Source organism: Antechinus flavipes, chromosome 4 (genome assembly GCF_016432865.1).
Source record: "Antechinus flavipes isolate AdamAnt ecotype Samford, QLD, Australia chromosome 4, AdamAnt_v2, whole genome shotgun sequence".
NCBI lineage: Eukaryota > Metazoa > Chordata > Mammalia > Dasyuromorphia > Dasyuridae > Antechinus > Antechinus flavipes.
This window is the reverse complement of record NC_067401.1, coordinates 375,590,938-375,651,885: the sequence shown is the minus strand read 5'-3', so window position 1 is coordinate 375,651,885 and position 60,948 is coordinate 375,590,938. Positions and strand designations below refer to the sequence as shown.

At 35.9% G+C, this 60,948-nt stretch overlaps 1 protein-coding gene across 1 annotated transcript; it reads left to right on the top strand.

Moving 5' to 3' along the window:
* The first annotated feature begins 249 nt into the window (after nt 1–249).
* Nucleotides 250–52,613, top strand: TRAF5 (TNF receptor associated factor 5). Its single transcript, XM_051998441.1, has 11 exons — nt 250–357; nt 33,570–33,794; nt 34,340–34,397; nt 37,208–37,309; nt 40,275–40,439; nt 41,269–41,346; nt 42,722–42,796; nt 45,190–45,282; nt 46,829–46,969; nt 48,385–48,553; nt 49,466–52,613. Exons 2-11 carry the CDS (start codon nt 33,571–33,573, stop codon nt 50,041–50,043), a joined length of 1,683 nt encoding a protein of 560 aa, XP_051854401.1. The 5' UTR covers nt 250–357; nt 33,570; the 3' UTR covers nt 50,044–52,613.
* Nucleotides 52,614–60,948: the final 8,335 nt, after the last annotated feature.

Genomic DNA, 60,948 nt, shown 5'->3' with positions numbered 1-60,948 from the left:
AGGCCAGTATTTTCTCGGGCTTCTGCCATTACCCACGCACCCGGAGGAGGAGGTGAGAGAGGAGGAGGTGAGAGAGGAGGAGGTGAGAGTGTTTCCTCCTTAACTTCAGCTGCCCGCTGCTCCACCCAGTCTAGTCCCTCCGCCTCCTCCTCCTCATCCGCCCCCCACTCTCCCTCCCCATCCCCCCCAGCGTGCGTCCTGGGTCTGAGTCGCCTCCCACTGACTGACTCTGCTCACTAGTCTCCTCAGAACAGCCGAAGCTGCATCCCAGCAGTGACCGTATGCCCGGGCTGTAACGTACGGGACGCCAACAGGGCAGAAGTTAATCTAAGTCCCGGAGGCAGTTCCCGGACCGAGGTAGGGCGCACCTCGGGAGCTGTCCCGGGAGGCTGGCGGGGAGTTGGGGGAGGGGATGAAAGGAGACGGAGGTCTCTGCAGCTCCATCCCTTCCACTCTGAAACCGAAAGCACTGTGGGTAGAGGACCACTTCCTCTCGCTTGCCAAGCCCAGACGGGGTTGTAAGGGCGCCCCAGGGCGACCTCTCTTGGCCAAAGACAGGCCTGGGCTGGGGACCACCGCTGCTGAGTTTCCTTCCGTGCTTCCTCTCCATTATCTGGGCCGGGGCCCGGCAGAGCCTGCCCCGGACCGGGACTAGCAGCTGCCCTCCCGGGAGGCAGAACAGGAAGTTTTATACATTCCCTCCACTTCGCGCAGGGGAGCTGGGAAGGGAGTCTCTTCCCAGGCAGGCGAGAGGAACGAGGAGTTCTCCCAGGCGAAGGCAAGAATGATGGGAAAGGGGGACTGAGGGAGAGCCCCAGGGTAACACCTCGTGGCCTGGGCTCGGGGAGGGAAGGGCGGTGCGAATATGTAAGGTCTCTCAGAGTTTGGACCTCTGGGGGCCACGGGCCGCTATCTGGGGCAGACTACGGGAGTAGCGGGAGGGCGCGGGGGCGGCGGCGGCGGCAGAGAGGTGTTGGGGTAATGGTTCATAGGAATGCGTTCCGAGGGGCTTAGCCGGGGTCCATCTCTGGGGTGGGTGACGGGACAGATTCCCGGGCGAGTTCCGAAGTTTTGCTCCACAGAGGTGTGGAACAAAGTGGAAAAAGCAGAGGCTAACTGACGTTCGCTCTGGTGCGTCGGGGGATCCGGAGACGTGGGCACCCTGCAGCTAGAATCTAGCCTGGCTTCTGCCCGCTTTACTTTATTTAATCTTTGCTGCAGCCCCGTAAGGCAAGAGGAACTACTTTTATCTTCACTCTACAAATGAAGGAACTGAGACTCGGAATGAATTTTTCAAGATTACAGAACTAAGATCACCAGATCTTTTGACTCCGAGATCCGTGTGGAGAACCATTGATCAAGGCTTCTCAATTCAATTCAATTCAGCAAAAATTTGTTAAACACATACCCTACGTAGGACCTGTGACACAAACAAAAAGGAAAATCTCTAAGCACTTTGTATTCTATTGGGGGATAGAATTTGTATAGCCGTAAGTAAATACAAAGTAATTTAAGAAGAGATAATTAATACCTGGGCGATGGGGCAGGAACCAAGAAAAAGCACTCTGAAAGGGGAGGGGACTCCTGAACTGTGATTTAAAAGAAGCGAGGAATTCTAAGTCATAGAAATTAGGAAGGGAGTACCAGATGTAGGGGACAAAAGTGTGGAGGCTAGAGATGCAATGTCCTGGCATTGTCCCTTTTGCTAGAATGAAGGGTGTGAAGGAGAGGCATTTGAATTAAGATTTCAAAGGTAGCGCTGGAAGAGGTTGTGGAAGGTTTTGACTGAAGCAAGTTAGAACATCTGGGGTGTAACTAAACCCTGTGATGACTGATATCTCCACTTTGGGTCAAGTCCTCATGAACAAAATGAAGTGTGTGAAGCCATTTACTTGGATGTAATTATTGGCCTTTATCCTCCTTTGGGTGTTTTCTTACAGAGAAGTTTGAGGAGACAATACAGAAAGGAAGGAAAAGAAAATAAGTAATTTTATAGTACCGACTGTGTGCCAGCTATTTTACAAATAGGATCTCAGTTGTTCCTTAGTCTTAGTAGTAGGTGTTGAGGTCAAGTGACTTGCCCAGGTTCATGCAGCTAGTTAAGTGTCTGAGAGTGGATTTGAACTCGGCTCTTCCTGACTCCAGACCCAACATTTTATTTACCTATTTTCAAAACTATAATGTTTGATAGATCCTTGAAGATAAAATGTTTGACTACATACTTTTATCCTGTGTGCATGTGATTTAATTAAGATCAACACTATTATGTTAATTTTGTACAGTTTGCAAAATTTCATCATTTTCTCAAGCCACAATGTTTACTGGAACGAAGTTTTACCTCTATATCCATAAAGTCTTTTACAGACTTCTTTTCCTTCTGAAAGATTTAGTTTTTTATGCTTTTGCTCCCTTTTTTACTTATTTTTGAAGTTCTGGATGTTAAAACTGACAAAATTTTTTCTCCAGGTGAAATCAGTCCCATTCTTTTCTCCCATTTTCTTGCACACAAGTCTATTACCTCCATATTTTACTTCATACCTCTCCTGACATTTTTCATCCCACCATATTCTACCAAGTTTTCCAGCTTTCCATTACACAGGCAACATTATCAGTTTTGGTTCTGGGGGAATAAAGATATCCATAAATCCAAAAGTCTCCTCATTGATGGTTGTTTCCCCCTTCAGAGAACCAGAGAGAGAAGAATTTATATTTGTTATTCAGATAATCACTATTGAAAATTCTCAGTCACTATGATATTTATTGAAAGTGTGAGCCTAACAATATGAAGAAATTCAAGATGCCAGTTTTCTTAGCACTACTGAAAAAAAAGAAACTGATTCTGATACAAACAACTAGACAAGATCAAGTCCCCCAAATTGGGTCAGAATAAAAAAGAGAAGCTGAGTAAGATGAATGGAAAAAAATTAATATCTTGAATACTAGAAAATATGAAACTTCAAAAAATTTTAGTTTGGAAAATTTCTCAGAGCCACACATAATAATAGTAATAATATTAGCATCCCCCATTTGAGAAAGATGTGATAATAAAAAGGTAGTTACTACAAATTCAGTAAATGAGTATATATTTACTAATCACAAGAAAGCCTACATATATTAGGAAAATGTTAATATTTCTCTGCAAGCTGCATATTTTTCTAGAGCTATATAAAAGTCAAAATTCTAATGCTGGATATACTTTCTGAATTTATGAACACCTCAAAATAACTTGTGTCCCTCTCTCCCCCTTTCCCACCTCCTCAGGGATTTATAAACCACCGAAGATGGAAGCCACTTCAGACACCATGACTTCTTACAGTTCTTTCAAGTCTAAAAACTGGCTAGAATAGGAAGAATGGATAGCAGCAGTCACTAGCCATCTCTGAACAGATCTTGGTTGAATGCCCAGTGTGTTCTGACACATGTGCTGCATGGTAGGGATTTAAAGGAGGAGATTTGGTTCCTGCCTCTCTTTTACTTCATGATATTGAGAGTAAAGGACTCCAGGATATTGCAAGGCAAATAATTCATTGAATATTAGTGAACTCTTTTAGTTCTTGTAGCTTGTAGTGAGTTCTTTGTTTGAGGTAGGGGATTGGTGGAAAGCCAGTTTGACCAGACAGCCCCTTGGGGACCAGTTATTACCTCAAATATCCTTGAAGTTATTAGAAATATTCTTTGCTTTAGATAAATAATATTTCCCTCTCATATCTCACCCCTTTTCAATATATTTTCTCATATTAAATCTAGTCCTAGGTGTGGTCTTCCTTGTGAATTAGGACACATAGGGATTACTTGTACTCAGTCCACATCCCTGAAGCAGGAGAGCAAAGGGATCAAGGTGAACTAAAAGAAGTGAAATCTATCTAGAAAGGAAAGAGAATGGTTTAAGTGGAAGATCCATGAGAGAAAATGCTTGCCAAAGTCAAAGCAAACAGAGGCAACCCATCCAGAAGGCTAAGAAGAGAAAGAATTGAATCTGATGTAAATTAAACAGTTCTGAAGCCAGTAGTAGATCCTCATGGAGAAAGCCCAGGGAAATAGCCCTGACAGAGAAGTGCAAAGCCTCAGTGACTGACAGATTGCCTCATGTAAATTGCTAGCTAGAGAGAGTATCTTTTTAAGGCCCTAATGTGTTGACTATATCCAGCCCTCCATCAGGTTTATCTGCCTCTCTTTCCACACAGATTTTACAGATGGAAAAAGCTAAAGCACTTTGAGAGTAATCATCGGGGTTATTTAATTACAGAACCCATGTAAGACTAATGCCCAGCCTCAATTCCCAGACATTCTACATTACTGTTTCCTAATCATGAATCCACCAACTAGAATCAGCAAATTTTTACTGATCAGAAAAATCTGTGCTAGCAAAGGCAGTTACTTAAAATGTACAAACTTAAAAAATTAAATTAAAAAACACTGGATAGAATCTTGGGCATGAAATCAGAAAGGTTTGAGTTCAAATCCAACCTCAGATACTTCCTGTATCTCTGAGCAAGACATTTCCCCATTGTTTGCTTCAATTTCCTCATCAAAAGATCAAAAAATAAAATAAAATAATAGTACCTACCTCCAAGAGTTATGAAAATTAAATGAAATAGGGGCAGCTAGGTGGCGCAGTGGATAGAGCACCAGCCCTGAAGTCAGGAGGACCTGAGTTCAAATGTGGTCTCAGACACTGTCTAGCTGTGTGACCCTGGGCAAGTCACTTAACCCCAATTGCCTCAGCAAAAGAAAAAAAAAGAAAATTAAATGAAATAATGCACAGTGCCTGGCATATAGTCAACACTATATTTTGTTGTTGTTCAGTCATTTCGGTCATGTCTGACTCTCTGTGACCCCATTTGGAATTTTCTTGGCAAAGATACTGGACTGATTTGCCATTTTCTACTTTAGCTCTTTTTCAGTTGAGGGAACTGAGGCAAACAGGGTGAAGTGACTGAGGTCACATAGCTAGTAGCTGAGGCCAGATTATAAATGTTAGCTATTATTCATATGGTGCAAAGTATGTTGGAACTGGACCCCAGTTTAAACCATACCTTTATCACCTACTACATTTGTGACCTTGAGTAAAGTCAGTGGATAGAGTCCTGGACTTGGAGTCAGGGATCCCTGAGTTCAGATGTTTAAAAGGGATAGTAATCTTTTTAATTCCCCCTTTAGGGGAGGGACTTGAGGGAAGGAGATAGTATATATAAATCTTTGGGTTATGGTACATAAGAGGCCTAGGGCCAGCAACACTCTCAATGTGACCAGACCCAGATGAAAATGTAATTGGAGAACATTTAACAAAATACAATAGTATATAGATGAAGTTTAGATGTGATTTTCGCAGTCAGTGTGCATCAGCTGAGAATCATGGGTATAGTTTGCTGGGCTGGATTTGTAATTGAGTTTAAAGGGAGTGGATAAGAGAGCTATTCTATTTCAGGAAATCCTGAGTTCCTACAGGCTGTAAGATTTAAGGGGTCAGTGCCCCCAGGTCAAGGTTGTCTGTTGTGGAAGAGGCGTGGACAGAAGGAGTTTTCTTATCATATTTTCTATATCAAAGAAATTCTAGGTTTGGTCCAAAATGTAAATTCTTTTTAACTGTTGGAGTACCCTGTAAATGTCAGCTGTTAAACCATTTAATCTTTCTGGGCCTCATTGATTGTTGTAATTAAGAGATTTCACATAACGACCTCTGAGGTCTCTTCTAGGGGGATCTATCTCCCGCTTCTTTCTCCCCATGATTCCTCTGTCATCTTTTTTTTGTCTCCATGATCTCCCTTTCTTGGATCCTTGTCCCTAATCTATGGATCCCAAACAATACCTGTGTTGAAGCTGAAGAGGGCGGGGTTACCCAGGGTATTGAACTGAGATATTTTACTGGTTTAAAATGTAATTTTAGTTGAAAAACAGCTTTGGATTATAATTTTACTTTCCAGAGGAGTTGGATTCTACTTTGTTAATAGCTTGGTAGAATGGGAAAAGTGCCTCTGGCTTTGGGAATCAAAAGGTTCAAATCCTATCTTTGATGCTGCCTTGTGACTATTGGGCAAAGCATTTAATCTCTGTGGGTGCTGGTTTCAACTGTAAAATTCATGGGTCAGACTAGATTGCCTCTGAGATGCTTTCCAGTTCTGAGTCTCTGATGTCATCTTTTCTTGTCTGGCAAGGAACTCATCTTAGGAATTATGGCTTCATTTTGTACAACTGCCAAGAACCTGAAACATATTTCAGTAGAAACATCTGTAATTTCAGAGTCATATGTTAGTTCCTTTTGGAATAACATTTACTCAATATCACCAATAAGCTTTGAAATCTCCTAGGGCTTATAGTTGGGGCAACAGGTGCCCTCCCATAACAAGAGGCCAATTTGTCAATCAACAAATATTTATTAAGTCCATATTATGTATCAGGCACTGTGCCAAGTACTGGGGATACCAAAAAAAAAATTCAACCTTGTCCTCAAGGAATATAGATTTTAATGGGGGAAAGAGAAGAATAGTGAATAGGACAAACATTTAATAGTAGTCAAATTAATTTTCATCTGAAAAAAAAAAGATTCCAACAAGTAAAAGTCAGATGAAAATAGTCCTAAAAACTAAGATATCACTAGCTATAGTAATAAGACAGAAAAAATTGAAGAATTAGAATAGGCAGTGAGGAAACAAAACTATCACTTTTTTCAGACACTGAGTTGCCATACTTAGAAAATTCTAAAGAATCAACTAAAAACCAAATTGAAACAATTAACAACTTTAGCAAAATTGCAGGATATAAAATAAACACAAATCATAAGCATGTCTATATATTATCAACGAAGTTTAGGAGGAAAAGATAGAGAAATTCTGGAAAGAAAAAACTGGAGACAATACTTGGTATTCTCCTTGCCAAGACAAACCCAGGAACACAAAGTCAAATCTAAAAACTGGAAAAATATTAATTATTTGTGGGGAGGCTGAGCCAATATAAAAAAATGACAATTCTACCTAAATTAATTTATTCAATATCATATCAAACTATCAAAAATTATTTTAGAAAATTCATCTGAAAAAACAAATAGTCAAGAATATCAAGGGAACCCATGGAGGGGAAAATGTGAAGGAAAACAATATAATTGCACCAGATTTCAATTGTATAGAAACTGATAATCATAAAAACAATCTGGCGTGACTAATGGAATAGTGGATCAGCGGATTAGCTTAGATAAGTGATCATTGTACGCTAGCATTTGATAAACCCAAAGATACATTTGGTACAAGAATTCACTATTTGACAAAAACTGCTGAGAAAACAGGAAAGTGATTTGGCAGGAACTAGGTATACAAGCCAACATCTCACATCAAATACCAAGATAAGGTCAAAATGGATTTATGATTTAGACATAAAGGATGATAGAAAATTAAGGGAACATGGAAAAAATTACCTGTTAGATCTAGTTAAGATTATGAGTACATTTCTCAATTAATAATCAAAGGATATGAATGAGCAGTTTTCAGAAGAAGAAATCAAAGCTATCTATAGTCATATAAAATATTTTCTAAATCACTGTTGATTTGAGAAATGTAAATTAAAATAACTGGATACCACTTCACCTCTATTAGATAAAAGATAAAAGAAGAAAATGAAAAATGATGGAAGGGATATGGGGGAAAAAAGAGATATTAAAGCACTATTGATGGAGTTGTAAACGCATCTAATCATTCTGGAGAACATTTTGGAACTATGCCTAAAGGGCTATAAAACTGTCTCATCAATCTGGCAATGGCTAAACAAACAGTAGCATAAAATTATGATGGAATACTATTGTGCTACAAGAAATGACAAGAAGGATTGTTTCAGAAAAATCTGGGAAGACACATATGAACTAATACAAAGTGAAGTGAGCAGAACCAGGAGTACGTTGTGTGCAATAACAGCAATATTGTACGATGATAAATTGTGAATGACTTAGCCATTCTGATCAATACAGTGATCTAAGACAGTTTTGAAGGACATATGAAAAATGCTGTCCATCTCCAGAGAGAAAACTGATGGAGTTTGAGTGCAAATTTAAGCATAATTTTCGCTTTCTTTATTTTTTTTCAATATGACTAATAATGAGAATATGTTTTGCCTGATTTCATATGTACAATTGATTATCACATTTCTTATTTTCTCAATGGGTAAGGGAAGGAGGAGGGAGGAAGAGAGGTATTTGGAACTCAAAAAAAAATTTTAAGTGAGTGTTACAAATAGGTTAAATAAGTTTATTTAGAACAAATAAAAAAAAAAATACAACTCCAAACTGTCAGAGAATCTGCAGAAGTTGAAGAAAAGGATAATAAGTTAGGAAGTAATTCCACAAACCTCCTTCTGAAAGAATTGACCTACACTTTGTAAGTGGAGCAATTGATTGATGGCACCTGACTTAGGGGAGAAATCCCCAGAGAGGATCAGCAATGGACTCTGTTGAGTAAATAATTGATCTATTGAATTATTTCTTTAAAGAAAAATTATGTCTTATGAGTTAGGGAGGTGGCTTGAATTCTAATTTTTTGTTTTGTTTTGTTTTAGATGATGGAAGTTATTTTCTATTTCATTACTTAGATTTCCTTATATGTATCTTGGTCAAGCAGGATGGTAAGGGTGGGTAAGTAAGGGAAATTATTTTTCTAGGTTGAGGAAAGGAGAAGGAAGGCATTCAGAAAACTCACCAATTCACTTCAAGGTTTCCTGCTTGGCCAAAAGTAATTCAAGAATAGGAAAAATGGATAAATGAGATCAATCCAGGGAAATTGGATTGGCCATAAAACTGACTGAGATATTCACAGAGAAAAGTTGCTTTTCACTTGGGGCTGTAAAGGATCCAGATGCTGATTTGGGCTTTATATTTTAGAGAAGAGTATGAATCTTGTTAGTTCCAGGCAACTTTAGTTGAGGACTAAATTAAAAGTTCAAGTACTACTCAGTCTGGTATTAGGTAGATTTATTTTTTGTGTTCCCATCCAGCTACTTTCTTCTTCAATATCATTCTGAATTCTTATAGTCTAGAGAATGGAAAAATGAAGTAGAAGAAGAAAAAGGGAGTGGTTCTTGGAAATGAGTTCCCAAACAAAGTGGTTGTGGTTTTGGCAAGAGCCACTAATGAATGATTAAGGAAACTGATGGGGAAAGAAAGGGTTTTGATGATTAAAGGTTGATTAATTCAATCAGGCTGGGGGAGAGACTAAAGAGGTCAAGAAGTACATTGCCATAAGTCAGGGTGCAGGAGAAAGTTTGCAAATCATTGAAATGCAAAAGAGTGGTTGGCACATAGTAAATGTTTAATAATTTTTTTCATTAGTTTCATTTCTTCATTCATGAAGGTAAAAGCTCTTAGAAGGGTTCTAAGCAGAGGAACTGGTTTCCTAGAATGCTGCTTAATAAGGTCCAAGGTCAGATATTTTACCAAATATCTGGGCCTATTAACTTTGTACATAGAAATTTTTATTCCCTTACTGCATATTATCCATTTTGCAAACATTCTCACTTGGTCACAAGAATTTTAGTGATTAGCAAAATTCATCATATATACAAAAATATATAGTCTAAGCAAAGTAATTGGAAGAGCAGAGGCAGTAGGAACTAGAAGGATCAGAATGGGAAAGATCTCATGTAGGAAATACTATTTGAGTTTTGAAGAAAGCTAGAGATTCTAAGAAGTTGAGGTGAAGTGGGAAAGTATATTTCGGGTAACAAAGATAACCTATGTAGAGGATATAAAAGATAGGATGTGAAGTACGGGGAAAAATTAGTAGGTCAGTAATGTGTGATCAGCTTGAAAATGTGGGCTAGATAGTTATGAAGATCTCATGATGATGAGCCATCTATACCCAGAGAAAGGATTGTGGGAACTGAGTGTGGATCACAACATGGTATCTTTTTTTTTGTTGTTGTTTTTTGCTTGAATTTTATTTTCTTTATCATTTTTCTTTCTTTTTGATTAAATTTTTCTTGTGCAGCAAGATAATTGTATAAATATGTATGCCTATATTTGATTTACATATATTTTTTACCATGTTTAACATATATTGGATTATTTACCATCTGGGGGGAAAAGGAGGTAGGTGGAAGAGGTGGAAAATTTGGAACACAAAAGTTTTACAAGGGTCAATGTTGAAAAAGTATCCTTGCATATGTTTTGAAAAATAAAAAGCTTCAATAAAAAAATAAAGCTTATGAAACACAATCCTCTAAAAGAAAAAAATGATGGGTTAGAGCCTTTTGATGCTAGAGTCAGTGGGGAGGCAATTGGAGCTTTTTGAGCAAGGAATAACATGGTACTTTGGTAACTGAGTGAAAAAGTGGGAAGAGGCTTGAGGCAGGGAGAACAATTTGGAGGCTATTTCACTGGTCCCTGTAAAGTGTGATGGATGGGGGTCTTAATGAGGTTAATGGCCATGTGATTGAAGAGAAAGGAAAGAGAGATTGTAAAGAGAGACTCAACATGACCTGGCAATTCATTTGTTTATATGGGGTGAATAAAGGTAAAAAATCAAGAATGACTCTGAGATAAGGAACATAAATGTCTGGAAAGATAGTTGTATCCTTGACAAAAATTAGGAAAATTAGGAAGAAGGGGTAGGTTTTGGGAGAAAGATTGTGAGTTCTGTTTTGGTTATGTTGAATTTGAGATATCTTTGAGATGTCTAGTGGGAAGGCAGTAATGAATGACTTGAGCTATGTGGCAAGGGGAGAAAGAGGATAGGAAAGAGAGAGGAAATTAGAGAGAGAAGTATTAAGGGAAAGAGAAGAAGGAATGAAGAAAAAGAAGGAAGAGGAACAAAAAGGAAGTAGGAAAGAGAGGAAAAGGGAAGAGAAGAAGAGAAACATTTAATAAATGTTTCATAGGTACAAAGCATCATGCTAAATGCTGGGAACATAAACAGAAAAGCAAGACAGTACCTTCTTTTCAAGAGCTCATATTCTAATGAAAGATAATACAAATATAAAAGCTGTTGTTTACACGTCAGATGGAAAAGTCCTATAGTCTTTAGGGTACAGTGGCAAAGCATATCTTACGGCTTTTTCTTTACTGTCACTTCCACTGATAAAATCATATCATTTCCTGATGTTAAGTTCTTTGAGATTTTGGTGACAAGAGGTTTCATTTCTGGATCTTTTCTAGCTGCAGCTGTAGCTCCTATAAGAGCAGTTGCCAATTGCTTCATAGGATGATGACTAAGGACTCTGGGCTGAAAGCATCGCTATTCAAAGGGCTCTCCCGTTCAATTTAACCTTCAAAAAAAATCTTTCAATTAAAGAATTAGTTCAGTGAGCTTTGATCAATTTGTCAAAAATTTAAAAAAATACTTTCTGATATTAGAGAAAAGAAGAACCTACTAGCTGAATTTCAACAAGTCTGTCTCCATTAGGGATTGAGAGAAGGTGTTGGTCAAAATGGGAGGGATGGCTTGACTTGTCTGGCAGATGGTGTCTCGTCTCACCCTCAGGATGCCTTGCCGCCCTGTGTGTGACAGGTGATGTAGAAAATGGTCTCTTTCTCCAGAGTAGTTGCTTTCCTGGATGATGGGTATGAAGGCTGGTTTGGAAATAGGACTGGTGCTCTGGGGATGCAGCCATTCCCAAGATTCTTGTTATCTCCCTATTGGTGGCAATTGCTTAGCGGTTGCTGTTGATGATGATGATGAGAATGAGAAAAGTGGATCCCATCACCATAATAATTTCTCCTCCCATTATGTCTGTGGAAGCTAAGATAGAAAAAGGTCTGATGGCTTAAGGGACATTACTGGATCTTAGGCTGTCTCCCTTAGGTCTGAGGGGAAATGGTAGTCAAGATGGTAATGATGGTTTGATTTGCCTGGTACATAGTGTCTCTTTTCTCTCTTTCCTGGTGACTTGCTGTTTTAGCTAAAGAAATTAGATTTATATATTTAATATATGAATTGATGCTGGCTCCTACAATTAATTTGAGCTTTTCCTAAGGAAGAGTAAGAATTCCACATGGCTCAGGGTTTGACAGGCATGCACTTATTTATCTGTTTGCTTTGAGCGTATTGAGAAATATTACAATTTATATATGGCAAGGGAGGAGGTTTAAAGATTATTTTACCTAATTTTAATAAGTTAATTTTCACAAAAGTAACTAATAGCTTAAAAATAATTTTACAAAGAAAAAGTACATTGAAAATAGTATTCATAATGTAAGCACAAGGGAATTGCAAGAAAATGGTAGAGGTGAAAGTTCTCTGATTGTTAGTTGGAGATCTGTCAGCCATGTTGCATGTTAAAGACAATAACAATATAAACAAATCTGACAAATTGTCAGTCAAAAAAATAATATAAATTATCTAGAAAGTTATTTGAAATATGGAATTACATCCTCCAGGACTGTAAAATCTTATCTTAAATCTATATGACATGCCTTGAGCAATATTAATTAATAAGATGAAACCACTGTTATTAATAATACATCTAAAAACTAAGTTTTTGTTTCTAAAAGATACACCTGATATCTGCACAGAAACAGAATTTTAACTTTCAAAAAAGTCTCTCAGTTAAAGAATTTCAGTGAGCTTTGATCCAATTTGTTAAAAAAAAATTTTTTTTAAATACTTTCTGATTGAAATTAGAGAGAAGGAGAACCTTCTAGCTGAATTTCAACAAAACCATTATCTTTCTCTTAAGCATTACTGGTAGATGAAATTGAAAAATGTGCACCATGATTTATTGTTTTCTTCCACATGGATCTATGTATCTGTGTGAAATATTTTTTTCAGGCATTGATAGGAACCAGACCTGTGATTTCATTGAGACAGGGAACTTCCACCTACATATTACATCTACCAATGCAGGTGGGCTGGACAGATTATAATCTCAGAGAGTTGCTTAGAGCACTGAAAATTTAAATGTCTTATCCACTCACGTAGCCACTGTGCATCAGGTCTTCCTGGCTAGAAACCAGTTTTTATTCACTACAGTAGCTGGAACAGTCATTAAAACCAAACACCAAATTAGAATCACACCTTTGCAAGATTTTCTAAAATAATGAATTTTATTCAGTCATTACTGAATTACAATAATGTCATTTTAGCAATAGCCAAAAGGTATTTATACCATTTAATTTATTTTGGAAATTTCTTCATTTTCATCTTTATCATTCTTTTAAAATTCTGTTTTTATATATGTTTAAGAATCATATATCTTACAGAATATATACAATGAAATGCAGCAGATGAACTTCAAATATATATATGATATACAGTAATGCAGTACATATACGTAATAAATATACATATATTGAGGATGTGTTTTTTTGTTTTTTGTTTTTTTTTTTTTTTACTAATGTAGATGCACAGTCAAAAAAGTTTGGAGATGAATGGTCTGAGGTTTCTTCTTGCTCTAAGTCTATGATTCTATCTTTCTAAGTGCTAAGGAGAATTAAAGGAGGGGTCAAAATTTAGTGCGGGGATATTTAAATTATTTCTGAAGGAATAAAGTTAAAACTTTTGCACTACTGGTAGATAGGATTGAGTGTAGTTTTGAAAGAGGTGTCTGTCATTATTTCCACAGTTCCTTCTATTTAGAAGAATCTTAATAAATATGTATTGAACTGCAAAAGAGAAACTATGTTAGTCATGCAAAAGAGTTTGACATTCCAAGTTAATGGTAAAAGCATGTCTAAAAATCTAAATAAAAAAATGAAAAGGTCATGTTTGGGGGAAAGGGAGTGGATTGCTGAGGTTAGGACAGGTTTGGACTGAGGCTGGGGTAATAAAGAAGGGGAGTAACAGGAGATGAGTGCTTGATCTTCTTGGCCACATTTCGTGAAGATACCATGGCATTGGGACCTTTCCCAGGTATGTATGTGGGTAGGTGGATTCTGAGAGTATAGTGGTTCCTGTTTCTTGGCTAGACAGACTGTCTTGGTTCTAGGAATTCCTTTTCTGTAACTTAATACTTCATTTGGATTAAACTGACTTGCAGACAGACAAAATGATTTCAAAAAGAAAGAAAGAAAGAAAAGAAAAGAAAATCAGTAGAGATAAGATAAAGGAAAGATATTTGGGAATTAAAGACAAAGTCCTAATTCAGTCTAGAATTCAAAATAATTTTCAGGTCATTTTCCCCCCATTGCCTACTTTTCTTATAAACTAAACTCTTGTTACTCCTCAAAATAGATGCCCCTACTTCAGCCAAGCTTTTCCATTTTCTCTCTTTTATAAATGTCATGCTCATTCCTGTCTTTCATTTCTATATCTGTGGTAACCTTACTGTAAGCCAGCAGTACATACCTTTCCCTTCCTTCAGAACGTGTTCAAACATCACCTCTTGTGGGAGGCCTTCAATGACTAATCTTATTCCAATTAATCCATCACTTATTACGTATTCTCCCAGGATTGACATATAGTTTATATTCTGTCATCTGGTACTTAATCATATGGCCCTTATAAAATTATGAGTTTAGTCGTTTCTTTGGTGCCTTCCCATGTTCCTTTCTCTACCCTTCAACTGCTACTAAGTTATTGACTGTTTGTTAATAATTCTTTGAGTTTACTATCTGGTAAAAGACTCCTAGATCTTTTTTTTTTTTAATGTGAACTATTATCTGGTTGTTTGCTTTGTATAACAGTATGAGCAGGAGCCATTCAGTAGAGTAGCTTGGAAAGCTTTGTTTGATAAGAAGTCACTCCATGATCTTCCCAGCGAAAATAATATTCATACAGGGTATAGAATCAAAGCATTCCCTTGACCCCCAAGGCAACAATTACAACAGGGACTAATACTTGGCCAAAGTTGCTCAATATACCTGGAATTTAGGAGTCAGGGAGGTCTTTTTTCTATGAAATTCTAACCCTTGCTCAGTTATGTACTTGGTGGGCTCTGGACAGCTTTTCTTTCCTAGAGGTACCTGTGGGCTGTGGTCTGTAGAGTTGTAAGGATGTTAAAAGATGTAAATCACAGAGCATTTGGTAAGTATTGATGCTCTCAATTTCTAGAGCTATAACTATTCCTTTAAAAATTGAAATATATAGTCCAAGATTTTTCTTATCATTAGTTTTCAGGGAATTCAATGATTTTTAAATTATCTCTTGATCTGTTTCCAGTCAATTTTTAATGTCAGATAGCTTACATTTTCTTCTATTTTTCAATCTATCCCTTTTAATAGTTTATTATATTAATGTTTCATATATAATTACATATAGTAATTAATATAATTATGTTTTGAAATTTCTTGCAATCTTATTTATTTCTGTTTCATATATTCTAGTTTTCAGGAAGTTGATTTTTAGACAAGGTTTACCACTATCTCTTCTAAACCATTCTTCTGATTCTTTCCTCAAGAGCTTTTATCCTAAATCTCTTGCTTTCTTTCTTCCAAGTAGTCATTATAGCCTTTGTGGGAAAATGCTGTTTTTTTTTTAGATCATGGCTTGCAGTTATTTCAGAGTTACTTTTTGCTTTTTTAGGAGGGAATTTCTAAGTTTGTAACAATTTTTGGTACTAGTCGGTGTTTTCTTTGACTTGTTCAGCTTTGTTTCCTGAATTGGGGCTTCATTCTAATGCCAGGCCCTGCTACAATTTTGGGTAGAATGGTTGATCCTGTTTAGTTCTTTACCATCTTGGCCTTGACCCAGTTTAGTCTTGCCCTAAGTCTCTTGGGAACCTGCATTAACCTCCATCTCCCAGGGTTAGTCCCTTCTGGATCTTTGAGATTCAGGTTCCTGTGTAGCATCCCAGGATAGATGGGATGCTGAGTCCTGAATTCCTGGGCTATAAGAATCTCTACCTTAATACACCCATACAGATTGTTATAATTCTCAAAAGCCTCATTGGGGGTTTCAAAATGTCCTGGGACTTTATAGGGTTGAAGAGTTTCTGCTCTTGCTTCCTCTGGACAAAGAATCCTGAAGACTACATGTGTCTCTGATCCTTCTCCTGTCCTGCTGTGAGGTGATGGGTTTATTTGCCTGCATTGATGCTTCCTTTGGGGACATCGCTCTTCCATATTGCTTGTGGGCTGCTGGCTGACTTTTTGTTTTGTTCTGGGATGGAAGAGATTATTATAGTTTTGCATTGTATGTCTTTACCATTATTCTGTCTAGTGTGAATTTCAGGCTTCTCTCGAGTAGATGTTGGGGATCTGGGCAGACTGATTCAATTTAGGCAACCATCTTGGTGGGCAATTGCTTAATAATCCTTTCTAATCTATGACATACTGGTTACTTTAGCTGCTTTTAAAAGTTTCCTTCACCACAAAATTCTGTTAATATTTATAATTGCTCACACTTATATACTTACTGCCTTATAGTTTATAAAACATATTACTTACATAAGCTCATTTGATAATGGCAATCAATGGACAGAATATGGGAAGAGGGAATGAATATATGTATTCCTTTTGGGCCTTCTGGAACAGTGACCAAAAAATATAGTGTCTGATACCTAATAGATACTTAATAAATACTTGCTGATTGAGTACTTAAAAGGCTGGTAGAAGGCTATTAAACTTGATACTTGTGCCATTGGAAAGGACCTATTCCGGTCTACTGGCCTGAGTTTTTATACAGAGAACTAATTTTAGTTACCAACTTAAAGGGGTTTTCTGAAGGGTCTGTTAACAGTCTGTATTTGTATATGGCCATGACTGACTCTAGGGTAGTTTGTAAATCCCTAGTTGGGGAAAATTGGGAGCTTTCAACTTTCCAGTAGTTGACTTTCTGAATGTTGTATCAGTTGTGATGAAGGGAAATCTGAAAGTGTGTGAAATCTGAAGACCCTAGTTCATTTTGGTTTAGGTGTAAATGGAATAACCAAATCAAAATCAGAAGTAACAAATGAAAGCCTATTTTTTTTATCATGATTAATATACCCATTGTCTAATTTTGTGACTGTATTTAGGGTTTTCTTGGCAAAGATTCTGTAGTAGTTTCCCATTTCCTTCCCCAAGTCATTTTCCAGATAAGAAAATTGAAGCAATTGAAGGGTTAAGGAACTTATCCAGGATCACATGGCTAGTAAATGTCTGAGATTGTACTGAACTCTGGTTTTCTCAACTCTAGGTTTGATGCTTCATCTACTGTGCTACCTAGCTACCCCAAATACACTAGTGGGGGTACTAAATTCCATAGTTGATCATTTCCACGTAGCTGTTGCTTTAAAGGCAAATGTAATTTTAGACGAATCTTGATTTGTAATGCAGAAGAAAAAATGGACCATACCTATGAGATGAACTGCTGTCTGTGTGTAGAGATTAAATGGTTAAGTAGACAATGATGTTGGAACATTTCCCAGAAGGGAAAAAAAAAAAAAATATATATATATATATATATATGCCATTCCTCTAAGACATCATGGAAAAGAAAATGGGACACCTTAATCAAAACATTCAGTCACCAACACAGTCATAATGTCTTTTCTATTAGAAAGTGATGAGTCAGTAATAAATTATGAGACTTAATAGGAAGAGAAATTCTTGCATAGTTTTGTTGAATTGGTGTCCTTATTCTAGATATAGGCTATATGTGATTGAACAAAATAAGGTATGCTTTGCCATACACCAGGATACTGAAAAATCTTTGGTGATCATATGAAAGAGATCTGGGGGTGGGGTGGGGGGGAGAGTGTTCTTTTTTTAATTTAATAAATTAATTTCATTTATTTTAAAATTTAAATATTAATTTAATTTATTTGATAAATTACCATGAAAGGTTTGTTATAGTCCTGTTGTCACCTCATGTAAAGCTGATGTACTTCTACTCATTCCTTCTGGTCAACAGGGTAATTTATGTGTAGAAGTTCAATGGTGGGGTTTTCTTTCAATGGGAGAATTTGGCACAAAAAAAGTAAGTCTGGATGGTGATATCCTGCTGCAAGAATCACTGGATAAATACTTTCATTTGGAGCTGTCAGAGTAGCTGCAAATGTCTTGAATCTTAAGATTGCTCTAATGAAGAATTGGCTCTCCCTTCATCCCACATATAGGAGCCTAATAAAGCATCAGTCCAAGAATTCTATTGCCTTAAAACAGTGGAACCAGAAATCAAATATGGTTTAAACTTAAAGGGATAGAGATGTCTTTGAGTTTTTGGACTGATTCAGGTTTTTGAGATTGCACAAGTCATCCTGGACTACTCTTGGATGTTGCACTTTTTTTGAGATGTTTCCATATCTCATGGCAGCCTTGATGAGTCCCCAGGACATATAATTTTATTTCATTATGGACAGTTTCTGGGAGAAGAATACAAAGGGATTAAAATGTGACAGATCATGAAGTATAGTCAATTTCTGTAGCATTGTTGAAGGTAACAATTTTTACTGTGTTTTGAGGGTGGTAAGGAACAGAGTAGACCAGAAAGGTAGCTGGGTTGAAGTTCTTTAAAATCCTGGAACCTAGGAATTGTAAATTCTCAGGACACTATAGAAAATGGTAGGAGGAAGGATGATAATGCTAAGTCTCAATATGTCTTATGATGTAGCAATAGCATAATCCCATTAATTGGTGCGGGTTTATGACAATCAAAGATGTTTTTGTCAGGACATCCTACCTTTAAAGACTCCATCCTCTGCGCTAATATTTTCAATTCTTCTGTATTTTTGCCTTTCTTTGCATCCCTGGTACTTAATACAGTGTCTAACATATAAGAAATGTTTGTAGATTGATTTTTATTGACTGAACTGGCCTTGTTAAAACTTGGCATGCAAATGATGTTTATGGAATTATGCCAATAGCTCTATCAACTATATATATATATATATATATATATGTATATATGTGGTCCATGCAAGAATTGTGTATTTTGTAAAGGTGTATATTATTTCTCTTTACTCTAGAACTGGGGATAAGGAATCTTTTTTTTTCCACGTCATTTGTGAGCCATACAAAATTATCAATTTGTAGAACTCAAGCAATGGAAGGTTATCATATCTGGTTTTCAGGTCATTAGTGCCTGAGGTTGCCTTAGCAAATGATTTTGTGAGCCTTATATTGCCCATGGCCAGTCATTTCCCCCATCCCTGCTCTAAAAAGTGAAAGTAAAGCATGTGTGGAAATATGAGAAGTATCTTATATGGTTCAAATTATAGCACATGGCATTTATACTATTTAACCTGTGTCTGAATTATCTTCCATTTGTCCCCAGGCCAGATGTTGTAGGCCCTTTAAATTTACCTTCATAAAAATCAAGACATGACTTTTCCACCATGCCAGAGCAGAAAGGTTTCAATCAGTAGGAGAGGGTCTTTATCTCAGGTGCTGTCATGTGGAGGGTTCAGTAATTATAAGTCTAAGTTTGCCATTTTTTTAAATTCACAGAGTGAACTGATACACCTTGTACACTCTGGCTAATACATATGCTTTTTGGATTCATCTCTATCCCAGCTCTCTATATATGAAAGCTTCTGAATTCATTGCCAAAAGTCCAGCATTTTCTGAACCATGGGATCTTCCATAAGGATATTCTGGAGCATTGAATCACGGTGGGGAGCTTTATTTAGGAATCCACAGGGTCGACCAGTTAGACATGTGGGAGAGGTCCTGCTGCCCTATCTTTATCATAAATTCAATAGCTGAATCAGAGAGCATCCACTCATTCTGACTTGGAGCAATTAGTTATCAGTTGCTAAGTTGTCAGGTTCCCTGGCCATAGGATCATTTTCCTTCCCCCTACTTGAAATGACCAAATGCTGGCTTTCACAACAGAACAACAGACTACATGTGGTTTTTTGCCCTTAGACATAGAGTATTAGAAATCAAGACAAATGAAAAGAAAAGGGACCTTGACTTGGGTTTCAGGACTACTTGAGGTATTTTAGAATTTAGTGGTCTGGTTGTTCAGTGAGTGATAGGTGTTAATCTGGCTTTCTTTATCTTGAGTAGTTCCTTTTTCGGTCCATGAGATTGTGCTCAAATGAAGAGAATTTTCTGGGAGAAAATGTGGTAGAGCAGAAAGTGCTTTGGATTTTAGAGTTGTCAGATCCTAGCTCTACCTTGCTACCTGTTTAAACTTGGACAAACACTTAACCTCTCTGGTTCTCAACCCCCTTTTTTATAGATAAGGAAAACTCAGGCCCAGAGATGTTGTCTAAGATTGTACTGATTGTAATGGTTGTGATTTGAATCCAGGGTAGGGAGAAACTGTATTTTTTTAAATAACTTTTTATTGATAGAACCCATGCCAGGATAATTTTTTACAACATTATCCCTTGCACTCACTTCTGTTCCAATTTTTCCCCTCCCTCCCTCCACCCCCTCCCCCAGATGGCAAGCAGTTCTTTACATGTTAAATAGGTTACAGTATATCCTAGATACAATGTATGTGTGCAGAACCGAACAGTTGAGAAACTGTATTTTCTCCCATTATTACATTTGCATGAGTGGATACCCTTTTGGTTTAGAGTGCAGTAGTAGAAAAAAGTTGAAGATAATTTATTAATTTGTGTCCTATTCTGGTTAAAGATGAAACTGAATTGTGCTTTCTTTATCCTTATATCGTCTGCATCACCTAGCACATTTCATTGCACAAGAATAAGGATTTATTAAGGGTGTGTTAAAGGAGTGAAATAATGATTACTGCCTTATATTTTTACCTGCACTAAGAAAAGGCAGACAGTGTTCTGGTCTAGAGTCAGTGTTACCAACCTGGAACACTGAACAAGCCAGTATCAAAGATCATTAACTTGATAGATGTGGACAGACTGATAATTTTGGCTTTTAGGAATGTCATTGAGGGGTGACACAAAACCCATAGAAATATCCAATAAGATGCTGGATGAGCTGGAGTCCCCCAGAGGCTATTCTGTCAAGGGAGTTCTAATTTAATGGATTGCAACAGATGACCAGTTGGATTTTGTTTGAAGAGAGAAAAAAGAGAGATTGGAGCTCTTATTGCTTTCCCATTCCTTCTAAGGACCCCAGCCAGATTGCCCAAAGTAAAGATGTTGCCCTTCTCTTTTAGAATCAGAAGGAATCTAGGTGGTTCAGTGGATAGAGCACCAGCCCTAATGTCAGGAAAACCTGAGTTCAAATTTGACCTCAGACACTTAACATTTCTTAGCTGTGTGACCCTGAGCAAGTCACTTAACCCCAATTCCATCAGCCAAAAAAAAAAAAGGAACTAAGGATATTTAGCCAAGATAAAAAATCTAAGGAGACCTGCTATTTGTATTTAGGTATCAGAGAAATTTTCATATGATAATTGTTAATAATAGTAACAGCTAACATTATGTAATAGTTTAAGGTTTGCAAATCTCTTTCCATGTTTACATTTGATCCTCACAACCCTGAGAGGTAGGTGTTCTTATTATCCCCATTTTACAGAAAAGAAATTGAGGCAGGTAGAATTTAAATGACTTAATCCAGGATCACATAGTGAGTAAAGCAGGATCTGAATTTAGGTCTTCTCAGTCCAAAGACAGCACTTCCAACACCTGTTTTATATCCCATCTCAGACAGTAGTCATGTCACCTAGCTGCCCCAAGAAAAGGGAATAAATGAACCTATTTTGCTTGGCCCAAACAGGAAGAATTGGAAGCATTAGGAAGAAGTAATGAATTCCTCTTCACCAGAGGGCTTGGAGCAGATGCTTAAAGACCATTGTTGATGGGGGAGGGGAGGATTGTAGAAGCGATTTTAGATGTGCAGTTATGTGTCAGATTAAATGACCTCCATGATAGTTTCTGGCTTGTGGTCAAATTCACACTTAGCATGTATTTGCATTTTAAAAGCAATCTCTGATTAGTTCAATTTTAAGTAACTAGACAAAGGGAAACGAAAATTTTCAGACAGTGTAGGAATGAGGAATTCAGTGTCCTCTTTTAATTATAGTACACGAGTAGGAACCAACTGTGTCATCCCTTGTAGCTGGTAAGGTTAGGGCCCAGTTGTAATTTTACTCTATTTCTTTGATGAACATACTCCACCACTTGATTGTAATGTGTCCTTTCTTCAGTCTTTCTTTATAGCATCTAGTGCTGGCATCTGCACACAATAAATGCTCTCCATATGATGGATGGAGAGATGGATAAATGGGGATAGATGTCAGTTGGGACTAACTAAGCATGTTTGACAAGGGAAGAAAAATTAAAGATCCAAATAACTTTGAACATGAGTGGGCATGGTAGGTTATATAATTAAAAACTAATAATAACATTAACATTTAGAAATAGAATATATTTTTTAATTTATTTAAAACTTAACTACAAAAGAAAAAAAAGCAGAAAAATGAAAAATTTTCCATGTGCAAAGTAAACCATAAGAGAGGTTTCAAAATATGAAACAGTTTCCATTTCAAGAAAGTCTATATAATAAATACTACACATTATATTCAGAATTGTTCTTTTTTTTTTTTTTTGCTTTCTTGTGTGTTTTCTTTTGTTCTCTGCTTTATATTTTCTACTTTATTCTTTTTTCCCTTTTCTCTCCTTATCCTCAAGATAGGTTACATACATACATATATACATATACACATATGTGTGTATACATACACACACAATTCACACATATATATCTAAATAGATATCTATAATCATATACATTCATATGCAACTATGTAAGGTTAAACTATACTTGTTTATCCTGTTTCTCTAAAGTTAGATTAATATCATTCTTCCTAAGTCCAAGTCTTTTCACATTTTTCTAAATCCACCAACTCATTTCCTACCCTACAGTGATATTCCAACCTTGCACTGTCTAATTATTTTAAATTATTTAAAACAATATTGATTAATATTGCTGACATATAGTATAATTTCTCTATTCTCTTTTTTGATTAAATTAACTTTAACTTTGAGATAAATGATTACTAGTCCTGCTTTTTTTCCTAAATTCTACTCCTGGTCATTATTATTATGTTTGTGTATATCTCTTATTCTCTCTCCCTGTTGACTCCTCTACTTTATTTCTATCACCACCTTGCCCAGCTATTAGTTAACCTATCCACCTTTCAAGAATTTCTTCCTTATCCTTTCCCCCTACCTGTTACTTTCCTCTTTGCCATTTATCTAAGAAACTTTCTATATCATTTCTCCCTTATTATATTCTCTTCATCTTTTTTTCTTTATAAATTTGGAAGACTTTTCCCCTCTTTAACTTATTTTCTATGTGAATAGGATTTCAAAATTACCAGACCTCTTCCCTTATCTAATACTTGTTCCTAGTCTTCCTTTTGCATCTCATTCATATAACATAATTACTCTTCTCCTAACATGTTTTTGCTTTTTAGAATTATATCATACCCAGCTCTACCCCAGTTTTTCTTTCAAACTACCCAATTACTAATGACAACCTTAGACATTTAGTTTACATTTCCACATAAAGTTTGTCCTTATGAAATGCCTTGAAATTAATCTTTGATGTTTACTTCACATTTCTCTTGGATCTTATATGTTTAATTTTCTACAAGGTTCAGGTCTTTTTGACACAAAATCCTGAAAGTCTAACAATTCATTTAATGTCCATTTATTTTTTACATTCAGAATTATGCTTAGCTTTCCTTGGTAGGATGTTTTTTTATTTCAACCTTAGTTTTTTTGCTCATCGATATATAATGTTCCAAGACTTGAAGTCCTTTGATATAGCCATTGGTAGGTCTTGTGTAATTCTAATTATGCCTCCACCATATTTTAATCTTTTTTTTTCTTGTTACTGATAATATTTTTTATGTTACCTGGGCATTTCAGAATTTGGTTGTGATATTCCTGTAGGTTTTCATTGTAGGACCTCTTTCAAGTAGTGATAAGTGAATTTTTTTTAAATTTCTACTTACCCCTCTTGTTTTATCACTTCAGGACAATTTTCTCTAATCTTTTCTTGTAATATTATATCGATTCTATTTTTGGTCATAGCTTTCAATCCAATTATGTTTTCTCTTCTTGATGTGTTTTTCAGATCAGTTTTTTTAATGAGGTGTCACATTCTTTTCCTTTCAATTTTTTTCATTCTTTCTATTTTGTTTTATTATTTCTTGGTCTCTTATAACTTTGCTGGCTTCTCCTTGTCCAATTTTAGTTTTCCAGATGTCATTTTTTTCCTTACGATTCTGGACCTTCTTTTTTTTCTTAAGATTCTGGACCTTTTCATCATCATCTTGTTTTTCTTGTATTCTTTTCTTTTTTTTTTAAGTTTTTCCTCAATCTCTCTTTTGATTTTTAAGGTTTTTTGGAGTTCTGTGAATTCTTTTAATGTTATTTATGGGGTGGAAAGGGTATTTTTTTTTTTTTGCCATCATTATCCTCTTTTGAACATAAAGCCCATTCTTCCCTATTCCCAAAGTAACTTTCTATGGTTGGGTTCTTTCTCCTTTGCCTGTTCATTTCATTTATGTGTGTTATGTATATATATGATTTTGTATATGTGTGTATTTGTATATTTATATGTATATTATATTTTTGTATATATGTGTGTGTATATATATATGTATATATACAGATGTATGTGCATCAAGATTGTTAGTATAATCACTTCTAGTCCTGGGGCCTGGGTTGGTTCTCCAGTTCTTCCATCTGGTCTGGAGCTCAAAGCCAAGAATGTTGCCCTCCTGTAAGCATTAGCACACCTGCCTACTGCTTAGGGCAATGTTTGGAATTTTCTGACCTACTCTGCCATCTTCCCAACATTCTTTAAATAGAATATTTTTAATAGAATATACCAAAGTAAGAAAAAGTGAGTTTAAATTTTGACTCAAGTCACCATGTGACAGTAGGGAAATCACTTAATTTCTCTCTGAGCCTCAGTTTGCCCATTAATAAAATAATTGGGCTACACCAGATGATCTCAAAGACCTTTTCCTCCCCTAAATCTGTAATCCTAAATACGACATACAAGAAACAACATAATATAATGAAATGAACACTGAATTCACAGTCAAAAGATGTGTTGGAGTCCGAGCCCCACTATTTACATATTATGATACCAGAAAGATTCCTTAACCTTTCTAAATATCAATTATCTAATTTGTAAAATGTACTGGTAATATTTATCATCACAATGAGATAGTGATAATTACTTGTACAAATGATAATATACTATTGATCTTAAAAGTTTACAAAGAAATGTATTTTTTTAGCCTTAAAGCTCTTCCTATACTGTGACATGTTATTATTTTTATCCACAGACTGTTGTTTTTTGTTTTTAATTTAAAAGAGATATAGAGAAAATGGAGTGGGAATTATGAAAAAGACTGACAAAAATATTTAAAGATGTGGTAATCAGTCAATTAATGAGTAAAATTTATTAAGTGCTATATGCCAGGCGCTGTGCTAAATCTGGGGTTACACAAAGAGGTAAAAGATTATCCTTGTCCTTAATTGGCTTAAAATCTATTTGGGGAGATAACATGCAAACAAATATATACTGGGTAAACAGGAAATAAATAAGGGAAGATACTGGAATTGAGAGGGGTAAAAGAAAGCTTCCTAAAGAAGATGTGACAGCCAGAGAAAATTCCCAGAGGTAAGAGATGGAGTATCTTATTTGTGGAATGGCCAGGAGGCCAGTGTCACACACAAATGAAGAGTACATCATATGAAGAAAGCAGATGTTTTTTCTTGACACTTAGACTGTACAATGTGTTTTTCCTTTTATCTTCAAAGTGGGAAAAATAAGTATGGAAAATTCCAAACACTGAATCTGAAATAACATGCTTTAGTGGGAAAAGATGTGGGAGTAGTCCCAGGATTTTTGACTGAGCTTTGCCATTTAGTAGCATTGTGACTATGGGAATATCATTTTAACCTTGCTGAGATTCAGTTTCCTCATCTGTAAGATGGGGCTTGCTTTAACTATCCCTATATCTCCTTCAAGGACTAACACATTGCATTACACATAGGTAATTAATAAATGTTTGCTGAATGGATCACTCAGATCTCTTAGATCCCTTCTAGTTCAAATATTTTATAACCTAGAAAAAAAATTCTTTTCTTTCCCTCTTTGATTTTCTGTTCTTCTCTCTGTCTATCCTCTATTCTTTCTCCTTCACAGAATCTCAGAATTGACATGAATCACTGAAATCTCTTCCACTTACTCAACAAGAATTTGCTTACAGACCTCCAATGAGAAAGAATTTATTATCTCCCAAGGTAGTACATTGCACTTCAAAAAAAAACCCAAAATCCTCATTGCTAGGAAGTTTTTCATTTCATTAATGAAAATCTGCATGTCTCTATTTCCATTCATTTCTCCTAGTTCTGTATCTTCTTAGTGCTCTAGGTAAAATGTAGGCTGAACACAGCACTCCAGATGAGATGTGACAAGGGAAGATAAAGCAGGACTACTGCTGCCCTGGTCCTGGATTCAGTTACTCTTTGAAAACATCCCAAGTGCACTTTAGCTTTTGCAGTCCACTTAAAACCCTCTTTTTTTCCCCCCACATGAACTCTAGCCTATTTTGAGCCTAGGGAGAAGGCTTTTCATGAAAACTCATTTTGGCAGATTCATTGTACTATTTTTAGGCTGACATAATTTTTGCAGGTCTTCATTTTGTCATTTAAGGTGGTCTGCTCTCTCTATTAACCTGCCTTAATCTAAATAACTAATAAATATAATGGTATATAAAATAATAAATAAATAAAAATATTAAGCAACAAAGGGCATACATGGCATCCTCCCCTGGAGGACTCTAAAGAAGACCACCTTCCAAATTAATCAAAACATTAATGGCTTCTTTTTGAATAAAACCAGTTCTAATTTCTGCCGGAATATATACTGTCATCTAGCCCTCAACTCCCCATCTTTATCTTTGTGATAAAAGACAAAATCTAGAAAAACTTATCTAAAACAATTTTTTGATCCAACAGTCTGATTAACTCTGCACAAATAATAATAAAAAAAAAACTTTTTTCTTGAAGCCATATTGTCTCTTTATACCCATTACTTATTTTTCTAGGTATTTGTTAACCATACAATTAATGATATATTCTGGAATTTGGACAGAAATGAAAATTAAGTTTGTTTGTCTGTTGTTTCCAGGTTGTTCCCTTTTCTGAAAAGTGAAACATTTACCTTTCTTAAAGTTTTATGGTAACTCTTTTTTGTAATCTTTCAAAGATCACTGATATATCAATTCTTTTAGTACCCTTAGATTTAAGCCAAATGCCTCAAAATCATGGTGTGCAGCTAGGTACCCTAACCCTCTACTTATCTTGGATTTCAACTTATTAATTATTTTGTTCTGCTTTTTTAAAGTGCAAAAGTCATTCTCCTTTATGGAGAAAATGGAAGCAAAAGAAGAATTAAGTAGCATTATCTTTTTCTGTTGGTGATAACCATCATACATACCATCCACTATGAATAGTAGTTCTGTCTTATCTTGGACATTTCTCTTTTCTTTGTAATTAATTTTCTTTGCCAACCACAACTCAGTCTGAGTTCTTACATTCTTGCCATTTTTCTTTTTTAAAAATGTATTTATTTTATTCTAAACTTAAGAAATAAAACTTGTATTTCTGTAACAGAATAGGAAAAGAAAAGATTATTGTACCATCTATTATGTACCAATTGCTATTCCTTTTAAGTACATAATAATTATTTTCCTTTTATTTCTTTTGCCCATCTCCTCCCTTCCCCTTCCCCTTCCCCTTCCCCAGAAAGCTATCATTAGACGCAAATATGTGTGTATGTAAAATGTTCTGTACATTGATTTATCAGTTTTCTCTGCGGACAGATAGCATCTTTCTTCATATGTCCTTTGTAGTTCATTTGGTATTTATAATAGTCTTAAAGAATGGTATTGCCTGTTGTGTTCATTCTCTTTTATCTAACCTTTTTTCCATTTTTTGTAGAAGTTGGTCTGTAAGTTCCCTGGGCATTCATGATTTTTAGACATCCTGTCCCCACCCACCCCTTCTTTTTCCTTATAATGGTTGTTTCTCTTTGTGTTTCAGAATTTCATTCTTCAGAGCTTCCTCCTTCTGGGATGATTTCCCACTATAGAATTTGAGTCCTTGGAATTCCAACTCTCTTTTGTCTGAAAGAGTATTTCCAAATCCTTCTCCATTTCCCTCATCCATGGTTATAAATTTCTAATTGTTCATGGCAATTCATATTGCATGTAGTCTGAATGCTGATTATGTCCCTCTATAGCATCATTGTAAGCTCTGTGAGGTTAAAAAATAATTCTCTAAACATTTTCTTTCTCCCCCAGTGCCTAGAATGGTCCGGCAGCATATTATGTGCCCGTTAGGTATATGGGTCTGGGTAAATATTAGAGGAATTGGTTGCACCTGGGCACATATATCTGTTTGCAGCTTGGTAGTAACTTTATACATGCTAGCAGCCACCTATTCCTGGCAGATGCTAGATACTTTCCCAGCACCTAGTCTAGTACCAGGCACTTAGTAGGCATCTGATGCTTGCTGAGTGATTGATTCATCTGTTCCAGCAGCTGAGAGGAGGCTAAAAAAGTGAAGCAATTTTCTTATTCCAGTTTCATGGGAACACTCTTGTAGGAGTATTCTTGGTGGTGCTGGTTGGTAGGGGATTTCCAGGTTTGCCTTTTTTAAAAACCACAGTGCCCTATTCTTAACCACAGACTCTCCCTTCCCCAGGCAGGGAGATTTCTTAGGTGCTAATCTGTTGTTGAATGTATAAACCCAAAGTACACATCAGTTACCTTTGGGTGTGGATTCTTAGGAGAAGACATAATACAAGGGACAGGTCTTTGTAACTAGTACAAGCAAGTGAACTCCTTGAAACCAATAATACATGCTAACAAAGCTTTGAGCATATTAATTTGCATTGGGTTATATTGTCTTTGTATTCCCCAAGTATTTAACATAATAATTTTTCCTTTTTTTTAAGGACTAGATTATCATTATCTTTTGTTTTTATCTTGCCTAGATTAATTTTCCTTCACTCCTCTATCAGAGAGTGATATAGATCCTTCCTTATAACTTTTTTTTTTTAAAGAAAAAGAGGAAGCCAAGAAAAATAATTTGGTAAAACCACTTAATACAATGAAAAAAATCTGGCATTATGTGAAGTATTTCATATCCATGGGAACTCTATCTCTGGGAAAGAAGGAGAGGTATTCCCCTCATAATGTAATATAGTTATAGGATCATAGCTTTAGAGTTGGAAGGGACCTTAAAGATTATCTAGACCAATACCCTCTTTTAACCAAAAAAGAAATGAAAGCCTCTAAGGTTAAGTGACTTACCTAAATTATAGCAACTAAGTTTCGCATGCTAGATTTCAACTCCCAAAAATCATTTTTCCATATAAAGTATCCAGAATTGGGTGACCAACATGATGAAAGGCCTCTGGAGCAAACCATATGAGAATTATTTGAAGGAACTAAACTGACTTTCATGGTACCATGATGTCCATTGTGTTCAGTAAGATTCAATGATCTATTATGGGATTTATCTTTGTTCTGGATTATCTAGTAAAGATTATAAATTTTTAACATTTTTGTATATGTGTCATGGTCCCTCCTAGTAGTCTGGCTCCTTTCTCAGAATAATGTTTTTAGGTGAATAAAAGATATGATATTACAGAAGAAATTTAAGTATCTTAGAAGAGTGTTTAAAAACAAGTTCACAGATCCTAGGTAAGAACTCATGATCTAGAGTAATAATAATAACTTGCTGCAATAAAGTACTTGAAGGTTTACAAAATGCTCCCCTCACAACAGTTCTGCATGATAGGAAGTGGTTTCTATTCAATTTTTTTTCAAAGGGAAGGTTGACTGCCTTTCCAAAGTATCATAACTAGAAAATGGCAGTTGGGATTTGGAAACAGATCTCTTTTCTCATTGTTGTAGCAGCCAAAAATATCAGTATAGTTTTATGTTGTATTAAGAGAGAAATAGACCTTAGGGAGGTGAATGGTACCACTATTACCTAACCCAGTTATACCCCATTTGTAGGCTTATGTTTTGTTTTGGGTGCCATATTTTAAGAAGGACAAAGATAAAGTATCCAGAGTTGGATGACCAATATGATGAAAGGCCTCTGGAGCAGGCCTTATGAGAATCATTTGAAGGAACTAAAGGCCTCTAATCTGGAGAAAAACAGACCACAGGGACATGATAGTTGTCTTGAAGTATTTAAAGAATGAACATGTGGATATAGGTTCCAGAAGCAATACACAGAGAAATCCCTCCCACTGCTGAGATCCTATGATTTCCTCCACATAGCTTGTATTTATTTGCTTGTTGTCTCTCCCATTAGATTGGAAGTTCACTGAGGGCAGGAACTGTCTTTTTTTCTTTCTTTGTATCCCTGCATGTAATTGGTGCTTAATAAATGAATATTTACTGATCTGACTCTTTCTGATGAGCAGCCACCAGAGCCCTTCACTCCTCCTTCATAGAGGGATCTTGAGTTTCAAATGCTGACAGATAGTGCTAGTAAGAAGTTGTGTATATGTTCCTGTTTTAACAATTCATCTGAATCCAGAAAGTGCTTTAAATGTCTATTGCATGAAGAGTACTAGGTGCTAGGGGCTAGGAATGATATTCTGCTAGTCCCATCTAGGATTTGTAAGAACAAGACTAGGCTCCATTCTCTCTCACTTACATATTCCCATAAAGAATAGTTTCAGGAAACATGTTCTAATTTGCCTCCGTCGACTCATTGATCATAGCTTTCAGTCCAGTCCAAAAGATAAAACAAGAAAATAAGCATTATTAAATATGGACTGTATGCCAGACACTGTTAAGCACTTTACAATTATGATTTCATTTGATCCTTTTAGCGATCCTGCAAGGTAAGTGCATTTTACAGTGGAGGAAGCTGAGCCAAACAAGTGTCTGAGGCTGGATTCTGAGTCCTGCTTCTAGGGCCAATGCCTTTCCATTGAGCCACTTGGCTACCAAGAAATGCCTATATTCCAGAAGATCAGCTCTGCCTGATTCTAATCAGAATTAGAGAGATTCTGATAGTCTGCAGTTTATATACATTATATATACATTATATTACATTATAGTACATTCATATACATGCATGCATATGTATTCTTTTGGAAAAGAAACAGAGACTGCATCAGATATTAAGTTTAAATACTGTGCTTTCTCTCGTGGAGCTTATAGTGTACAGGGATAAGATGTATAAATAATTATATAGAAGAGGCACAAAACTAAGTACTTTGTTTTCAAACTTCACTTAGGGATGAAGAAAAGTTTTTGAAGTGGTGGCATTTGAAATGAACTTTTTAACAAATGAAAGAAAAAAAGAACACTTTAGTCTTATGATATGAACAAATCATGATCTCATTTAATTTTGGGTGGCAAAAAGTAGGCCATTTCATTGAAAAATAAAAAAAATAAAAGGAACTAAGATGATATATATGAAAAAATAAAATGGTCCCTGATTGTGGAGGTTTCTTGAATGCGTAGCTATTACTTGACATATTATGGGGAGCCATTGGAAACATTTGAGCAGAGGAAGATGGAAAAACTATTTCATTTGCAGGGGAAATCTTCCATATGTATTGTTTCTTTCTTTAGAATGTGAGCTCCTTGAGGGAAGAGACCATTTTTTCCATTTTTGTCCCCAGTGCTCAGTACAGTGACTTGTAAATTTAAGAGCTTAATAAATGATATATTCGTTCATTCATTCATTCATTTTCAGATTTATTTGTGCCTAATCTTTTTGGCTAGAAAGAATAATTAAAAGTGAATAATGTACATTTCTTTATGAACATTTACATGCCTTGTAAATTTAAGAGCTTAATAAATGCTATATTCATTCATTCACATTTTCAGATTTATTTGTGCCTAATCTTCTTGGTGAGAAAGAATAATTAAAAGTGAATAATGTACATTTCTATATGCACATGCACATGCCTTTGTATTGAATTAGCATAGCTATTAATGGAGTATGCAGGAGATATTTATGTATGTGTGAGAGAAAGACAGAGATGGAACGCATGATCTTATCACTTCAGTTCACATTTTACTTTGTGGTCGAGGAAGAGAATATTCCTACAACATTTGCTCAAATGAGTCATCCACACTCAGAGAAGCTTTTTTAAAGTATTACATGGCCAAGTTGCACAACTATGATGATAATAAGTTAATGGATTTTAGCTGAAGAAGAAAGAGTAGTACAACAAGGCTGTATGTTGTCATCTTATTGATTTAATTTATATGCAGAGTTTTTCATGCAAAATGCCAGACTGGATGAATCAAAAGCTGGAATTAAGGTCATCAGGAGAAATATCAAGAATCTCAGATAAGCAGACAACATCACTCTAATGGCAAAACATAAAGAGGAATTAAGATGTTTCTAAATGACGGTGAAAGAGAAGAGTATAAAATCTGGCTGGAAACTTAATATCAACAAACCAAGATCTTTGCAATTAGTCCTGTCATTTCCTGGTACTTAGAAGAAGAACTGAAATCAGTGTCAGATTTTATTATGAAATTAAAAGATCCTTGCTTCTTAGAAGAAACTAAGATAAATCTGGACAGCATACTAGCAGAACCAACACCTCGCCAATAAAGGTCCATAGAGTCAAAGCTATGGGTTTTCCTAAAGCAATATAAGGCTGTGAGACTTGGATTATATGGAAAGCTGAGCAACTGCAAAATTGAAGCTTTTGAATTATGATGCTAGGAGAAGACTTTTGGGAGTCCCTTGGACAACAAGGAGATCAAATCAGTTAATATTTAAAGAAATTAACTGCATTTATCAAAGATGAAAATAAGTACTTTGGCCACATAATGTAAAGATGGGACTCCCTGGAAAAAACCTTGATGTTAGGAAAAATTGAAGGCAAAATAAAAAGGGGATGACAGAATAAGATGGATAGATAGCATAATGGAAAACAGAATACAAACTTGGACAGATTTTGAGAATTAGTGGAAGATAAAAGGGTCTAGCATGTTTGGGGGTCACAAAGAATTCAATTCTTTGTTCAACTGAACAACAACAACAAAATAACACAACAAAAGTATTGTCAATGTACAAATATGAACCATTTCTATAAATCATCTCCTTATAATACATTTGATTATTTATTTGATAGAATATTATGAGATCCTACATTTTACCTCAAGTCTGCTTGTTTACATGCTGGACTTAAAGTGAAAAAGACCTGCATTCCAATCTGACTTAATTAAATACTAGCTGTGTGATTTTGGGCAAGTCATTTCATCCTTCTGCCTCAGTTTCTTCATCTGAAAATTTGGGACAAAAATAGTACTTGTGATACAGGTGCTCACCAAGCTGTATCTCTTCAAGGAAGAACAGAACAAATTAGCATCTTAAGATTGGGTAACCTGAAAAACTTAACCTTCTTTAAATTTAGCAAGTTTATTTTTGTCTCTGTTCTTGCAGACTGTGTTTTGAAGTTAGGGTGTTCATTGTAGATGGAGTAACCAGTGAAAGGGGCCCTGCACGTGACAGTGCTCTTCCATGTGTAACCTACCATGTTTCCTGTTGCTGGGGGTGATAATTTTAGTCTTTATCTCTTAGTTCATTTATTTAACTAATGTCTGCTATCCTTATTAAGGTGATTAATATTCTCTAGTCTCATGATTTTTAAATAGTTTGATGTACAAAGAGACCCTAATGAAAAAAGATAAATAGTTTCTATAAATAAACTGAAAAAAATGACTAGATTTCTTTTGATGTTGACATGTATTTGTTTTTTTCTCCCTCAGCATGGCATCCTCAAACTCTGAAGATCAGGGGAGTGCCTCCAACAACTTCCTTCCCCAGAATTCCAGTAACTACATATCCTTGGACTTTGAACCTAACATGGAGTACAGATTTGTGGAACAATTAGAAGAACGTTATAAATGTGCAAAGTGCCATTCTGTCCTTCACAACCCACATCAGACTGGCTGTGGACATCGATTCTGTGAGAACTGTATTCTGTCTTTGAGGTAGGGAGAAGTTGGTCAATCACAATCAAATACAGTCAGGAAGGTGTTTCTTGCATCCAAACATCAGCCATAGATATTTATCAGCATTCAGAGTTTTCTGAAACAAAAAAGGGGGACTTTTCCAGGATATTTCTGTGGGGACTTAAGTATTTTTATATTTTTGAATCTTTTTGCATATATTTTGTTTCTTAAACTAGTTCTTCCTTTAATACACAAAGTGCAAATTCATATGGAGGGTTGGTCAGAAATGGAGTATATCAGACAAAAGTGCTTGTTCCCCAGTATTTTCCTTTCTGTACTCAAAGTACGAAACTATGATAAGGATGGCCTGTAACCTGAAAAGAGCAAGCCATTAGCTTTAGGTTACCAATTCTCTTCTTGGACTAGATTTTGATAGATTTCCTCTCCTTATGGATTCTGGGGACTAAATTGTAATACCCTTCAGAGTTAGAAGTGGGGTAATTCAGATGATGCTTATATGTTTGGGATATCAGCATTTATCTGTTAGGAAGGTAAATACTATTAGCTTTTTTTTTTTATTCTAGAGAATTAAATGCAGTGTCCATCTGTCCTGTAGACAAGGAGATTATCAAACCCCAGGAGGTAAGCAGGTCAGCACTTAGTACAGTGCCTGGCACATAGCAGGCACTTAATAAATGTTTATTGATTGATTGTCTTAGTCTCACTTTTATACAAAGTTTTACAAAAGTTAGCCAGTGTCTTTTCTAAGCTAGATAATATGTGGTTTAGAGTTTGAGACAAAAGATTGGGAAACAAAACTCAAAGCTCCTTTGAGTTTCTGTTCTTATTTCTTTCAAGTGAGTCAGCTCCCTCAACTCTTAACAACAGGTCAGAGCTCCAAGATATACTGCAATTCACTGAATACACTAAATTGTCACATATACACTCAAGTTCTGTGCCCCCTCTGTCCACACACAAAAACTCATGTACACAGTTTCATTATTGTTATTTTTCTGGAGATGGAAATTCTATTATTGCTATCAAAAATAGGTAGAGGAAAGCAATATAGTCAAAATACCTCCCCTACCCACACCAGCCCAATACAGTGAAGTCATGACACTACACATGGTATAATCATCCCTATTTTATTGTATTGGTGATGTTATATGGAGTCAAAAGACTTGTGTTTGAGTCAGCTATTTATTATCTGTGTAACCATGAATAGAACACTTCACTTCCTTGAGTACCAATGCTGTTTTCTTTAAAATAAGGTGGTTAATTCAAATGACTCTAACTAATATGAACCCTAACCTAGCTTATTCTCAGGAATTGCTAAAATGAGCCCATCCTGTTTCTTTATTAATCATAATAAGTCAGTTTTCTCAAAGTGTCTTGATGAGCAAAGAATTAAAGAATTATGGGAAGCCAAGTCTCTGGTTAGTACTCTAACCTTTGAGACAATCTTGATGGGAACTTAGTTTTCCTAGATTATCTTTAAGACAATCTCAACATCTCAATACACAATCTTGTCATTTCCTAGATCCCACCTTTTATTTCCTCCTCCTCCTTCTGAGTTATTAAACTCCTTCTTGGTTCCTTTCCTCACTCCCTAGATGCTGTCCCCTCTTCCATCTCCCCTGAGCTATAAAAGTTCTGTCCCACCCCCCAAAAGCAAATTGCTCAATCCCCAATGACTCTGCCTTGCTTAGTCATGATTTATTTGAGCCCATGTGCTATTCATGTAATAAAATAGCAAAATCTATTTCCTGTGATGGGGGTCTCTGTCATGGTTGCTCCATGTTGTGAACCTAATCTCTATTATATGATTTCATATATAATATTCTTTTACAATTATTCTCCCTCTAATCTAATATGTATTTATATTCCATATAACCCCTTCATAATCATCCTAGCACAACATAATCTGTGCCTGTATCCCTTATTACAACGGCCCCACCCATCCAGGATCTTATTCCTTCTACCCATCAGATTGAAAGTGACTGTCTTTGATGGTCAGTAAAATAACTGTAATATTTAGAAATATAGATAACATAATCTAGGGAAAATTCACAGAGCATAGAATCAAGGTATCTCCACCAAGTTTTAGAGATGGATATTATCTTGAAACTTATTTCATCCAATTCCTTCATTTTTACAAATCCTAGGGACTAAGTAACTGGCCCAAAGACACCCAGTCACTAAATATGGTAGAACTTGATCTAGAATCCAGTTTTCTGGGTCTTGTTCTGTTTTGATTGCCCTATATATTATGCTATGCTTGGCCAGAAGTGTGTGTGTGTGTGTGTCTGTGTGTGTCTGTGTGTGTCTGTGTGTATGTGTTTGTAATTACATGATTTCCAGATTTCTCCTGACATTCTTTTCCCTGTTACTATTCCTATGTACAATAATTGCATTGACTTTATTCCAAATTCAGCTAATTTTGCAGGTATAATTTGGTGTATATATTCTGAAATTTCATCTTGCCATCTGTTGGGACCGCATTTGGCTGAGTTCAGTGTTTCTCAATGCTTTTTAGTGACCCTTCCAAATCTTACAATAGATATCCTTTCCCCTGTTGTATAAAAGCAGTTCTTGGGAAAGCATGGGCAGAGTGGCCTCCTAAACTCTTTTTTAGGAGGAATTAGAGCATGTGGCTTTGGGGAGAAATGAGAATATTACTAAACTAAACTAAAAATGGTTTCATCTTGGATCTGAAAAAATTCCTAGTGGACTACAAATATGGAGGAAGACTGGTCTTTGCAACGTTCAAGAAGCTTTGTACTGAACTTTGTGTGGAGGTAGTAAAGAAATGTAGTTAGCCTTATGAAAGAACACTGAATAGCAACACAGAAAATTAATATAGTGTAAACAAAGTACATGAGTTCTGAGGGGGTGCCGATTTTTTAGGCAGCATAGTTAATCTGGGAGAACTCTGAAGAACTTAAGTGCTGAACAGAGGAATGGATTTAGATGACTAAAAGACTTACTAACTCTGTCCCACCAAAATAGCTTTCTTGAAGTCTTTGTGTTGTCCAGAGCCAGTAACTAAACACTAATTAAAATACTAATATTTGTGAGAAAGTAATTGTCTCTTTTAAGGCCGGAAGTATCACCTCGCCCACAGCCCCACCTCCTATGAGAGTTTAAGGTCAAGTTCGCAACTAGGTTCTCCAAGTAACAGATCACTGCATAGAGTTACCCAACTTCTGCAATAAATGCTCCGTCAGAGCTGTGGGTCTATGACAGCCTTTTTTCAGTTTTGTGATGAGTCAGATTTTTCCTTTCAAGGAAAGAACGTTCCTGTACAAGAAATTTTCAAGCTTCTGCCTGGAAGTTTCCATCTATGGATTTAGCAAATACCCCTCCTTCTTTGAAGTGTGTCTTGTGGCCAAACTGTTGTCTCCATTGGCTTTGACGTGTGTGTTTGTGACAAGACAGTGCTTTTCTTTCAGGTCTTTAAAGATAATTGCTGCAAACGAGAAGTGCTCAACTTACAGGTTTTTTGCAAAAATGCTCCCCGATGTGCTGTCAAGATGATTCTGGGGCGATACCAGGTGGGTCTGAGATTCTCACATGAAGATTCCATCATTAAAATCATTTTGGGCTCACAGAGTCATTGGTTTTCCTGTGAGTTAGGAAATAATACTCTCGAAGCCTGAGAGAGTCAGGATGTTCATTAAAGAAAGGCCACTGTAAGGGAAGGATTTGCATAAATGGAGGAAACTGCATTCACTGTGGGATGGGGGTTGCTTATGTAAAGAAGGACCACAATGGGTTTCTCTTCAAAGGTTTCACTTCAAGCTTTCATTCAATTTCACTTTTTCTTTTAGCTGAAGAAATGTTCTGTTAAATAGAAACCTGAAACTGAAGATGTAATGATTTTATTTTGGCAGGTTTATACCGGGTACATCCACAGAGTAAATGAGTAAGATTGTTAATGTCCCTAATTTCAGCAAACTTCTAGGAGGTTGTTGAATTTTTTTTCCCTCAGAAACATATCTTTCACACGTTTCATTTATTTACAAGATTCATTCTTAATTCTGTTGTTGTTCTCATTCAGTCGATTTCAGTCACTTCTGACTTTTGATCATTTTATTCGGAGTTTCTTGGCAGAGATACTGAAGTGGTTTGCCATTTCCTTACAGATGGGAAAACTGAGGCAGAGTTAAGTGACTTGCCTAGGGTCACACAATTTGTAAGTGTCTAAGGCCAGATTTGAACTCAGGAAGATGAGTTTTCCTGACTCCAGGGCAGTGATAACTAAGCCATCATCCACCAAAACCATAATCCAGCTCTTATTTAATTTATAAGGCTTTAACTAGGTAATCTGGAGCCTATGATAAAAAGATGTTCTTTTGTCAATTTAATTAACTTTAGAATAATAGGAACTGTTTGTCTTTTATTCTCTTTTCCTCTTTTTGTCTGACTGAATCTTCTGAGGATTTATTTCCCAGCTTATTATCAGAGGTAAGGGTGGAGAGAGGGGGAACAGGCAATATAGAATAAAAACAAGCTACACACGTGGGATGGTGCATCCTATTCTTGATCTCATATTCACCCACAAGTTTCCGTTTCCATGATACAGAACTCTGAGAGTTTTCTATCTTATCACAACCTCAGGTCTTTATATTTTATCATCCTAAATGTTCTTTGTCCTCATCCCAGCCTCCTCTCCCCCTTTCCAGTTTCCCCAGTCCTTCATCTCTGTTCTCATTTTTCTCTTTGAAATACTTTTTATATATAATTGCCAATTTCTATTACATATCTTTTTAAAAAATATGTAACAAATTCAACACATTGTTCCTAAGCTACCCAACTTATGTGCCCCTCAGAATTTCCTTTTGTTCTCTTCTGTGCTTTAAAGAATATTTCATTGATGTCCTTTTCTTTAGCATCACACTCATTTCCTTCCCATTTCTCCTTCCTCACAAAAAATACCATGTCTTGTAATAAATTTTAGCAAAAAAAAAAAAAAAAAAGTAAATGAATATACACATGTCTGAAAATCTGTCTCACTCTGTACCTCTAGTCTATCACTTCTGCCAAAAGGAGGAAAGTGGGCTTTCTCTTGGGTCTCTTGTGGTTAGAACATCTATTAATTTCTAATCTTTCAAATTGCATCATGGTATTCACCTGTATAAATTGTTCTCCAGGTTTCATTCACTTTACTGTTTTTTTCCTACAAGTCTTCCTAGGTTTCTCTAAATTCATCCCTTTTGTCATCTCTAAAGGTACAATAAGGTTCCCCGTTTGATAGGTTCTCCCTTTATTTCCATTTCTTTGCTACAACAAAAAAAAATGCTGTTTAACAACATTTTTTAACATATGAAGCCTTTCCTTTTGCCCTTGATCTCTTTTGAGGTACATGCCTAGTAGTGGTATTATTAGATTAAAGGATATGTATTATAATGAGTATATTTCCAAAATACTCTTCAGAATTGCTGGTTCATAGCTCCACCAGCAATCTAATACTGAGTTTGCTTTCTCGCAATTATCATTTTTCATTTTTTGTCATTGCCAATTTGAAGGATATCAGGCAAAAGCTTTGAGTTGTTTTAATTTGCATTTCTCTTATTAGTAATTTAAAGCATTTTTTCATATGGCTTGTGATCATTTGCTTTTCATAGCTCATTTATCTGTTGAGGGATGGCCTTTGTCCTTAAATTTGAATCAGCTTCCTATATTCCTATCTAATTTTAATTGCATTTTAAAAATATGTTTTAAAAAAAACTTTTCAGCTAGAGGGTGTAGTGAATACAGTGCTGAGTCAGGAAGACATCTTCCAGAGTTCAAATCCTACTATAGTTAATTACTACCTATGTGATTCGGGGCAAGTCACTTAAACCTGTTTACCTCAGCTTCTTCTGTAAAATGAGCTGGAAAAAGAAATGGCAAACTGCATCAGTATAATTACAAAGGAAACCCCAAATGGGGTCATAAAGAGTGAGAACGACAATAAAAACTTTTCAAATCTAATATGATAAAACTGTCCATTTTATCTTCTGTGATTGTCTTCATCCCTTATTTGGTCTAGAACTCTTATCCTATATTTAATTATGAAAAATATCTCTTGCAGCTTAAAACAGTTTGCAGCTTAAAAATGGGAAAATCAGAAGGCACTAGGACCAAATACAGTGGCAGCATATACTACATTTATCACATTGTTAATATTTCCCATGTGTCTCCAGAACTAGAGGCAGTAGGTAGCACAATGTATAGAGAACCAGGCCTGGAGTGAAAAGAACTGAGTGCAAATCCAGACTCAAATGCTAACTGTGTGACCTTAGTCAAGTCATTTAATCTGTCTCAGTTTACTCAACTGTAAAATGGGAGTAAAAATAGTACCCTTTTTACAGGATTGTTATGAGGATTTAATAATGTTGAAAATTGCTAAATGTTTAAATATTGCTGTTCTGATATTGTTAGGGCTTTTCCCCATTCCCTGAAAGGATAATCATTGTGTCCTCTCTCTAGTCTGTTAATTAATTGACAATACAGCTATATTAATATGTGTTTTAGGATCACCTCCTACAGTGTTTATTTCAATCTGTGCAATGTTCTAATGAATGCTGTCAAGAAAGAGTCCTTCGAAAAGATTTGAAAGATCACTTGGGTTTACATTGTCAGTTTCGAAAGGAAACATGTCCATACTGCAAAAAAGATATAGTGGTGATGAATTTACAGGTAAGTCTAAATTATTTGAATGACTGTACTTGAATAGTTACTCTACAAAGAATACATTACCAAGGCAAAAGCTTTAGCTTTAAAAATATACTGTGCTGTGGGTTATATAGCTGGTTTGCAGAATCAAAAATTTTCAAATATAGAAAGACATCTAATATACACTCCTCAACTTGTTCCGTTACCAAAAGAATATTGCTTCTTTGGATAAATGTGTATCATGATGCTCAGATTCACTTAAGAAATAGAGACATATGTCTGTGGTTATGGGCAGTGTGACATAAATAGTAATGAGCTGTTGAAATTTTTGAACACATTATATAAGATTTTAGCTAATAAATAGCCAGAGAAATGCGTGGTTTTTTTTAGATTAGCTCTCAAAAACATCATCATTTACATGTTCTTCTGTGTCACTATGGCAATATATCTGAGAACTATATCACCTGCCACAATGGAAACCCTGACTTAACCATCTCCTAAAGTCAAATATAACCTTGTAGCATTGTGCTGTCCATCATTGAGCCAATAAATCTAATTTTAAAAAGGTAAAGTATTTGGAAGCATTCCTTTTCCTGTTTTATATCAATGTTGGTTTAAGATTTAGCAAAAGTATAAAATATTATATTGGTTGTTATTTTTTATTTAAGAACCTTTACTGTTCAGAAGAGATCGTAGAATATACTCTCTGGTTTCCAAAAATTTCCACTAAAGAAAAAAAATAGACAGTTGATAAATATCCACACACAGTGATACCTTTCTTTCTAATCCATACTAAAAACAAAACAACCCTTACATATTTTATTTTATTTTCATTATCTGTTATCTTTTTCAGAATCACAAGGAAAAATTTTGCCCAGAATATCCTGTATCTTGTCCCAATAACTGTTTACAGATTATTCCAAGAACTAAGGTACTGTAAATAAGCCGTTTGAGTAAAATGACTAAAAAATTTTAGTAGTTTTCAGGATTATAGATTTGATAATACTAGAGAACTAAGGTAATTTTTAGGACTGTCTGCCTGATTTACTGCTTTTTCTACTTTCTCCATTTCTAAGTGTTCTCTTTTTTTCATCATAGCCTTATCTGTGCAGGCCTTAAGCACCAGTTTTTCATCTCATCACTCCTCCAGACACACCTGTCTCTTGCTTTTCTCCCTACCTACTTCAATCTTTTCCTCCCTAACTTGTAGATTATAGGGTCCTTCCTTGCATTTTTTTTCTATGGATCTATGATCTTTTCAATGTGGTGGGTGCTTCCTCCATTGTTGTGACCCATTTATACCATCACATTTGCTGGAAATTTTGTCTTTGTAGTCCCATCAGTCTTCCATGGTAATTGACTCATGGTGCAAATGCCTTCCTCAGTACTTCTTGTCATTGTGTGTAAGAACCTGTCAGGTACACTGTCTGATTCACCTCCTTATCCTGCCATACATCTCTCTGATGACATGAGTGACCAGAAATCTTGGTTCTTCTGACCTTGTTGCTTGGACATGAAATATCGCTAAAAGAATATTTATTTTGATAATATGAGTCTCAGAAAACCTGTATCCTCCAATTGTATCCATTCCCTAAAATCCTTGAATTTTCTCACTTCTGGACATTTATTCATGGCATTTTCCTTGCCTAGAATGATTTCACTGTCTAATATAGCGTCTAGTATTTAGTGCTTAACTGATTGAGTGATTGATTGATTGGTGCCTTTATCTCCATCACCCTATATAAACTCTCCTTCCCCCAATGCTAACCAAAAATTCAACCCCTCATTCAGGACCTCATTCAAATCTTATGTATTCCATTTAAATTCTCCCATATTGCAAAGTGATCTCCTTGGAAATCTACAATACTTGTAGGACACTTAAACATATACTATATTTTGTTATACGTATGGCCATGTTCTACTCATAATGGCATTGAATTCTCAAAGGCGGCATCAGTAGCTCATGTAGGTTCTACCAGCTGGTACAGGCCTGGTGACAATTAGATACCACTCTACTTGTTAGTAGTCTAGGCCCCCTTGAATCAATTTATATTTATCTACTTGTGTTTATGTTGTATCTTTTCTTTCTGTTTGTTGAATAGAAATAATTAACCAAGAATGGTGTGCCCCTGTGTATATTCCCAATTAAAATGAAAGCTCCTTGAGGGCAGGGACTGGTTTTGCTTTTTATATTCTCAGCACAGGTCATAGAGCTTTACGCATAGTAATTTAATAAATGCTTGTAGATCGACAAATTGTAGTTGATTCAGGATTGTATTATAGCTTGGCACTGTTCATATTCACAGGTTGATGAGCATATTACTGTGTGTCCTGAGGTGGAACAAGAATGCCCTTATAAACATTATGGCTGTCCTGTGAAGGTTTGGAAATTATTGGTTTTTTTTAATTTGGCTCTCCCTTCCCCCCTCCACTATTGTGCATTTTATTTCACAGTCCTTGATGGTATTTTTACAAGCCACCTAAAAACTGAGGTTTTCATTTAGGGTCCAGAATAAAGTCCTACAGTTTGAGGAATAGAGTAGCAATAGTCATTCATAGTTTTGACTCCAACTCTTCCAGTGTTTCTGGAATTTCTTGAGTTTCTTATAATAAACCGATTCCCATGTGTGCAATATAATTTTTCCTGAAATAATTTTTTACAAAGTCAAATAAATAATAATAATTTGTCAGATCACACAAAGATCAAGAATTACTGAAATGTAGACACTAGTCTTCAGCTTTAGGCCCTGATAGTTAAGGCTTCTACTTACTACAATTAACTTGGGCTGAAATTTAAATTAGGATGTATTCTTTATGCACCCATTAGCTAGTTAACAAAAGAAGATTGTCTAGGGCCTTAGTTCTACAAATTTAAAGGATCTAATCCACCAAGTAGATGAGAAATTTTTGGAGATAATGACAAAATGAATGTGTTGTACAAAAGGCATGTAACCTCAAGGAAAAGGAAGAATTTTTAATTAAACATATCATTAATAAACAGACCTTTTTATCTTCCCCTTTGGAAAACCTAATATTATCTTCTGAGATTGTCACATAGTATGCTAGATTTACAGAACTTCAAAGTTGTAAGACACTTCAGTAACTATTTAGTTCAATTCATAAACTAAAAAGAGTTCTTACTAAATATGACATGTAACAAATGGTAACCTGACATTGGCTTCAAGACAGCTAATGAGGGGTAACTCGTACTTCCTTTTGAATAATTGGAAGTAATAGGAAGTTTTTCCTTACACTTCTTTGCAACTTCTTCCCATTGTTCCTATTTTGCTCTTCTGCAGACAAAAAGAACAAATTTATTTCTCCTCCACCAGATCAGTTTTCTTCCTGTTGATGAGAATCAGATATAGAATGGCATCCCCCCTTGTTAATTCCTCTACCTGTTAAAGAAAATCATCATTAAGACAAATCAAGAGGCTATTGTCTGTTGCATTTTGGAGAGAAGTAGCAGATATCTGGATAACTGAGGCAGCTAGATAGTTCAGTGGATAAAGCATTGAGTCTAGATAAAGGAGGACCTGAATTCAAATTCAGTGGTTAAAAGGTATAAACTTGGGCCAAATTCCTCTTCAGACACTCACTATGTGTGTGACTCTGGGCACGACTTTAACTTGTTTGCCTTTCCACAAGAGAAGGAAATGGCAAACCACTCTAGTATCTTTGCCAAGAAAATCCCATAAGGAATCATGAAGAGTTGAACATGACTTTAATTAATGAACAACAATTGGTGATTTGTTTGCTAAACTCATCTACTTCCTCTTTCTGAAGCTCAGGTGGTCTACATCATATTCAGACAATAAAACTGCTTCTATATATATTTCCAATGACCTACAAATGTATGAGCTCCACCATGTTTTCCTTCTTTGATTCTTGGATCTCTTTACAAGTTACCTCTTTAGCAGACAAAGCTTTTTATATTGTCTTGCAACTATCTTTTTTCTTTTGAATGTGCTATATCCATTCACATCTGCATTACAGTAATGGTTCTCATCTTGCAGAGTTTTACTGATATCTATGAGATCAAATTGCTACTTTACATTGGAACCCATAGTTCATCTTGCTTGTTGCCTGAGCTGCATGCATCTATAAATGGATATTTGAAACCATTCATTTTACCCCGACTCCTTTTCTATTTTTATTTTTTATTTCCTATGAACATCTGGGTATTTCAATGGCTTTTTGTCCCATTTCTTCTGTTTTGCATCCCCTGCCTTCACTGAGCAGCAGTGATTAAAACTACGAGTACAATTGTTGTATTTAACAAGATTTTATAATCTTTGGCAATTCTTTTTAGATTTTAGTCACATTTAGAGTCATGTAAACTAGCAGAAGTAGGTAATGATCTTTTTTTTTTTTTTTTACAAGTCCTGAGACATTCTTTGTTGTTACAACGTCTATTAACAGATGCTGTAGATCCTCTCGGCAGAAAGTTATGAAATTACTAGGACTTTTCTCTTTTTCCTCTGATCCCAATTGGATGATTCGACAATACTTGTGAATCCATGTGATTATTATTTGGAAGACTAGCAGCTATATCTTTATTAAAGTAGTGAAGACATACCCCATTTTTCAGAAAGTTTCAAATTTGTTTTTCATATTGTCATGTAATCCTGGAACTGGGAGGGAACCCTGCTTTAAAGCAAGTGAATATAAAAACTCTAGAAGTGAGCTATACTTAATGAAAAATGTCTTTATTTTCCCATTTCTGAGATATGCTTTTTGACTGCTTGTCTTTTCCTTTATTTTTACTCCTAAGGAAAAAAGAATAAATCTTAAGGAACATGAAAATTCTGCTTTAAGAGAACATATGCTCCTGGTTTTAGAAAAGAATTCCAGATTAGAAGAACAGGTAAATTTTAAAAAACTAAATAGAATTTACTTTTCTCTTCAAAAACCCTAAATATTCATTTTATTAGACATCAATAATAAACTAATTGGAAACAGGTGTTTTTCTGTGAAGTAATTGTTCATATTTGACAAATGCTTTTTCTATCATGTCATCCTTAAATATTATGAATCAACAGAGATAGCATGGGTAAATCTTACCAATGAATAAGAGCCCTGGAGAAGACAGGAAGACTTGATTTCAAGTTCTGATTCAGCTCTATGACTGTAGACAAATCATATTCCTCTTCTATGCCTTAATTTCCCTATTTTGTAAAACTGAAATAAAAACAGCACGGATCTCACAATCATGCTGCAAGGATCAAATGCGATAACCTATATATAATGCTTTGCAAACCTTATGGCACTATGTAAATGCCAGGAATAACTAACCAATACTAACATTGCCAGCAAATACAGCTACAGGACTGAAATTTGCAGATTATTTGTTTTTTAGGTTTTAGTATTCTATAGCTGGACCCATACATGACATGATTAGCCAGATTTAGTTCTGTTTCTGAAGCCACAGGGTTTCATCTTCCAAAATCAAGAACACGACCAAGCCCTTCTCTATTTGCAGGAAGGGAATAGAATTTTTCCATCTTGTGTAAGCTTTGTCTTACTATCTGATACAGTCTCAAATCAGCCGTGTAAATCCCCACAGAATTACATGTGGGCTAATTAAGTCAAGCTACAAACAACTGATTAAAAACAAACTTTTGATAATATGGCAATATGTGCTGCTTACTGTTTTCTGACTGCTTGTATGCTCTGTGGAATAGTAGAAAAACCACTGGATTTTTAATTTAAAAGTCTGTTTTCAAGATATAGATTCATCCCCAACTACTTGTATGCAGTTAGACATAATTTAAACTCTCCAAGTCTCTATCACTTATATGAAGGTAACAAATAATATTCTATTTTACAAGATTGGGAAGATGAAATGAGATTTAATTTGAATGTGCTTGTAAAACACAAGGCCATACAAATGTAAAGTATTATTATTGTCGTATGCCTTGTCTCCCTTATCAATATTATGAATATTCTTGAGGACTAGGACTGTGTATTCTATATAGCATCTAATGTAGCAATTTTATATAATAGTTATTCCCCAAACACATGGGTTTGAATGAGTAAACTTGGTGCCAGTCTTATAAATCTTTTTCTTTTTTTTGGTGAGGCAATTAGCATTAGTTGACTCATCCAGGTTACCCAACTAGAAAGTGTCAAGTGACTGAGGTTGAATTTGAATTTAAGTCCACCCGACTGCAGGGCTGGTGCTCTATCTACTGTGCCACCTGGCTGCCCCCAGTATTATAATTTTTTAAGTAATAGTCATTACTTCTAGTGTTGAAATTTTTTTAAAAGCTGATAAAAAAAATTTTTTGAGCTCATAGATTTTTAGGGAACCTTACTACAAAACTGCTTTTCCCTCTCTAAATAATGTAAATTTTATTTTAATTGTGTATTTTAAATGGCTTTATTTTTTCTCTTTTAATTTCTTTTATTAGATTTCTGACTTGCACAAGAACTTAGAACTAAAAGAAAGTAAAATTCAGCAGTTAAGTGAAACTGTAAAGAAATTTGAAAAGGAGTTTAGGCAGTTTGTACAGCTGTTTGGCAAAAATGGTAACTTGCTGGCAAGTACCCAGGTGAGAATACCATCCATCCAACATCAATTTTTTCCTCTCATTTGCCTACATAGTATGGTAGTAACAATTATGATTTTTTTGGACCAATAATATTATTTTGATCTTAGCGTTGCTGTAAGAATATGTAATTTTATATTGTGTGGTCAATAAAGTAAAAATTCCTTTGGAAAGAAAATGCTATAGTCTTTCCAAAATCCCTAAAGTAAAACTAAAATGACATTGAAATTTACAAATATCAATAAATTATTAATGTACTTCCAATATATAGTGAAAGTATCATGGTAAGATATATGATATTTCAAAAGATTATACTTGGTTTACATATTAGACTACAAATGTAGTCTCAGGCAGAAAGGATCACTTCTATGGGATATAGATGATGATGATAATATGTCTGAATAGACAAGAAAGGGAACACTTAAGTTTTGGTTTCTTCATCTTTAAATTAAAGAATTTGGACTATATATATTGTGAGGCTTAAATGAAATGAGAGCAAATGGGAAGCACTTTGCAAATCTTAAGTATAAGTGCAAATTACTATTATTAATTAATAAATCCCCAAGCTTTGAGTCTGGTGATGACTTCATTCCCTGAATTTTTTAACTATACTCCAGCTGAGCTCGAGCACATTTATAGAAATATAGAGGTGTAAAATAACCTTCCCTCTCAAAAAAAAAAAAAAAAAAAAAAATAGAGAGGTGTATTAGTAAATGTTTAACAACAGGGCTTTCTGAAAAAAAATTTTAAGTAATCACATACACTTTTATGTTTAACCTGCATTGTTTAGACTTTCTTAAATCTAGAAAATCAAGAAGACAAAAATCATGATTTATTTTTAGAGCTAACAGATAGAGCTAGCTCTAGCATGCATGTATTTCCATACTATCTCCAAAGTATCTTTAATTCTAAATATTGTGATCCATTTGTCTTAGTTTCTGTTCTTAGCATTGTTAGCGGGGAAGTGGAAGTAGGGAGTGGGGAAGGAAGGGTGAAGATTACTTTGGAAATGATGAATATCAATGAATTATTAATGTCTTATTTATCATTACAAGATATTGAGTATTTTTGAAGATTAAACAAAACATATAAAACTAAATTTATCTTATCTACTAGATAGAAGGTATATGGTATAATGAAAATGGTGTAAGATTTGAGTTCAAGCTCAAACATTTGCTAGTTTTTATCCCATGAGAAAGCAATTTAATCTTTGCTCCAAATTTCCTTTTCTACAAATGGGAATATTTCTATTGTCTAACTATGTATTATCTATTGTCTACCTACCTACATATAGATATAGAAACAAATACTTTTGAAGACTTTAGATGATGGCAGTAAACTTATTCAGGGAAATGGAATATTGGCTGAAATTCTCTCTCTTTCTCTTTCAAATATTGTGAACCTTATTACACTTGAAGGTTCTTGCCAGTCACATTGATAAATCTGCTTGGTTGGAAACACAAGTAAGGGAATTATTAGAAGTGGCTAACCAGCAGCAAAACAAATTTCATCTAAGACCCTTGATGAATACAATTGATACTATAAAGGAGAAGATCACTCTGCTGGAAACCTATGACCAGAGATTGGGTATGTTGAAGTTTTATTTATTGCTCTTGGTTGTTTTGGAAATGAGAGCCAAATTACTGTAAATTTATGAAACAGAGGCAATTAAGTGGCAGAATAGATAAGAGTTCCAGATGTAGAATTGGAAAAATGCATATCTGAATCTTATCTCAGATTAGGTATGTAATCCCAGGATTAACTTCTTTCAGCCTCAGTTTCCTTAAATGTAAAATAGGGTTAAGAGTAGCACCTGCTTCCTAAGGTAACCGTGAGGATCAAATGAAATAATAATATATATAAAGCACATTGCAAATCTTAAAACACTTTATAAGTGGTAATTGTTATTATATGAAAACAAAAATAAAAATGCAGATAAGATAAATTGAAAACTACGATCTCCAGCTATGATTAGAAGTAAAATATATAACATGTATTGCATCTGATGTTCAGAAACTGACAAATGTTCTAAAAAATAAAATCATATAATTAGCCTCCTTAGGTCTAGAGAAGGCCAAGGGATGAAGAAATGGGAGTCAGAAGTGAGGGAATAAAGTGAGGTATAGTGGGTGGCAAGTGCTTATATAAAAGATACCAAAAATGGTTGCTTTGGGTTCTTTGTACAAAATTTTGGGCACTTGCCCTACTCATGCTGTGCTAATTGGGTCTTGAGTACAATCCTCTCAATCCCCAGCTTTCTGTAGCACAGAAGATAAGCAGAGGTTTGTATTTCTGTTTTGGTTTTGTTTACTATTTTTTAATAACAAGTTTGGCAAAAGTCACTGAAAAATAACTGAGCCTAAATTATCCATTTGTGGTCTTTAGTATACAGTGTTCATGTTTGTTGTGTTAGATTTCAGGATCAAATAACTACATTTTGGATGAATTCTAATGTCAGCTTTGTCTAAAGAGAAATTTGGCCCTCTTTTCTCTTTGTAGTCACTTTGGAAGACCAAACTAACAGACACGATGTCCACATTAATGTTCATAAAGCCCAACTGAATAAAAATGAAGAGCGATTCAAAATGTTAGAGGGTACTTGTTATAATGGCAAATTGATATGGAAGGTGACAGATTACAGGATGAAAAAAAGAGAAGCAACTGAAGGCCGCACAGTATCCATATTCAGCCAGCCTTTCTATACCAGTCGCTGTGGCTACCGACTTTGTGCAAGAGCTTACTTGAATGGGGATGGATCAGGGAAAGGGACACATTTATCATTGTATTTCGTGGTGATGAAAGGGGAATTCGACTCATTGTTGCAGTGGCCTTTCAAGCAGAGGGTTACCATGATGCTTTTGGACCAGAGTGGGAAAAAGAACCACATTACAGAGATTTTCAAGGCTGACCCCAATAGCAGTAGCTTTAAAAGGCCTGATGGAGAGATGAACATTGCATCTGGCTGTCCTCGCTTTGTGGCCCATTCCACTCTGGAGAACAGCAAGAATACCTACATCAAAGAAGATACATTATTTATGAAAGTGGTGGTAGATTTGTCTGACCTTGAGGACCTGTAAAAAGTACACAGATTCACTGCTGTTTTGATGAGAGAAGCTCTTGGCTTCACAATAGTGAAGGCCAGACTTAATTGCCAGAGTGAAGTGAAATTCAATGTATTTCTAAGATGTGTTTAGGTTTTTATTCTCTCAATACTTTAAAGCTAGATAAAAATGCTAAAATTCTAGTCTGTCTTTTCTTATCAATAGGCTGAATGTATGTTCTATTTTGATTGTCAGAACACTCACTTTATTCTTTTTCATATATATATATATATGTATATATTTGTAGTTGATGTATATACTTTTCTCTTCAATTAGATTGTGGGTTCCTTGAGGGCAGGACCTTTTGTCCCACCCACAAAGCACCCATAAAGGTGCTTCTTATTATGTTTGTTGATGATGTTGCTAATGATGACTATAAGATAAAAATATGTTTGTAGATCTGACTTTGCAACTGAGGAAATGCCTTTTATGACAAATTATTATTTTGTAAATGAGTGATTTTACTACGGGTTTGATATCCAACTAGAACTAGATCCTGTGGGACAACGTGATAAACCTCTTGATTACTTGAGCTTTATTAAAATTTTTATGAAGCTCTTCAGTAATCTATAAGCATAGTAGAATAAGCCTACTGAAACAAAGGTAAATGGGTGGAATATTTCCCCTTCCTTCCCAGGATAGAGTAAAAAAGATGCTGAAAGGAACAAAAATAGGATGATAAAATCTGTCCAGCTAATATTTAGCCCAAAAGGAGAAGAATTTTATGATTACCTTTAGTTGGAAATTAAGAATTAAGGTTAATATAATGAGAAACACTCTGAAAAAGAATTACTTGGGAAGAGGGGAGAATTTTGTATAATGAAAAGAGTAAAGATAATGATGGTGTAGTCATGTAGCAGAAGCCACGGATAATTAGTGACTGGGCAGTTCATGTGCTCTATTGGTATCTTCATAACATTAAAAGAAAGCTAGGGATATCTCTAGCATATATTGAGTAGATTTTTTGTTGTGAATTTTTGGGTACAGACGGACAGGAGTATCACAGGATATTAAGGCATGGATGGATTGAGTGCCTCATTAGATATGATCATAGATCCATTTGAGTATTGTTGAAAAAAATAGAATGAGAAGATTTCAAAGGGGCTTTAAAATGAAAAATCTTGGGCAGCTAGATGGCACATTGGATAGAGCACCAGCCCTGAAGTCAGAAAGACCTGAGTTCAAATCCAGCCTCAGACACTTATGTGACCCTAGGCAAATCACTTAACCCCAATTGCCTCAGCCAAAAAAAAATGAAAAAAATCAGTTTCATTTGGGCATTGACAGTGATTTTTAAAATAGTACACCTATCAAATACTGATTTCAAAAAGTGATGGTTTTTGAGAAGACTGGAATTCAAAAGTGGTATTATGGATATTGTACTGACTCAAGTCAGGAAAATCTGGGTTCAAATCCAAATTCTATCACTTATTAGCTATGTGACCGTGGTCAAATCATTTAAGCTTTATGAGCTTCAGTTTCCTCATTTGCAAAATGGGGATAGTACCTATAGAACCTACCTCATGGGCTTGTTAGGAAGAGGAAATAATATATATCAGGTGTTTGGCACATTTTGAAATGTTTATAAATGTCAGTTATTATGTGAAAATGGACATAATAGGAACGCATAAAACTTATTTGCACCATCCTTAATTATTTACTGACAAACTTTGTAGAGAATAGAAAGGATTAAAGTTCTCATGCACATGTGTGTCTTAAGAGTGAATACAGATTTAGATATAGTGGAAAGAGTATTTATTCTTCTGCCAAAGAATGACACTTTGCTTGACTACAATATCCCCTGTAGCCTTGTTATATGCCATATTTTCTTATATTGTTTTAAAATGTCTGTTTTTACAAATGCCTGCAAAGGACACTTTTGTATGCAAAAGATACTTTCTTCATATTAGAAGGTAAATAGCTCAATGGTGTCAAGATAATAATGGCCTACAAAATAATAACTACAGTATCAACTTTAAAAAATGCCAACTGTGGACGACTGATGGAAACCATAGTCACTTCCTGTAAAACATTAAGATGTTGAAAAGAGTTGTGAAGCGGTTTTTAGAAGGGTCAAACTATTTATAAAAACATATGGAAACAGCAGCCTTTGACTGAAGAATCCCTGTGTAACTTCTGGTGAATTGTGTTGTGTTTTGTGGATTTATAATGTGAACAAATGCTCTTAGACAGACTTTGAAAGTATTTTATTATTTTTTAATTCATATTAAGCCCAGGTGGCTAATATTATTTATGATGATTTTTCAGTGTTGTTTTTTTCTTTGGTCACATTTTTTAAACCACAGTTGTCTGTTCTGAGGGGTCATGAAAACATGTTTATCATGAGTTCAGTGTAAAGTAAAAAACTTAAGTGTTTGGCAAAAAGCTCTTTTCATCAAATTACATATAAAAAGTCTAATTTTGGACTGATTTGTTTATTGGTTCAAACTGCCATTAATCAGTATTAAAATAAGGTATTTTTAAAATTGTTAGAAAATTTATCATATTTGTTGACAAATTAAAAGTAAACTGTGCTTTTAAAAAGATGACTCCATTGAGACGTTCATTTTTATTCCTCCATTGAATTTTACTTTAAAGTTTTAAATTAGTAATATTTTTTAAATGTATTTACAGTTTGGCTTCACTAAAATTCATAGAAATCAAATATGTAGGGTTAAAGGCAATCTCAGAGATCATCTAGTTTAACAAGTTCATTTTATAGATGAGGAAAACTGAGACAGAAATTAAATAATTCAAGGAAATAGATACATATTCTAAAACCACAAGGTATTGTCATTCATAAGGGTTAAAGGAGTAAGAGCCCATGTAATCAAGCCTGCCTCCTCCTCCAAATGATTGCCAAATTTGTTAGTATGAAAACTAGCTTGAAATTAGCATAACAATATTCATAACTTTCTTTTTTAACAGTATTTTGTTTTTCCAATTACAAGTAAAGATAATTTTTAACATTAATTTTTTAAACATTTTGAATGCCAAATTTTCTTTCTCCTTCTCTTCCCTCTCCTCTCCCTAAGATAGTAAGCAATTTCACAACTTTCTGATAATTTTTTGAACCCACAACATTTAGACATTTATTAAAGTACCTACTATGGGCAAAGTACTATAATTTTAAGAAAAAGATAGTCACTGATGTAATAGAGCTTACAACCTGATACGCAATAAATTCTAGTAGCTTCCTATTACCCGTAGAAGTGAACAAAATGCTGTTTGGCATTTTGGGCAATTCTTTATATCCTAGTCCCCTCCTACCTCACCCCCCTTCAGTCATTATTCCATCCAATAACACTGGCTTCCTGGATGTTGCACATTATAAGACACTCCATCTTTTGGCTCCAGGCCATTTTCTGGCTATTCCCCATGTGTGGAATGGTCTCCCTCCTCTGCTCTGTACTGACCTCCCTGGATTCCTTCAAATTCTAATTAAACTCCCACCACACAACCCCTCTTAATTCTGTTGCTTTCCTTCTGTTATTTCCCATTTATCCTGAATATAGTTTGCTCTGTATATATTTGCAAATGCTTAGCATAGTGCCTGGCACATAGTAGGCACTTAATAAATGAATTAGAATTCAGAGCTGATCCCATATGCAAGTTTTTAAATGTATAAGAGAAATATACAAAAAGTTACAAAAAGAAAATCATTACTGATTAAAAGGTTCTGAAATGCTTTCCAAAAGAGGTGATCTTTAAAGAATTAATAGAAATCCAAAGGGAGCAGATGGTATTGCAGACATAAGATAGGAATGTACAAAGGAACAGAAGTAGGAAAGCCCAGGACTTGTGACCATAACTTTTGGCTATGAGAACTCCCATAAGGACAAATAAGGACAAAGTCTTTCTTTTTTCTCTTTCTTTTTATTCCCCATTTCTTACGAACAGTTCTTGAAACATTACTTATTGATGACTGTTTAGATAAAACACAAAATACATGAAGGATAGTAGCACCAAAATTGTCATTCTCCAAGGACAATAACTTTTTTTATCCCAGTACTTTTAAAGGCAGCAAAAAAAAAAAGGGGGGGGGGGGGAATAATGTGGCTTCTCATCAATTAGGGAATAGCTAAAGTTGCAGCACATGAATTCAATGAAACATTGCTATATTTGATAAGACATGGAGAATAGGAAGAATGCAGAAAAAATGCAAGAACTGCTTGATGAAGTGAAATAGAGCCAGGAGAGCAAAACTAATAAGTATTACACACAATGACTACAATAATATAAATGAAAACAATACCAAAAAGCAGGTGAAATGTAAATATTCAACCTAAAGAAATCAAAGGAAGAGGGGAAAGAGCCATTTTTTAAAAATTCATTTATAATGGTACCTTTTTGTTAGAGAAAAAAATCTGAAAATAAAAGAGGGTGCCCATCATTTGGAGAATGACAGAATAAATGACTCAAATGGAATATTATTGCACCCTAGAAAAAAAAGATGAAAATGATAGATTGAGAGACACCTAGACAAACCTGTAGGAACTGATATAGGGTACATATACAGGGTACAGAAACAAAAGGATAATTTATGACTACAACTTGTAAAGGAAAATGACTTTGAAAGACTCAGTGCAAGATTCAATTGGGACTCTAGAAAACTAATTAGGAAATATGCTTTCTATCTTTTGATAGAGGGGAGATGGACTAGATAGGTGCAAAATGAGTATACTCAAATACTCATGCAAAATGAAGTAATTTCATTTGTTGCAAACAGAGCTTTTGTAAATAACTAAATTAGGAGAAAGGAATAGAGGTTAATGAAATTATTCCATTAGAAAAAGAAAAAAGAATATTAATGAATTTTAAGAAGAGAGCAGAAGGAAATTTAGAGTGGGTACATCTGTAGCATAGCACTTCTGGTACCATCATATTAAATTTAATAAAAACTTTAAAATCAAGGCTCTACATAAAAGATTAATGTTTTCGTCTACAATCTTTTTTAAATCAAAAAAGATATTAATATTTATTAGTTTGTTAAATTCATAATAAATGCCAAAAGAATCTACTATGTGCAAAGTCCTGTGCTAGATATTGAGACTATATAGACACAAGGGAGACAGTCCTTGCCCTCAAGGGCTGGGGTACAACTAAACATAAACAAGTATTTGCAAAATAATACATATTCACTTCAAGAGGGAGAACCCTAACAACTGGAGAAATTAAGAAGGATCTTCTATGGGAAGAGCTAGGGATTGTGTAAGATAGAGAAAAAATATTGTAGACTGAGGGGATGACGATCCCATTGTCAGTAATACTAACAACTCCACCCAATATCCCATTCTTGAAACTTTATATCTTTGACTTTTTTATTTCAATTAATATTCAAGTAGTTACTAAGCCCTGTCAGTTCCTACTACTGCAATATCCCTTCCATCTATCCTCTCCTTTTTCCCTGCTACAATCACCCTAACAAAGGTTATTCATTACCACATGCCTGAATTTTTGCAGTCCTACCCTAACAAACAGATTCCAATTAGTCCTTCCTACCATTTCCAAGCTAATTTTTGTGCAAAAATTTGTCCGGTCACTGCATAAAAATTTTTAATGATTCCCTACTGTGAGCTGAATAAAGTTCAACGGCATTTGCCTGGCATTCTATACCCTTTACAACTTGGTATCATCCAAGTTTCCCTGCTTTATTTCGTACAACTCTGTTCCCCAATATACTTTGTATGTCCAGAAATTCCATAGTAACTGAGTAACATAGTGGTAGAGTATGAAATTAGTTATTGTCCTTGGAGAATGACAAAGTGACATCCCTATGTTAGTCAAAGTGTGCCCAGTGGTGGTTGATCAGACCAATAAGAGTTCAGAATGCCCTGCCACAGGTCAGATACAAATACTCCTCATGAACATTTGGGGTGGATTCTCTAACTTTGCACATCTTGAGTTTCTGATGAGCTACTTCAATTCTGCTTTGCTCGCCATGCACAGCCCCTTCCCTGATTGGCCATAGAGTAGGAATGCTTAGCAGTTAAGTTCAGTGTCTGGTGACTTATCTTGCCAGGTGATCTTTAGAATCTTCCTAAGGTAATTTAGGTGTATGTGTATATCGTTTCGCAGGCATATGATGTCCTGGGGATCTCATGTATTTGTCTTCTCTAGCTTTGGAATCTTCTACTGAGCTTAGTTCAGATTTCTACACAGGAGGGTCTCAGTTAACATTTGTTAAATTGAACAGCAGGAGACATCTGCAGATAATCATTCTGAGCAAGTCCAGAGGACAGAAAAATCTTCTCTTCCATAAGGTTTGTAGTAAAAGCCCTCTGTAGTGGCCAGAAACTGGAAACTGAGTGGATGCCCATCAATTGGAGAATGGCTGAATAAATTGTGGTACATGAATATTATGGAATATTGTTGTTCGGTAAGAAATGACCAACAGGATGATTTCAGAAAGGCCCGGAGAGACTTACATGAACTGATGCTGAGTGAAATGAGCAGGACTAGGAGATCATTATATACTTCAACACTATATGATGATCAATTCTGATGGACATGGCCCTCTTCAGCAATGAGATGAACCAAATCAGTTCCAATAGAGCAGTAATGAATTGAACCAACTACACCCAACGAAAAGAACTCTGGGAGATGACGTGAACCATTACATAGAATTCCCAATCCCTATATTTTTGCCTGCCTGCATTTTTGATTTCCTTCACAGGCTAATTGTACACTATTTCAAAGTCTGATTCTTTTTGTAAAGCAAAATAACTGTTTGGACATGTATACTTATATTGTATTTAATTTATACTTTAATATATTTAACATGTATTGGTCAACCTGCCATCTGGGGGAGGGGGTAGAGGGAAGGAGGAGAAAAATTGGAACAAAAGATTTGGCAATTGTCAATGCTGCAAAAAAAAAAAAAATTACCCATGCATATAACTTGTAAAGAAAAAGCTATATATAATAGAGGAACCAAGGTAATAAAGCTGCCTTTTCCTATCTTCATTCTGGCAAGGTCCAGAGGCCAAGTCTTTCTTACCACTTCAAGAACCCTTTTTATTTTTACAACTCTTATCCCCTCACCCCAGAAAGTTTGTGACAGGAGAAAATGCAAGAGCTTCCTTGTTACATAGTCCCCTAATGGCAGCATCCTCTTAATTTAAGTTCCATATTGGGATGAAACTCCAATGACTCCCATATTACATCTGGGAGTGATGGAGGTGTAGCTTCTAGGAGAAATACAGCAGTAATCCTGAGACCCCCAGACCTTAGGAGTGCTATTGTTCTAACAATCTGTTTGTCAATGATCTTAAAAGTTTCTTGGCTTTAGAAATGCCATAGTATGCTCCTAGAAATATTGCAGACTGCCAGATAACAATCTGTTGGTCAGTGATAGCAGGGTTTCTGAGATAAACCATGAAGTACATATCATACTACTCCTCCACCTCTAAACCATAAAATATAATATTGAGGTGCATGTCAGACCACTCCCCAGTTCTACCTTTAAGCCATAAAATTAGCATATCAGTGTCTTGAAGAACTCGATCTCTCTGTCTTTTCCTATACATTTATCTTCTTGCTCCTGATTCTTTGCCAAATCCTTTTGGAACTTAGCCCACTTCAACTGGCTTTTAAAATTACAATCAACTTTACCCCTTGATTTGGAATTAGGCTCAAGCTTGCAAATTGTTTTGCTATATCTCTCCACACCAGTCTTCGACCCCATCCTTTTTAGGGGTCTCCCTTTTGAACCTCAACATTAGCAAACACGAAATGTTTTGTTTGGTTTTCAAAGCCCTTCATAATCTAGCCCCTTCTGTCTTCTACACACTTTACTCCTCCAAACAAACTCTTCAATTCTTTGACCCTGATCTGCCACCTCTCAGCATTCTCACCCAGACCTGGAATGTCATCGCTCTCCACCTCCCTGGCTTCCTTTAAATCCTGATTAAAATTAAAATGCCTTCCACAGGAAGCCTTCCACAACCTCTCTCAATTCCAATGCTTTTCCTCTGTTAAATTATGTAATGCTGGAGAAACTGAGGCAAGACAGAGATTAGAGGTTTTCACATTTTATTATTGGAGAGCTTTGATGGTAGGCTGGATGGGACTCTTATCTCAAAGCACCCAGCCCTGGTCAAGTAATTTCAGAGACTTTTAGGGTCCAGTGATCAGAGAAACAAAGGCAGGGGGGGAAAGGGGGTCAGAGCACTGGTGAGTGGAAATTCTAGGAAGGGCCATAGTTCAGTTCTGACAGGTTGGGGGTGAAGAAGATTGTCTAGCAGGAGACAGGAAAGCTGAGGCACAAGATAACCAGGAGATGAGATAAGCCATCTGGAGTTTTGTGGCTCTTTGGAATGCCCGAGAGGCCGGAGTTCCCAAGCCCTAATGGCCGGGAAGGGGTGGGGGAGATGGTTTGCCACCAGGGAAACTGAGGCATAACAGTTCTCTCCTCTTTATTCTGAATATGGTTTGCACGCGATCTCCTCCGATATATTATAAACTCCTTGAGAGCAGGCACTGGTTTTGCATCTTTTTGTATATATGGGAGTTTAACTGAAATTAGTTAAGACACTTGCAGTCAGTAGGAGAATAAATACGGGTCTCTGGCACCCAAAGTAAGAAAGTGCTTCCTGCATGCTGCTCTCTCTCTCTCACGTAAAGTCTCCCACGCTCCGCCTTAGCGGGCGCGCGCCGCCACCGGAGCAGCAGCTTCAACAACTGTGGAAAGGGTGGGGGCGGGCGGCGGACCGCGGCTACAACTGCGGCGCACGCGACCGCTATTCCCACCCCACCCCCACGGCGGAGCAGGCGCAGAAGGAGCCGAATACTCGCGACGGGGCTCCCAGGCAGCAGGTGAGGATTGACTTCCGTTTCCGCTTCTGCTATGGTTTCACTCCCCTCTCCCAGCCCGGAATTGGTGGTTAAACGGGTGGGGAAAGGGCGTGTTCTTCCGGTGGGCCTTGTCCTGAGGAGACTGGCTCGTGGGAGAGATCCCGAGTCTCCCTATTCGCGGCTGCGCTTATCTTGGCCCTCTCTCCCTCCCCTTCCCCGGCCGTGCTCCAGTTTCCGGCGCCGCTTAGTTTCGACTCGCTTGTGTTTATCCTAGATCCGGCCGCCAGAGCTTAATCCTCTTCTCTGGAAGCCAGGGCAAGCCTTTCTCCTCTCTGCCCTCTTCCAGGAAGCGTCCCCTTTTTCGTGTCGTAGAGAAGGGGGAAAGAGAAGACATCTGTAAAGCGCTTAGCCCAGAGCCTGGCACATAGGCACTTAATAATGTGCTTCTTTCCTTCCCGTTAGGACTTTACGCAGAGATGGGATATTTCCATAGAAATTCGTTCCGACAAGTCATAAATCATGCGGGCTTTAGAGTCTTCCTCTCCCCAATGAGGATACTGCCTCCCCGGGTTGTCTTGAGACTTAGGCAGACCTTAACGCTTTATTTAAGTGCTAACTATGTGATTTGATTGGGTTCCGTGGCTTCCAAGGTCTCTTCCAGCCTTAAAACTGTGATTCTGTAAAATGAGGATAAAAAGTTGTTGGGAGCAACTTAGATAAGTGCGCTAGGGACCTCACTGTCGCCCCCAGGGGGGATTGGGGAGGGCGGGATTCCTGCTGTTTGTCCTTGAAGGCGGGATGATGCGGATGATGCCGTGACATGTGGGTGAATTGGCAGGGCTGCGTGAGGTCCCCCGCTGCATATCTCCAGCACCATCTTGGTCAGTGGCCAGATGGAGATCAAGAGGCTGGAGATGGCCCTGGTTGCAGTGGGAGAACTTGCCTTTTCTTTGACTGCTTCTCCACTGATCTTCTTAGATCTGGGAATTTTCAAGTTGCAAAAGATTTGAGAGATTTAGTCCATCTGAAGTGTCTGTCCAAGATAAGTGTATTTGTGGGACTAAGTCTGAGGATTTTGCATCTAACTACAAATTATTGGACAATAGACATTCAGAATGGCTCTGTTATAAATATTGGTTGAGTGAATGAATGGATCATTGCATTAGCAAATGTGCTAGGTACCAGTGCCTCTTGGATATGTGGTATCTATCAAGGAATTTAAAATATAGGAGGGGATTGGGAACACATTCCTAAAAAAGTTACATAAGATAATACCATTACATTGCATATAATTCTGCATTTCAGAAAAGAGAACAAAAATATCTGTCAACTAAACAATTGGAGGTGGTTTTACCAAAGAACTTAGATCTATTTTTCATTTGGGAAAAATAAGATTGGTTTTTATAAATAAACTGAGAGGAAGGAACCATGCTAGAAAGTAAGAAAAAAATTAAAGGGAGAGGGAACTGGTAGAGGAACAAAGCAAAATTGATAAGATGGGAATGCATGTGGTATGGAACAAGAATAATGGATAGATTGAACCTGTTGATCTTTTTCCTTCATTGGCCCTCTTTTCTTGCTATTTCCTAATTATGGTCTGCCCACATTTTTTCCTTTAGAGTGAGCATGTGCTCACATGACTTCAGTATTTACTCTTCTTTAATCAATATCTTCATTCCTATGTACCTATTTGGCCCAGTCCTTAGAAATCTAAGTTCTTTTAACAGTTACCTGTTAAACATTTCTGTTTATGTGTCTTGCCATTTTTCTTAAATGAATACGCCATCTTTATAATTTCTATCAGTAATATCATCTTTTCTCCAAATAGACAAGGAAAATAAGCCTATTTAGGATGTGTAGTTCCTGAAAAAGGAATGTGTTTACTAAGAATCTATAAGATTGTATAATGATCACTCTTTTGCACCAGGATAAATTTAAACATATAAAACAAGTTAAACAAAATCTCCTAGGCAAGTTCTGGTAAACTTTTAAAATAATGTATCTAGCCCTACGCTGCAATTAGTAGAATTTGCTATTGGAGATAAAATCTCTTGGGACTGTAACTGATATTCTTTTGAGTTTTGA

Bases quoted from the DNA above. Each gene is read 5' to 3' on its own strand.
- TRAF5 (XM_051998441.1), top strand. From the start codon at position 33,571: ATGGCATCCTCAAACTCTGAAGATCAGGGGAGTGCCTCCAACAACTTC. The intron at 34,398-37,207 runs GTAAGCAGGTCA...CTTTTCTTTCAG, and splicing joins AGATTATCAAACCCCAGGAG to GTCTTTAAAGATAATTGCTG. The intron at 41,347-42,721 runs GTACTGTAAATA...TCATATTCACAG, and splicing joins AGATTATTCCAAGAACTAAG to GTTGATGAGCATATTACTGT.